The 72,089-nt window shown below is 39.4% G+C and overlaps 2 protein-coding genes across 4 annotated transcripts in view; one reads left to right on the top strand and one right to left on the bottom strand.

The window, feature by feature from the left end:
* LOC124796275 overlaps nucleotides 1-5,803 on the top strand; it is a 165,640-nt gene extending 159,837 nt beyond the window's left edge. For both annotated transcript variants that reach the window (XM_047260391.1, XM_047260390.1), the window contains one exon: nucleotides 4,794-5,803. In XM_047260391.1, coding sequence (XP_047116347.1) covers nucleotides 4,794-4,885 — 92 coding nt within the window. In that variant the 3' untranslated portion in view covers nucleotides 4,886-5,803. The remainder of the gene's footprint in view (nucleotides 1-4,793) is intronic.
* Nucleotides 5,804-17,464: 11,661 nt separating this feature from the next.
* LOC124795338 (decapping and exoribonuclease protein-like) lies at nucleotides 17,465-59,539 on the bottom strand. 2 transcript variants are annotated; one of them, XM_047259325.1, is made up of 7 exons: nucleotides 59,300-59,537; nucleotides 59,079-59,216; nucleotides 46,284-46,507; nucleotides 38,682-38,913; nucleotides 26,218-26,353; nucleotides 22,652-22,867; nucleotides 17,465-18,000 (listed from the first exon to the last, which is right to left on the bottom strand). In XM_047259325.1, the coding sequence occupies exons 1-6, from the start codon at nucleotides 59,350-59,352 to the stop codon at nucleotides 22,658-22,660; spliced, it is 993 nt and encodes a 330-aa protein (XP_047115281.1). In that variant the 5' UTR covers nucleotides 59,353-59,537; the 3' UTR covers nucleotides 17,465-18,000; nucleotides 22,652-22,657. The 2 variants fall into 2 exon arrangements, with proteins under 2 accessions (XP_047115281.1, XP_047115280.1); XM_047259324.1 differs by having other exon boundaries at nucleotides 59,079-59,539.
* Nucleotides 59,540-72,089: the final 12,550 nt, after the last annotated feature.

Below are 72,089 nucleotides of genomic sequence, written 5' to 3'. Positions count from 1 at the left end.
TTTTGAAAGATCACAGTTGGATATTTGCGGTCTTTCTGGTTTGGCTATTTTAGTATTTGCACAGTTGAGACAGCACTGTTGCACTGTACATTAGTATGGGTACTTCATGGGTCGATGGTGACTTGATAATAACTTGGGAACAGAACCCCTTAAGATGTAATGAAAACTTGCCTTGAGAGTCAATCTACAGGAAACAGAAAGTCCAAAACCTCAAGAGATGTGCACAGGGATAAACTCAGCACATGCTGATACAGGTGGCTGTTGACTAAGCACTTAACAACCACAGGCGGCATGAAGCGCAAAACAAAGTCCTCATAGTTGACTTCAGCATAAGCCCTGTCCCTCCTGGCGTACTGCCACTCACAGGTAAACACCTCTGTCAGGAGGTGTGCCCATAATATGTGTCACGTGTGCCCTCCAAGGCAGATTTTCACACGATTCTTTGCACTGCCCATGCAAGTTCATCTGCCTCCATCATGATGTCTGCTGGCAAGGATACTAAAACTACGGATGAATAAGCATCATCAAAAAGTAACACTATTAATATAAAAAATTCCTTGAAACCAGTGGTGAATTTGGTAATGCCAGATGCTGTTCCTTTTGTGCAGATTTTGTGTACACTGAAGATGAAATGGTTACAGTCTTTCATAATGCAGAGATCAACATAAAAACATTTGTGCAATGTTGGGACATACAACAAATCATTGCTCACCAGTAGTAGGGTAGTGATGACCACATAAGTAATTCTTTCTTCCTCCTTCGCTTTACTGTGAATTTCCCATTATTGACTCTTATCATGTGCCTGTCTCCAAAAGTGCATTGTCAAATGCTCTTCCATTAGTAATTGTGAATTTAGGATACACAGTGCCTGTAGTACCATTTTTCAGCTGCAATGGAACTGTAGTTGCAATTACCATGGACAAATAGCATTGCAATGTATGTCTATGTTGTAATCCCAACACATAATGAGCCATTCAAATATGCTTCTATGTCAACAAACTACTAGAAATTGTATAATAGTGGGATTATTTGAAGTAAAATCAAGTTTGATAGTGTGTACATTAAGTACATTAAATGGGTAAACCTCAAGGTTCCATTGTAAAATAGCATATATTGACGTTAACTTCTTTGCTTACAAGGACCAATAGTGTTCAGTTCCTGAATATTACTGAATTCTTCATGATATCCCTTTATCACACAGCTGTTGGTGCCTTTATGTCACATCTAGTGCGTGTTTTCAAGGCCTTCTCTTGTGCAGGCCAGCTAACTCCCCCCCCCCCCCCCTCCCCTCCCCTCCCGTCTCATTGATAAAAAGTCCTGTTTCCTTTGAACTTGTCACCTGTTTCACCAAATAGGGGAAATTCTTGTTTTAACAGTTTTACTTACCAACTGAGAACACATTTCATGTATATTGCTATTTTCAGTAGTAAGATATGATTGTATGTGTACAAGATACAATTACTTGCGTTTATAGAAACTACGTCCATTGAATAATTAGTGGATGTGTTGTTGGTTGACAACTCTGAAGTTCTTCTACCAAGATGGAGACTCCACCACCCATTATCTTATGTGTGAGGCAATACGTGAACTGCATTTTCCCTGGGCTGTGGAACAGTTGCAGTATTGCCATTATTTGACATCCAGGCCCTACTCCTGATCTAATACAATCAGACCTTTATTAGGCAGGTTGATGGAGTTTACAGAAGAAAGGTGAATGCACAAGAAAAACTGCTATGTTGTATAATGAACAATACAAAGCTATGTTGTGATGCTCTAAAACATGTACTGTGGAGAATCAATTAACGATACTAAGTGTTGTCATAAATGATTTGGATGATAAAAAATCTAGGTAGCTGAATGTATGAAGGAAAGTGATTTTTGTATTATTAACTCTAGAAAGATAACATATGTCACCCGCTTATGGTTATCTTCCAGGTATGTCGTCATATGGTTAACTTTATAGGGTTAATACAAAGATAAGTGTTAATTGTAAACAACAAAATAAATTAAACTTATTAAAATCAAATAAAAATCAGTGTTTATTAAGAGATTAGAGACACATTTTCATATGTTCTTAAAGTTACTAAAATTCTGCAACCTTAATGAAATACCTAACAAAAGTCACATAGGACAGTCACTGTAGTTTCATTGTCACCTGACATAAAAAGCTTTCTCTCTTCATTGCTGTTACAGTATGAATTTGTTTTATCTGTCATGAACTCATGGTGTCACACTATGTTGGTTGTTTGCACCATTTGAAAGCTGTTTCCAGGGCTTGAAACACTTCTGCATGAGATGGTCCTGCATCATTTCCAGCACTTATGTTTTCTTCTGTTTCAACTTCTTGCGTTTCCTGCTGTTTGTTTGGCTGTAATGTGATTTCAGTAAAACAATTTTTTCACCCAATATGATTTGAAAAATCTTAATCACTACTGTCAGAAGTGATCCACTCTTTCGTATCATCATCATCACCACATTCCTGGCATATTTGTATGTTTGTCATTAGCTCATTTTTATCCTTCAAAACATAATCATCTGTATTGGTTACTGAATTTTCATACTCCCATTTTAGTATTCTGTTCCAAGCTTCTCAATCAAATCTCATGCATCTAGAACCATGTAACAATATTCTTTTAATTTCATTGCTTGAAAAATGACAAAATGACTTCTATGTTATCTTTATCTCAGCTAACAATCTATGTAAAAGTTGTATTCTATAAAATCATTATAATGTTTCAGTAACACTTTAATCCACTGACTGTAGTGAAGATATCATATTAGGACACAAAAATTTTACTGTGAACATTCCATTTCCTCTCTCTAACAATTCAGCCATAGGATGGATTGGTTATGACTTTTTCCCTTGTTTACCAGTTTTGTTTTCAAATATTTTTCCTGCAGGGATAAAAGTGTAGTCACACCAGTCAGTGAATATTTGGTGTTCATCCATGCAATATCTGGCTTTTATATATTAAGGGAACCCTGGTATTTTTTGAAGCATCTGGAGTTTTTGGATTTTCCAACGAGCAAAGGTATTTTATGGGTCCCAGTAGCGTCTGCACAAACTAATATTGTTACTCGCTCTTTACTAGCTTTGTATCCTGGAGTTGAGTTCTCTCGCCAGGATTTCCAATTTAATCTGGTTTCATTTGTGTTGCAAACAAAGTCCATGCCACAGTCATTTTCATCCAGTTCTAATCTGCTGCATCTACATGAGCTGAAATTTTTTCCTCGTTGTATTTCCAATTTACAAATTCTATGATGAGATTTAAATCTGTTACTTGCCACAAACAATTCATCGCCACCTATTTTTATAGTTAACTGTAATGCCTTTTCAGAGAGCAAAAGATCAGATATCGTTTGCTTAGTTTGTGTGTGTGTGTGTGTGTGTGTGTGTGTGTGTGTGTGTGTGTGTGTGAAACAAACAATACAAAGGTACATTTTTTTTGGTTTCTTCGACACTTTTTTATGTTTACTCCTATCTTCACTATCAAGTTTGCCAGTTAACTTCAAAGCTGAATCAGTATTCTTCTTAATATTGGTTATTGTAGGAGTACCTACACCATACTTACTGGTTAACTTTTTCAAATGAATCAATAATGTTTATTTTACCTTTAAGTGATAGCAGCACTCCTTTGTGCTTTGACATTTTTAAAATTCAGATGCACAACATGGCACAGCAGTGTAGCCATTGTCAACTGTGTCACGCAAACAATAATGGAATGGTCACTGTCTACCACAAACAATAATGAAACGCCCGAAGCAGAGGTCACACGTAGTGTGGACAGTTAGTACCAGCGTGACATATCTGTGCACACAGAGATTAGACTACAAAGATATTTGCTTGTGGTTGACAATCTGGGTAAATGCAAATCCATGTAACTGAGGTGCAGATAATTAAGCCTCCATGTATTACTGCATATAAGAATTGATTTGTAATTTGTGATGGACTGCTCTAACTTTGAAACAGGTCGTAACTAATACATAAAAGTATATAACAAAATAAAACTATTTTGCTGTGATATAAACGTATGAACATTTACAAACTTGTATGTCAGGAAATGTTCTAATAGCATATGTTTATAAACCTTTTTGCTTCAAAAAGATAATTTACTACCTGCCAGAAAGTGGCCTTTCCTTCAAGACTCCCTATAGAATATAGCCCATATTAACTTCTGGAATGATCAATAACCAACCTCTCAAAAATTATTAAGTTTGTGTTGGAATGGAAAATGTCATTACATAATTGGAATGTTCATTCAGCAATCAGGATAACTTGTGAATACAATGCAGATGGCAGTGATTATCATTTCTGTGGAATATACAGTACCATTATTCCACATTACATTTCAAGCATAATTTAGGCACAAAACGTATTATGAAACACCACATTCTGAACCAATCCAACACAAGTGTACTACTTTTAATTTCCAACCATTAAATGTTACCATGTAACAGTAACTAAAATGTAGTAGTTTACAGCATTTATATCTTTATCTTACATTAAACCATAAAATGTGATAGTTGCCAAAGGTACTTACATATATGTTGCTTATATCCACATCTAGTCAATATTATAATTAATCCATACCTCTCAAAAGTTACATCAACTGGCAATTCTTTTCTTAAACCCTGTATTGATACAGAAAATTCAGCATACAAGGTGCAATGAACTGTTTGCTGTTTGTTATAGTCACAGTTACATTGTAAAGCAAATCACAATGTAACAAATCTGTCTCCTTGTTTTTCACTATGGTCTCTGTAAACTAATTGAGAAATATTTTGATTCACAGCAGCAGCATTTGGAGGGCAGCTGATACCTTCAGCTGATACAGCTGGTGTCCTACACCAGTGTGATGTATCTCGTGTGCAGTTTCTTGAGTGATAACAGAAAATCCTTCAGGTTTCAAGATATAGGTTAACTGTGATTACATTTTACCAAAGTTTTATTCACAAACATGCCACATGAATTCAATGCCAAAACTGAAGGCCTCAGAAATGAATAAACTAAGGACTATATGTACCAAAATGCTGAATATAGAAGTGTTATCAGAGGAGTGGAGGGAGTAAAAATAAACATATGTCATCCTAGTTCCCCCTATAGTGACAGCAGCAATAAGTTCCTTTGCTTCCATACAGTGTAATTACATGTGTGACTTGATGGCTCTGCAGGTAAGGGGCATATTATGGCCTATCTGTAAACTGAAGAGCAAGCAGGCGAGCCCCCACTCACTGTAACCAGTTATGTCAAGAAGCATGCAAAATTGCTATACAGTTTCGATTTCACATTGTACTGTAGGCCCATAAGTAACTTGCTGGGTAACCATTTTCCAGGTTATGTGAAAGCAAAGTTCATGCCCAGTAAAGAGCATTATTGGTTTCAAACATATCTGTGGGCTGTGAAACACTGTCAGCCATTGATAGTGTGCTTCTGGGTGTTCTCCTGAGTTGTTGATTCCATTTTATGCATAGTATTTCAATGACAGACCCAGCCATTATCTTCAGGTGCTGCGAGTACACATAACAGTAATACTGGTCACACACTTTTATTTGGCCCCTCAGTGATCGGCGCATGTCGTATGACTTCATGCCACTCCAGAATGTTTACACTCATTGCCAACCTTACGTACATTATTTACAGAAATGAGCAAAGAGCTTGTTCTTGGTCCTTCTAGTGACTCACGCCGGCCGGAGTGGCTGAGCGGTTCTAGACGCTGCAGTCTGGAACCGCGCGACTGCTACGGTCGCAGGTTCGAATCCTGCCTCAGGCATGGATGTGTGTGATGTCCTTAGGTTAGTTAGGTTTAACTAGGTCTATATTCTAGGGGATTGATGACCTCAGAAGTTAAGTCCCATAGTGCTCAGAGCCATTTGAACCATTTTTAGTTACTCACCATCAACTTTTGTGGCACTTCTGCAATGCACTAATACATTACGTGTTCATTTTTTTTTCTAAGCTGTAAGCCGGCTGCTCTGGGAGAAGAAAGTGGGGCTTGTCTCAACAGCCTATGAGCTATGTGCTGATTGCAAGCTCCTGCTCCCAGCATCTTCCAATGTGGGACCAAGTAAAAGTATGAGATCAGTACTCGCAGCACCTAAGGAAGACAGCTGGATCAGTTGTCAAAATATTGTGCACAAAATGGGAATCAACAACTTAACAGAACATTCAGAAGTACACTATTAATCAATCATATCGAGAAAACCTGAGAGATCACTGTGAGCCACATTGACTTTTTTGTCTGTGACTGATGTCATTTTAGCCATAAACATATAACTAAACTTTGGGTTGAAGATCTATACACTTTTTTACTGAAATGTAATTACTATACAGACCATACAATGATACTGGTTATTTGTCTTGCTCTCTATAAATTAAAACATAGTCAACTCTGTGATATTAATAATTGGTGCCATTCAGTGTTTGTGTGCAACAAATACATTATGTAAAAATGAAGAAGCAGTTTATTGTTTTTTGCTGTGCTAAAATGTTATACAAATGTATAGTAAAATTAACTACTATGTACAGTGTTTTTATGCAAAAGAGAGACTGAATAAGCAAACAGGAACTAGTGGGTAGTGGCTGGTAATATTTTTTCCTGTCTTGAAAATTATTTAAGTAATGAAGCATTCTTAAAGAATATCTGATGTATAATTTATGGAAGAGATTCTGCTGATGAGAGTGAACAGTGTTTTCACAATAAATTTCACAAAATCAAGACTTTACAGTTGCTTTTCACTCAGTATTCACTCTTGTTGTGGTCATGGCCCATCCCAGGTAACAAATTGAGCATTAAGCACAGTGAAAATGCTATTAAAAATTATTATGTAGAAGTGTACACACATTTACAGTATACATGCAGTGCCAGTAAAAGTCATCCTATTTATTGTTATGGATCACTCAATTTCTATGTGCAATAAGTAAACTGAGGCATAAAATAATTAAATCAAAGCTTTTAAGTATCATAGTCATTGTCAGAAGGTGAAATCCAATGTCCAGAATGTACCTTGGGAACCTGTCTGTGTTTTTAGTGCTCCTTGCAGCCCACTGGTGGTTTTGATAAAATAGAAGATAAACATGGAACATAAAAACATATCAATCAATATGACTTCCAGTAAATGTTTGAACGGAGGCCAGTCAACAATAACCAGTTTGGCCTTACCCTACTTGTAGTATCAAAGTGCATGATAAAAACTATTAATAAAGCTGAACATATATTTACATGGGAATACAACCTGTACTTGCAACTCTCATCATTACTGTAAGTAGAATTAGTGACGCTGCCATCAATGACGATGGAGCAAAGTTACATCTAGCAGGTGGTCGAGACATGTTAAAGTACTGTGCTGGAAGTCTTCAACAGTTCATAATTAAGACAGTTGTCTGGCTCGAATTATTTGTGCTGAAAAATTCATGAATTTGAAAATTCAAACAAACTGATTTCACGAATACAACTTTGTGTCCAGTAGAGGACGTAAGCAGGCTAAGTGCACAAGACAGTATAATATTTGTGCAACAAAAGCATTTGAGGCAATATCTGGTAAGGGATTCTCCCAATCAGTACTGCAACTGTTCTTATAACAGAGGTTAGTCATCCCTGTCAACAACCTCAATGATTCTTGGTGGCACATCCAGTGACACAAAGTAAGGTGGCAGCTTTAATCTGATTTACTAGTATTTAATAGATGTCTTTCCTTAATGTGCACACCAAACAGTTGTTTCCACCTATATTTGGTCTACCTACCGTACTGGGAGGAAAACCACATTTTTAACAAAACATAATTTTTAGCTTCACAGTTGGCTGGTATGTCTGGAATGCCTTGTATGGTTCCATACTGTTATTGCAACAACTTTTTAGGGAACTACTTACATCCTGCTGACACTGCTTATGAGTGGTAGTTACAAGGGGGTATAAAAAACCCAACAGATGACAGTGCAAGGTTTCACATACAGGCAAATGGAGTGTCAACCTTCACAGGTCAAGTGTGCCAAGAGAGAGCATCCTGTTAACATTAGGAGCTGTGCAGCTGGTACTGTTTTGAATACATTTGTTACCATGTCTGTGATTTCACCATGTTAGTATGAGTGAATGTGAAATTGTGTGTGGAACTGGGGAAATATGCCACAGAGGTGCTTGACATTATTCAGCAAGTGTATAGTGATACTGCAGTGAGTTGTGTGAGGTAGTTTGAGTGGCAAGTGTGCTTCAAGAACCAAAGAACATCACTGGAAGACGAGTAATTAGGATGACCTTTCAAAAGCAGAACACTCGAAAATGTCAAAACCTCTTGCAAATTGTGTGAGGATCACCGGAGAACAAGTCATAAAATTGCTACCATTTGAAAAATGTCATATTACCACCACCTTGAGCTGCTGGCAAAATACTTTATTTGTAGAACCTGTTTCAGTCATCTGACCATCATCAGGTTCCTACATGCCAATAAAATAATACATAAGTAACATTCAAGCTTAAACTGTTGTGAATCTGTTAAATAATGTAAAAGTTAACAACAACACACACAGAATGAAATGTCACCTACTCACATAAAAATGTTCACAGCTTTATGTTAGCTGAAATATAACATTGTTATCATCAGGTGGTAAAAGCATGAATTATACACTGAAAATAAAAGTATGCCATAACACAGTGATATGAGTCATTATGAAAACCACATATCATAAAGACATAAATGGTTCACATTTGTACACAATTACCTGTTATGATATCTTAATATAAATTACATCATCAATCTATAAAACTGTGCTGTGTAATGTACTCATCTATGTTAAAACTGCAGTCAGTGTTAAATCTGAGAACAGATTTATGCCATGCACTGTACAGCTGATCACTGCAGCCACCTTTGTATGGTATGAATCTGTTCACGGCATTAATGCTGATTACAGTTTTAACATGAATGATTACACTACATAGCACATTTTTTATAGATTATTAACTGATTCTTCCGTCAGTTATTTGTAGAATAACATTATAACAAATTTAAAGCACTAGTTTGCTTTTGTTCTACACTATTACTTTTATTGTGTTAAGCAGTTTTTGGCTTACAAGGTTATCTTCAGACATTTACTGATTGTCGATAAAGAAGTTACAATGTCACTTTTTTGCCGATAAGAGTCAGTAATTGCCTGAAGATGGCCTTGTAAGACAAAAACTGGTTAACACAATAAAAGTAATACTGCAAAACAAAAGCAAACTAGTACTTTTCATTTATTTTTATATATTGACGTAATTTATTTTACAATAGATAACAGGTAACTCTATATAAATGTGAACCATTTATGTATTTATAAAATTTAGTTTTCGTAGTGAGTTACAGGACTGTGTTATCATATACTTTTATTTTCATTGTATAATTCATGCTTTTACCACCTGATAACAACAGTGTTATATTTCACCTTAACATGATGCTGTGAATAGTTTTATGAGAGTACATGACATCTCATTCTGTGTTGTTTTTGTTAATGTTCACATCAGTTAACAGACACGACAGTTTAAGCTTGTAATGTTACTTATGTATTATTTTATTGATATACAAGAACCTGATGGTCAGATGACTGAAACTGGTTTTGTAAATAAAGTATTTCACCAGCACCTCAAGGAAGTAATATGATATTTTCCAAATATAAAAGAGCTGTGGGGTGCCACCTCCTGAAAATATATTTTAGCCATTGTGGGTGCGTCGTACAGAATAGTGCAGGCAATCCTTACGTGCAATTCAATATGTGGCATGTTGCTGCCAAGTTGGTCCCCAGGCTACTGATCCGAGAGTAGGAGGAACACCACGTTGAAGTCTGTCAAGAAGTCTATCAGCATGCCATGGACAATACATCCTTCATATAAAGAATTATTACATGTGAAGAAACATGGGTGTATGGATATGAACCTGAGACAAAACAATAGTATTCACAGTGGAAGAGCCCATCTTCTCCACAACTGAAAAAGGTGAGTCAGGTCCTCAGCACGCCCAGCTGCAAGCTCATAGTCTTTTTTAGCATTCATGGCATTGTGCATCACAAATTCCGACTGTCAATAGCAAGTTCTGTTGCCATGTGTTAAGGTGTCTGAGGGAGGAAGTTTGGCGAAAGTGGCCGGATCTGTGGTGTGCAAAACACTAGCTGCTCCACTATGATAGTTTGCCCCATCATGACACTCTCTACACATGTGAGTTTCTCAACAGAAACAAGATTATTGCACCTCCACATATACCCACTCGGCTTATTTGGCTCCTGTGAACTTTGCCACATTCCTGAAGCTGAAGATCCACCTCAATGGTCACCGTTTTACCATTATTGCGAAGGTCCAGCTTGAATCGCAGAAGGTGCTTGACACACAGATAAGGCGATAATTAGAACTTTGACTACTACCCCTCATACTGATGGACATGTTCCATGTGAGAGTCACTATTACCCTTTCACTCTTATCACTGGACAATATATCTGTACATGCAGCCATTGTATAAAGTGTTTAAAATGTTGTATCATAAAACCAACAAAACAGATTATCGAACACTTTTATCAGTCTTGGAAACAACTTCTATTCAACAACAAGCTTCTTGCGAAAGTTCATAATAATTCCCAAAACGGATACTGTATGATTTTATGAATATAGACGGAAGTGGCAAGTGAAAATTTGTTTCAAGGCTGGGAATCAAACCCAGGCCTCCTGCTTCGCAGGCAGGTCTATTAGCCAATAAGCCACAATGCTCCAAATTCTCACCGTTGCCCCAGTATACTTTTAATTCCCCCAAACACAAACAGAATTGCTGAGGCTCTGTATGTTCTAGGGTATCACCTCAGTATTGAACATAAATAGGGGGGATCCAGCCTGAAACTCAGCTATATCCACATACACCCACAATGGTAAAAAAATGAGGACAGAGCAAAACAGTTGTGGTGAGAAAACTCATGTTGGTTAGACAAAACCTTCCCAAACAACCCCAGAGGCATCCTGTGCTCACAAGTAGTGCAACACACACCCAGCAAGAGAAATGTGTGCTACAGAGCTGTGCTGTTCTGGGAATTTTTAGATACCTCCTCATATATACCAATGCAAAACAATGCCTCTGGCAGTACTACTTGTCTGCAGCTTGCTGCTCTTATTCAGTTGTATATGTTGCGCATTATGGGCAACAAATTTAATTAGAAACTACAGCGTCTTTTCTTCACTAATACCCTTTACCTCCCTCCAAAAGTTCAGGACTAACAGCACATTTCCTCTGAACAACCACACAAAACTTCACTTTTATGGATAGTTATTTAACTTCTCCATTAAATTTTGGATGTGGAGCCACATAAATTCAGCTTTTTGTTCTAATATTTCGGCTGAATACCGTCCAGCCATCTTCAGGGTGAGCCGAGGTGACTAACGCTCCAGCACTTGCTCCGTCCTTATACACCCGAGGATCAAAACACTGCATATGCTGCCAAAGATACACAGTGCCAGAGATGTTGATAGGCAGCAAAGAGGTGTAACGTATGCATGGAAATTAAATCTATGGCTGCGCAGTGGTTCCACACGGTGATACCGATGTGTCACAGGGAGATGCACTGTCAGGACATCTTTGTGATTTAATTACAGAAATTGACGGATTCCATGTTTTGTCCAAGCTGAAGCTGCTATCTCTATTAATTAAATTTGTCACCAATTGAATTTCAGCTGCTTCTTTCACTACTGAGTCCCAGAAACATGAAGTCTAGGCTAAAATTTTGACATTATTGTACATCATACAATGCCCAGTGTCAATACAGTGCTCCACCACCGCAGATTTATTAGGTTGTAAGAGATGGGTGTACCTGCGGTGCTCTGTGCATCTCTCCTGGACTGTACGTGTCGTCTGTTCCATGTATGAACGGCCGCACTCGCAGAGGATCTTATAAACCCCAGGCTTCTGAAGCACCAAATCATCTTTAACAGAACCCAGGAGTGCTGCAGTCTTAGGTGGAGGGTGAAAAATTACTTTCACTTTGTGTTTACTGAGGATCTGCCCTATTTCTGTATATATTTGGAAATACCCATTTTGCTTCTGAAAGCCGATCTCATTAAAAGTTCATCATTGAAATCGTGGGAACAATAAAGACTCTTCTCAATGCAGTCTCTTTCATAGGCCATTTTGAGAATGCTTTGTGTTTCAGAGCTGGCACCCTGTAATGTCTCTGATTCATACATAACATATTTGCTTTCTCGACTCAAGGTGAGAATGAATGTCTCCTTTGTCATAAAACTCAAATTCTCCAAAACCCACATCAATTTTCTTGGTGCAGATGGTTGCAGCCGTATTTCTGCTCACTTTAACCCAATTAACAAACAAAAATTTCTTATTCATTTTGATATTTCCTGCACCCTTTGTATAATCCATCCACTTTCCTACTGTCTTGTAGCTTGGAATGTATTGAAGATATGTTTCTGCCAAGCGTTTCCAGCCTAAAGCAAATAATCTCCCACTGAAACTAGAAAAACACATCAGATTTGATTGTCTTAACTAGAACATCAAGGACAAGACTTTCTCAAATCATGCCCTAAAATTAGATCAACTCTGCAAAAATGGTTTCCTTATTTCAAAAAAAATCTTCCACTGCCTAGAAATGTGCTTCTGCAGACCAGTGTCACATCTAAAACTTGCCTTCTGCTCTCACGGTTTTAATCTGCAAAAACTGTACTGCATAATGTAGACCCACAGCTGACAGCACAGACTATTTCAAGTAGGACAGCATCCAAAACTGTAAATGATCTCCCTTAATGCATATTTGTTTTATATGGGTCTGTTTTCTTTGTTAATGAATGATCACAGACACACTATACAGGGTGTTTCACAGTTCCTGCTACAGGAATCTAGGGGTTCTAGAGGGGACTTAATAGATAAAAATTTGATAATGAATCCACGTCCAGAAATGAACCGTTTGGATACAAAACAGGTTTGAAGTTCAGATCAGTTTCAAGATAAACATAAGAACATAGCCAAAGCCTTGCAGACAAACAAAAATTATATGAAGCGAAATGTAGTGTGAGGAGGGCTATGGGAGAGGCATACAATGAATTCGAAAGTAAAGTTCTATGTACTGACTTGGCAGAAAATCCTAAGAAATTTTGGTCTTATGTCAAAGCGGTAGGTGGATCAAAACAAAATGTCCAGACACTCTGTGACCAAAATGGTACTGAAACAGAGGATGACAGAAATACTAAATGTCTTTTTCCAAAGATGTTTCACAGAGGAAGACTGCACTGTAGTTCCTTCTCTAGATTGTCGCACAGATGACAAAATGGTAGATATCGAAATAGACGACAGAGGGATAGAGAAACAATTAAAATCACTCAAAAGAGGAAAGGCCGCTGGACCTGATGGGACACCAGTTCGATTTTACACAGAGTACGCGAAGGAACTTTCCCCCTTTCTTGCAGCGGTGTACTGTAGGTCTCTAGAAGAGCGTAGCGTTCCAAAGGATTGGAAAAGGGCACAGGTCATCCCCGTTTTCAAGAAGGGATGTCGAACAGATGTGCAGAACTGTAGACCTATATCCTTAATGTCGATCAGTTGTAGAATTTTGGAACACGTATTATGTTCAAGTGTAATAACTTTTATGGAGACTAGAAATCTACTCTGTAGGAATCAGCATGGGTTTCGAAAAAGACGATCGTGTGAAACCCAGCTCGCACTATTCGTCCACGAGACTCAGAGAGCCATAGACACAGGTTCCAAGGTAGATGCTGTGTTTCTTGACTTCCGCAAGGCGTTCGATACAGTTCCCCACAGTCGTTTAATGAACAAAGTAAGAGCATATGGACTATCAGATCAATTGTGTGATTGGATTGAAGAGTTCCTAGATAACAGAACGCAGCATGTCATTCTCAATGGAGATAAGTCTTCCGAAGCAAGAGTGATTTCAGGTGTGCCGCAGGGGAGTGTCGTAGGACCGTTGCTATTCACTATATACATAAATGACCTTGTGGATAACATCGGAAGTTCACTGAGGCTTTTTGCGGATGATGCTGTGGAATATCGAGAGGTTGTAACAATGGAAAATTGTACTGAAATGCAGGAGGATCTGCAGCGAATTGATGCATGGCGCAGGGAATGGCAATTGAATCTCAATGTAGACAAGTGTAATATGCTGTGAATACATAGAAAGTAAGATCCCTTATCATTTAGCTACAATATAACAGGTCAGCAACGGGAAGCAGTTAATTCCATAAATTATCTGGGAGTAGGCATTAGAAGTGATTTAAAATGGAATGACCACATAAAATTAATCGTCGGTATAGCAGATTCCAGACTGAGATTCATTGGAAGGATCCTAAGGAAATGCAGTGCGAAAACAAAGGAAGAAGGAAGTAGGTTACAGTACACTTGTTCGCCCACTGCTTGAATACTGCTCACCGGTGTGGCATCCGTACCAGATAGGGTTGATAGAAGAGATAGAGAAGATCCAATGGAGAGCAGCGTGCTTTGCTACAGGATCATTTAGTAATTGCAAAATCATTAGAGAGATGATAGGTAAACTCCAATGGAAGACTCTGCAAGAGAGACGCTCGGTACGGGCTTTTGTTGAAGTTTTAAGAACATACCTTCACCGAGGAATCAAGCAGTATATTGCTCCCTCCTACGTATATCTCGTGAAGAGACCATGAGGATAAAATCAGAGAGATCAGAGCCCACACAGAGGCATACCGACAATCTTTCTTTCCACGAACAATACGAGACTGGAATAGAACGAAGAACCAGTAGAGGTACTCAAGGTACCCTCTGCCACACACCGTCAGGTGGCTTGCGGAGTATGGATATGGATGTAGATGTAGATGCTATCGACTCGTTCCAAAGAAACGTGAACATCATCATTCCCTACATTACAAATACCGTGGCAATAGGTCCACATTTGCCTTTTGCAATAGCATACCCCTGTTGACAATACAGTTGTAGGCAAAGTTCTCATCATGTTAAATGTTATAACTGCAACATCATCATTTGATGTAGCAAGCAAAGTATCGTTCTGCAAGCCTTTAAGTGCACACTCAGCTTTCCTCAAATGTTCGTCTTTCTGCGAGATGAACAAATTGTCATTTGGTAAGGCCATTATTTTGATCTGGAAAGAATCGCATTTCTTACATGAATCCTAAATAGGTGGATGGAAAGGTAAATTAAAGTGTTCATTGAAGATCTTGCGAAGTATATGATCAGATACTGGCTTCACTGTTTCTTTACGATATAATGAATACACAATACCGAAACTTAAATCGGGTGCCAAATACTTTCTACTTTATTTGTGTATGGCATAGTGACTTTCATACGCTGGAAGTTTGTCAACAAAACACTTCACTTCAGCTACTTTATCTGACGGTGTTTTGTTGGCAGATTCACGTCGTTCTCGTCAGTCAGGTGGAGCAGTTGCGCTAACACCTTTCTGCTTCAGTATTCCGTCTCTTCATCCTGCAGATGAAAAAATGGTTTGCACACTTTCACATCATTACCATCAATATCAAGCAAAAAGTATTGCCTGGTATTTTCCCGTCAAGAAAGGAACGTGGTATACGTTCATGATGTTTTACGAACACGGATACTGTTGATTGCAAATCAAAATTCGCCAATCCATAATAATCATTAAATATTTTACACTGCCTGTCTGCACTTATCTTTAGGTAGCATTGCTTCGTACAAGAACATGGTCCCATTCGACTTTCTTTTTGAGGTGTAATCTTGCCCTTACAGTTTACATATTCTTCCCCTTTGGCTCATCTCTGTTTTCTTACATTCTGTTTCCGATCTTTCTCATTCCTCAAATGCTTTTTGCTTTTCATACTGTTCATATTATCAGGGGATGATGAGGATGCAGATGGTCCTGGTATTGAGGACATTTCCAAACTGTCGTTAACATCGCACCACTCTGTATCACGTTCTTGATCATCACCTTCCTCCTCCGATTGAAACATATCTGTGAAGTTCAATGTCAAACGTACAGGAATCAATATTTTCGTATTACCACTACACAGTGCGATAGCACACACAAACAATAATAACATACCTTGTAATTGTTCCTCTATAGTTTTAGGTTGTGGGTTTTGATCTATCACTGTAACTTCAACAATTATCACTCTACCAAAGTACTACACCTGCAACGACGTGAATCAATGCAGAGTGACGCAAATACTGCGATAGCAACTACTACAAAAGGCAACACTGTCGCATCATTATGGGCATGACTGCGCGTAGCAAACACTGGAGATGGTTCAGGGAAGTGCTGTCAGTGTAGCAGTGGACTAATGAATCATAGTCCACTATTGCTCCATAAAAAATGTGACAAAGGCTCAGTGCAAAAAGTAGTAATTGGCCCCCTCGTCTATGTTTACCATACTGAATTTAAATATGTGGTTTTGTATGGTTTTTATACTTCACATAGGCATCATTTCATGCAGGTAACTTAACACGGCAACAAATGTGAGTTAGTCCACTCTTGCTCTCAGAGCCTCATATGTTATTGGCCATGGCGTTTACAGCAGAATTGCACCAATAACTCAAATTTGCATTTTTTGGTGTTTGAGCCACTTTCTACTTATGTACCTTTATTTATGAAGTGAAGTTAAGAATAAGTTTCCTGCAATATTTGGAAAACTCACGAACAAAATTCTGCATACTGATGCACCCTCAAACCAATGTCACTGTTAACTGCCGACTTGTCTTTTTTAATACTTCCAAATTACTTTCTGAATGTAAATTGAAGGGGATGACTTCCACCATGCATTCATACAACTTTCTTAAAGTTTGTCCCATATATAAAAAATCTATAGAATGCTTCGTAAATAGTTGTTCCCCTGTCCTTATATTGATTATGTGAAGTTGTTGCAGTTTATGGTTTGTGCACAGATGTTTTGTGAAGATTAAGGAGTTGCAAAAATTTCATTTGTCAATGAGATATCAAATGATCGTTTACCTCAGGTGTAAGGTATGGTGCACCTTAACTGTATTCATAATACAGGTAATCACCAGTTTGCTGCAGGATCCTACATTAGTTAGTAGATTGTTCCCATAAGGGGGCAGACACAATGCAAACTTCAATTTCTGACAGTAGTAGTAGTAGTAGTAGTAGTAGTACCAGAAAGACTTTCCATTAGTTTAATTTTCATCTGCATACAACAAAATTATTGTAGCTGGAAAAATATTTAAGTAATTTTTATACTATTCTTATTTGGGTTTAACACTTTGTTGTCACTAGTATGGAAGCCTTTATTACTGTAAAACATAATCACTCATAATCATACTTATTACAAAACTGTTTGCAACATTTTAGTGTGGTCCATTTTCACACAGTACAATAAAAATATCAAAGTTATTGCATAAGAAATGCAAGCAGAAGACCTGCTGTTTTCATAACCCAAAATCTTCCAAAACTATGTTTCAGGTATTTTGTTTGTTGAGCTGGAGCAGCCAAGCTTGTGACTGAAAATAGGACATAAAAATTACCTTTTCTGTGATCAGTCTCAGTTTTATTACACGACTGACTATAATGCATTTAAGGGAGCTCACTCCCATCTCCATACGCAATAACATATGGATGTGTGTGTCAAAGAAGATCCGATACAATTACCAAAAGATCCGATAAAATACTGCCAAAACAATTAGCCATATTGAGCAGTGCGACAAAAAAGAATGCCACAGCTACTAAAATTACATTAGATATTGTATGTTAAAGCACACTGTCAATATTTACAAAATATATGTCAATTCCAACCACAAAATAAACAATGTAAACTTGTTCACAATGGACTGCAAACTTAAGTACTATTCATATTTGCACCGCTAAGTGATCCACCGCTGTAAGTCCAGTATGCAACCTTCACAGACATCAAAATATGCAGTGTTGTCTATGCTGAATATATTTTGTGTGCACTGTTGTTATTGCAGATGTTCCAGGAAGTTAATAGCAACATATATTGACATCCTTTGTTCTGAATGTGGAAACTGCATTCTGTCGCACCAGTGTACAGCTCTGAACAGTTCCTGAAAGTAATTTTATGCACATCGGATTAAAATTTATGTCACAACATTTTCGAAGATACTGGAGTTTTTTGTGATTTTGTTAGTGCAGGAAAAAATGTTCTTATGTTAAGAGAGGTAAAAACACTGGCTATTTTGGTTTTATGAACTGCCTAAATACAGTACATTCACACAACATATTTTATTTTCTAAGAATCGTTGGTGGAGAACACAACCAGACATAGATACTTTTAAAAACCTTTATTTTCATGCCATTAACACTTTTGGGCTATGATGCCCATCTTCAGAAAGTTGAACTTCTAACATATTTTTGTGTGACTTCCAAAATGTACTTTCATTTATGTGTTACACAGTCTGTTTGCAGCTTTTATTTCTTCAAACATATAGTACAAGCTTAACACTATATCAATCAGCAGCTTGTACAGAAAGTGGGGAAAACAGAAAGAGGGGAAAATGCAGAGAACTGTAAATACACTGTAGTAAAATTGTGAAAAGAATGTAGACTATAAAAGGCCCATAATTTTATTTGATTAAAACAGAGTAGACATTGTAACTTTCCCTACCAAAATGACATACAGGTGCATTGTCGGTAGAAAATGCTGAATCGCCTCAAGATATTCCTAACAATTGTATCCACTGTTTTGGGTAAAGAATAGAGAGATGAATTTTTGTGGAGAGTAGCAAAACATAGCATTCAGCACCTGACATAGCACCAACATGACGATGTGAAGGAAATGAAAATTAACAATAGTCTGCAATAAACTGATTCTAATTCACAATGAAGAAAGGACATTCAATAAATTATCTGTGTTTGGAGGAGAAACAACAGGAAAAATCATGATAAATATAAATGACAGTTTGAAAGAAAAAAAAGGATAAATCAGGTTTTAACCTTCTATTGATGATGTCATTAGAGATGGAACACAAGCTTGGATGAGGGAAGGAAATCAGTCCTGTCCTTTTCAAGGGATCCGTTTACTCATAAATATGACAGCATACATAGCACTGGACATCTGTATTTTAAAATAGCCAAAACTGGCTAGTTACTCAGAATACATTAAGTAAAAGTTCAACTTGTTCTAATAACTTAAACAGCTTTTGATGGACAAAATAGTTTTGATCTTTTGAAATGAACTATCCCAGCATTCTCCCTGATCAATTTAGAGTGGTTGAGCAAGGACTGCAACTGCTAGCCTCCTGAATACAAAAAAATGTCAGTTTGGGACACTGTGTGAGGGCATTGAGTAATGACAAGATACCTGTTTCATTCTGCAAGTTATGATGTTCAATCTGAATTTTGTACATGGCATGGCATAAAGCTCAATTATGAGTCACTTTGGTGCAGCAATCTTTGGTGGCAGCAAATACCATTGTGATGGTGCATGTAGGATTACTTTACGTTGTTTCAATTTCCAAAAAGGGCTGAAAAGCTGATAGCTACAATCTTACTAGTCTACAGGATCTCTGTATTGTATCAAATTATGCAGTAAACCTCATAAAAACATCGACATTCAACTACACTGCCTGATAAAAAAAAATGAAGCATCCAAATGGAGAGAAAGAAAGAAAACATAGTTGCGGTAACTACAGAAATCCTTTTTGGTTACCAATCATCATATAAACATTACCCATTGTGGCATGTTAAAGAATGTTCCAGCTTCTTGTCACATAGCCTACACCCAGCATTATGTTATGAATTAAGTCATGTAATCTCCTGACCACCACCTGAAGAGGAGCATGAAAAGTCCGAAAACTGATTTACAGAATAAACAAATACTTCAAAAATGTGACTGGGTGCAATTTACTGTACTTATATTGAGCAAACAGTCACAGATTCTTAAGCATCCATGACAGGTACACTTAATCTCCACAGGTTGACAGGGTATGTAATTTGTTTCACTGATTAAAACATTGAGTCTTTTACAAAACTCTTTGCAGAGTGGACCCAATTATCAATACAATGAAGCACACCTCTAGCCTGGACACTTGCACTGATATGATTGCGAAGGATGTCATAAAGATGTTACATCCTCTCCTGAGGAAAGCTGGATATTTATACTGGGACAGAATTGACATTCAAGCTTATCGTTCTATTGGGGACGGATTTGGAATTCTTGCTGGCCACAAGAATATCTCAAAATCACACAGACAGTTCATAGAGACATGTTCTGTGCGACGTTGAGAACTGTCCTATTGAGAAATGGCACCACAACCGTCAGATAAAAGGTAATGCATAAGGATACAGGATGTCCATTACATATTGTTGTGCCATTTGAGTTCCCTCAGTCACTACCAGCTGTGATCTGAAGTCATAACTGATGGCCCCCTACACCATAATGCCAGGACTAACACTGCTATGCCTCTCCAAAACATTGGAAAAATGGTCCATCTCCCAAGTTCACCACCATACTTGCTGACAATGGTCATATGGGATAGAGCAAAAGTGTGATACATCACTGAACACAATGTGATGCCATTCATTAGTGGTCCACACTTTCTGGTCATAGCACCATTTCACTTGTCTTGTGTTAATGGCAGCCTAGACATAGGATGGTGATTTTTTAGTCCGGCTGCTGTTAGTCTCTGATCAATGGTGCAGGATGACACAGAAGGTTGCAATGTGCAGTGGCTAAATGTGCTTGATCCCTGAAAGCTCTCCTTCATTGTGGGATTTACAAATGTGAAGACTGGGTGAACAAATGACTGAATAAACATGAGACTGCCATAATGGCAGAAGGGGCAGTAATTTTAAAAATACTACACTCCTTCAGATGCAGGCTGTTGACTACTAGAGTTGTGTTTCGAAATATACGAATTCCATTATAACATCCCTTGTGAGCCATGATGGGAGTTATTGCACAACACATGCCACAATTCCAGTTATGAGAGTGAGTAGCGAATCTCTCAATAAGGCTATAAATGGTAATGATCCTACTTGTTATTGAAGTAGCCCCCTTGGCTGTCTATACATATTTTCCAATGTTTCTGGAGGTCTTGGAAGTAAGCATGGAATTTTTCAACTGCAGTGCTTACACATTTATTTGTCACAGCCTGTTGGATGTTTGTGATATCTTGATGAAGCTTTCCTTTCAGCCACCTTCTCACTTGAAGAACCAAGAAAAAAATCACCAAGCGAGAGGTCAGGCAAATATGGCAGATGTGGGATGGCAAAAACAAGGCTGTCTGACCAGATACCCAGTAACAGATAAGGCAGTATAACATCTTGCATTGTCATGCAGTAAGAACCATTCCTGAGAATGCCGCGAATCAGGGTGGCGATGTTGAATTGCTTGTAGCAAACATTTCAAGACTTTGATGTAGCAAGATTGGTTCACTGTTATACCTGGAAGAACACACTCGTGGTGAACTAATCATTTACTATAAAAGAATGCAATCAACACTGGCTTTGTTCTCAAAAGTTGCCATTTAACTTGTTTCAAGGCTGGTGATCCAGGAGTCCGCCATTCAGCTTCATGTATGTGTCTCACTGGTAGCACCAACTTTCATCCCCAGCAATAATCTTTGACAGACGTGTGATCACGCCTGTCTATATCCAGTAGTTCAGCAGAAATTCATCTTTCCTCTTTCTTTTTGTCTGTTAGTGTGTAAGGGACAAGTTTTGCATTAAGTTTCAATTTTCTTAAATCTTTGCATAAAAACTTATGACACACATCACATTCAAATCAAGTTGTTCTGATTTCACACACACAATTACATGACAGCCTTCTTGCTATAACTGCCTTACACACTCCACATTTGCAGCAGTATGTGCTGTAGGCGGGCGAGCAGCTCTGGTATTGTCTTGCACTGAATCTCTGCCTTCATGAAACCTTTCGTGCCACTCAAAAATACAACTTCTTGAAAGTGTCTTGACTGCATATGCTTGCTTAATCATTGTCCATGTTTCACTAGGAGTTATCCTGAGCTTAATGCAGAACTTAATGTCCGCTCTTTGCTCACAATAAGCATCCACTATATAACCATAAAGAATGTCCCAATAACCCAAAGAGAGTGTTGCTAAGCACATCCCTGTCACCTAGTGAGTTTGTGTGGAAACATTGCCAAGATCATTTCATCGATGCACACATACCAGGTAAATTTAAAAAAATATTGGTTCCTTTTTAGTATTGCAAACTCAGAAAAAAAACCTGCCATGGAACTTTCCTGACAAAGAGAGTATTATGAGCACAGATTACACTTTGTGTTTTAAACAATGCATAGATATTGATGCATTTTTACCAACATTTGAACACATTTTTGAAAACTATAATTTCTCCTTTGTGCAGTTTGTTACTTAAAAAATAGACCACTCCTGTTGCAAAGATTAGAAATAACTGCATGGTACAACAAAACTTCTATGGAATTTACTGACTCATTTACTCTTTTCTCACTTCACTTCATAGTCATTTTTTCTGAACACCCATTAGTCATACATCATCTTGTTACATTTTTTAAAGATTTTTTCCTCACTAGCATTTGAATGTCTATACTACCATCCCTTTAGTGGTAGTTAGTAGCATAACAAATATCAGAAAGAGTTCACAATCAAGAAATTGTATCTAAATCAGTGTCTTTTATTTGTTACTATCTTCAAGTTTAAAATGTGTCTTCTTTGAAGTGAGACACACTGTTAAGCAACAGAAAGACATCTCACCTTGTGTTATGAAGCAGACAAGATCAAGTTGTCTGTATACCATAGGGGAAGAATGGAAAAATCAGTTATGCCTGTTAGCTTCACTCCACAGACATCTCTGTTTGGACCCCAATCAAACTTCCACACAACTTCAAGGGATTCCTCCTTTACAGTATTTTTCACAAAGTCGAGAAATGTTTCACAAAAATTTAAACCAGCTGCTGCATTCCATGTATCCTGAAATTAACAACACACACAGTGACCTTTTGTTTACCACTGAATGAATGACAGCTAGGTGTCCTGTTCCATCACTTTTTTTTCAGTTTGCATACTTGTGTTAATATTCTGAATGTATGTATGTAACTTCTGCCAAAAATTTCTAGATAATACGAAAATTACATGTGGCCCACCTTTTGGTATCTTGTACGTGACTACAAATATGTGTAGGCTATTTACGTGAGTGGAACTGCAACTTTTCAACATTAGTAGTGACATACTATAGCTGTAAAAATTTATGCAAGGATTTTTAAGTTTATCTTTATAAATGTAAATATCACCTTATGTACTCAAATCAAAATAACAGTACTGTCATATTATGCTGAAATGACAGTAACTTCACAAGTATATTATGATGAAACTACAGTAGCACTGAGTGAAACTTTATGGAAGAAACAATCACTTTCTTTTTCAAATTTATGTGATTGTTTTTGTGAATTCATATTAAATATAACACAACAAAAGGAAAATTTGGACAGTATGAGAGAGGTACTGGCAGAAGTAGAGCTGTGAGAGCAGGTCCTGAGTTCTGCTTGGATATTTCAGTCGGTGGAGCATTTTTCCATGAAAGGCAAAGGTTCAAGTCAAAGTCCAGCACATAGCTTTAATTTGCCAGAAAGTTTCACACAGCACACAATCCACTGCAGAGTGAAAATTCTTTCTGGAAAGACTTTATGGCCCTTCATGGTGGTCAAGCATTTTTTTTATTTATTTTTTTATTTATTTTTTTTATTGTGAGGGTTAGTCATAAAGTTTTAATTAACATGTAAAATTAAGTTATGTAATTAACCCTTTTGCTGCTACAGAAGAATTCTTTGCATTCCGTGCTGGGGCAGCTTTTGTTTTGGTTGTACTGCTCATCAAATGCTGGTGCCTGTGCTGAAAGACGGGGTTCTGAATGATATGAAATACTTATTATCCAATTTTTCAAAAACTAATTTTACTTAAAGTTGAGAGAAGAACAATATCTCATTTTATCTCAGCTTATTGGGTTTTATATCTAACTGACAGTTGGGCATGATGCATTCAGTACGGACTTGCTGGCTGCTATGAAGTACTTATTATCCATTTTGAAGAAAATTATTAGGTGAAAAAATTAGATTTTTGCACATCTTAGAGTCTGATATCTTGGCTTGACAAAGGACTGAGCTTCTTTATGTTACATGCCATAATTACTGTGCAGCATAAAGTTAAGTAAAAAGATACGCAAAATTTTAAAGATTTTGCAAAGGTAAAAACACATTGCATAAACTTTACTTATGGTTGACTTTAGCTCATTAAATGAAAATAAGATATCAAAATTTTATATGAAACTGAGAGTAGAAGGATCTCTCTTTTTGTTCCCAAGTTATTGTGTTTTATATCATGATGTGACGCGTCGTTTCTTATCCTCGTGCATCATGAATCGTGGTCATAACAATTGCTGTATCTCATAAACAATTCAAAATATCCAAACAAGGTTTTCTGCAAATGATAGCAAGCAATGAGGCACACGTGTTGTATGACAAATACACAAAACTTCTTTTATTCACCGACATATGGAAGTAATTTATCTCCAGGAGTGAGAAGCTGGCAGCTCAGAATATGTCCAGACATCCACCGTACTGTAGGAAAATCCAAGCAGGGTGTATACATGTCAAAACACATGGGAATCAGTGTAGCAGGAGTGGTACACACACTTACAGCAGGAAAGGGTTAATTTTTTGTTTGTTTGTAGACACATGTCTGAAATCCTGGTGCACAGTGAAATCATTGCATTACAGTACTGTAGCATGCCATTAGAGGAGCCAAATCAAAATGGCACATGATAAAGCAGTGATGGGCTGCAGAATGTTGTCTTGACTGCTCTAATGGCATGCTACAGTACTTAGGTGCAAGGATTTCACTATGTACCAGTATATCAGACATGTACCTGCAAATAAACACAAAAATAAAAATGTAACTTTATTTTTTCAAGGTGATAATTAAAACTCATATGTTTCCATATGATTATTTTTACTGAGTTACACAAAGACAGAAAGCTTTCATTGTTGTTTTTCCTGTGTCCTTTGGTGATACCAAATAAACAATAGCAACAAATAAGTAATGGTAAATAGCTGTTTTAACAAGGATGGGAGTAGAGTGGTATTGGTGTCCCATGGACACCTATGTCTCCATTCTCCACTGACCTCATTCTTTCTATGTTGGCTGTAAATCCTGTGTACAGTGGTATTTGTTCATTTAAAATATACCTCTTGTGGATACAAGCACAGGAATCATCAATTTCAGAGCCCTCTCACCTTCCATTGTGAACAGGAGCAATTTATGAATGAGGTCTTTACTGCTTCCTCCCCCTTACCTCCCCAGTCCAAACAGGAATGAGAAAGACTCCATGATCACCAAAGACGACCTGATCTTCATGACAGATTAAATCTCATCTGACAACACAGGTGTTTTTTATTTTGCTAGTTTTAATTCTGTTTTTTTTTTTTTCTTTTTTTTTTTCTTAACATTTGTTCATCATCTTCCTCTGCTTTTCTTTTTCTCATTTTAAATAGCTGGTTTGATGCTGGAGTGCACTCTTTGGTTGTTTCAAATTTTAAATCTTGAGTCTTCTCTGATTACCAGTTGGTCAAAGAAAAGTCAAGGTTGCAGAGTCTCTCATTTATTAAAATGACCAGTTTTGGCACATTTAAAGTCAACAGCTGCGTGTAATCATGACAGTAACTGCAGTTACCAGTGTGACCACATGCAGCTGTACAATGAACCGCCAGCTCCAGCCAAAAGGTGATTTGTTGTGAAGTGATGTTTTTCCCAAATTTTTTATTCACATGCTCAACCCGGTCTTCTGATTGAGCTCCCACCAACCATTCCTACCCTCATCATGTACATTTGTAAGGACTTTTCTAGATGCATGGTGCCATTACCTTACATTTTCCTCAGTCATTGTAAAAAGGCCTACAGATATTATATACTACACAGTGAATTTCAGTTTCATTAAACACCTTTTTGAATTACAAAATCTTATTGCTGATTAGTTCAAATACGATAGGATTGTTTAACAACCATTTTAACTCACCATCACTTAAACTTTAAGTACTCATACACAGAGTGTCTGTGCACATAACTGTACAATATGATCACTGCAGATAATATTTTCTAACCAACTAGCTCTTACTTTTTAGACACATTAGTTATTAGAGTACTTTAGTACACTGCACTTACAAAGAAATTAATGAACAAAAGAAAATGCCTGTCCAAGAAATATTCATACTATACACATCATTTCATCACAGCACGTAAACATCTTTATCAGTGTAAATAAAACTCACCTTCGATGTTTTGGCAAGCTCTGGAACCATATATTCTCGAACTTCCTCTACAATACCTTCATCATTACGAAATCCACAAATAATACAATTTATGTTCACCAGAAAGCTTTGTGCCCACCACTTCATGAATTTGAACCTGTGAGAAGAAAAGTTATGATTTAAAAATGACATTGTACAAGGAAATGACAATCATACACTCTTCTGTACAAAAACTGTTGTAACAATAATTGATAAACAAAGCACACAAATCTACAGACTTAAACTATTACTATAAGCTAATAACTAAAAGAAGACAATACTTGAATTAAGTAAATATATGTGAAGATAGATAAATATGAAAGAAGAACAAACTAGTACGTAAAGCAGGACAGATAAATGGTGTTATCAAGAGATATGGCTCAGTATTCAGTGTTATCATACTTTATCTTTTTCAAACATAGGGTGGGGGGTGGGGGTGGTGCGGGAGTATGGTACGCATCCACTTTCAGTTCTGGAATAGAACTTTTCCTATGTTTTCTTTGCATAAAAGTCTATTTTGAAATCATCTGTCACACTTGCTCGTACCTTTCTCCTCTGGCTCATAGAAGTACCCTGCACCAAAGATTTTTCTCTTTTATCAACCATGTACACTACAATTATTACATTAAACCGTTCTTTCACCTCTAGACACATTCAGGTTGGTGATTCTTTCAACCATCTTTTCAAGAGGAGCTGACAAAAGCTAAAATTAATGTTTTCTTATTTTGATATTTGTATGGTAAAACATCTACTGCTACACAGCCTATCTTGAAATATAAGAAGAAGAAGAATTTATGTGGAAATGCATCAAGATCCACTTTTTAAAAGAGAATTTAAATGATTCTGAGAACTTAGGAAGCCTATATAACAATAGATGCCCATTAAAATATGAAGAGGATAGCTGCTACTCACCATATAGCACAGATGCTGAGTCACAGTAGGCACAACAAAAAGACTGTAAGAAACTGAGTTTTTGGTCAATAAGGCCTTTGTGAAAAATAGATGACATACACACTTGGCACACACCTGGTTTCACAGGTAGCCCTGCCTTTGATGGGATCAGTGATGTTTGTAACAGGACTGGAGTAGATGGAAGTGGGAGGATGTATGGGACAGGTCTTGTCTCTAGGTTTATTACAGGGATATGAGCCATGAAAGTATTTGGAGCAGGAGTTGTGTAGGGATGGACAAGGATATTGTGTAGATATTACTGGGTGGTGGAATACCTCTGTGAGATTGGTGGAAAGGAAAGTTGGTAGGACATTTCTCATTTAAAGATGCGACAAGAGGTGGTTGAAACCCTGGTGGAGATTGTAATTCAGTTGCTCCAGCCATGGGTGGTACTGAGTAACAGGGGAATGCTCCTCTGTGGCCACACGGTGGGACTTTTGGAGCTGGTGGATTACTGGAAAAATAAGGCACAGGAGATCTGCTTTTGTACAAGGTTGGGGGGGGGGGGGGGGGGGGGTAATTACTGTCTGTACAGGCTTCAGTGAGACCTTTGGAATATTACAAGAGGAAGCATTCATCACTACAGATGCGACAGCCATGGGAGGCTAGGATGGATGGATAGGGCTTCTTGGTAGGGAATGGGTGGCATCTGTCGAAGTGGAGGCAATGTTAGTGATTGGTAGGTCTGATATGGCCAGAGGTACTAATGTAGCCATCTTGCAGGTGGAGGTCAACATCAAGGAAGGTGGCTTGTTGGGCAGAGTAGGACCATGTGAAGTGATTGGGGGAGAAGGCATTGAGGCTCTGGAGGAATGTGGATAGGGTGTCTTCACTCCTGATCTAGGTCACGAAGATGTCTTCAATGAATCTGAACCAGGTGAGGGGGTTTGGGATTCTGGGTGCTTAAAAAAGATTCCTCTAGATTCTCCACGAATAGGTTGGCATAGCACGGGGATGTGGTGTCCATAGCCATGACAACCAACAAGCTGTCTGTCCGCATGAATTCCCACTGTCAAACTGCGGCCACGAAACAACTGGACCACCCTATTGCTGAGCACACCACCCAACACGACAGTCCTCATTTCAATTGCTGCTTCAAAGCCTGTGCCATGTGGATCCTTCCCACCAACACCAGTTTTTCTGAATTGCACAGGTAGGAACTCTCCCTGCAATATATCCTACTATCCCGTAACCTGCTTGGCCTCAACCTTCATTATAGTCTTTGTTCTCGTCCATCTAGGCCCTTCCCTCTTCCCATTCCAGCACTACACAGCCATCTATTCCACCAACGCACCCAGTCTTTTTACTTCTCTCCTTTTCCGCTACCCCCTCCCCCTCCCTTTCTCCCCCACCCTCCATCTAATGCTCCCACTATTAGCACATTATGTCCCCCTGCCCTACCCTTCTATCACTCCCACTCTCTGCCCCAGCCTCCTCCTTTCCCCCACCCAATTGCTTCTCCCAACACACACTACTGCTTGCAGTCTGGCTTCAACTGGTCATGTGTGTGTGAGTTGCGTTTGTGCGTACGCGATTGTGTTACTGGCCGAAAGCCCACTTTCTGACAGTCTTTCTGTTTTACCTATCTGTGACTTGGCATCTCCGCTCTATGGTGAGTAGCAATTATCCTTTTCTTAATACTGTCACATTCCACTCTGGATTTTACATTGTTTGATTTTGCCAGACGGCTTTTCTTCTGTCCTTACCCCAGTGCCGTTTTCCTTTGTTACTATTTTCTAATGCATCACTACACTCAGTGTCTGTCCAAATTTCTCTTCATTCTTAAGTTTCTCTTGTTGCCTTACAAACTGCACCTTATGCTCCACTTATGAGCCACACTGTATCAACCACCTTGGTCACGCACAACAGGCAGCTACAAGACCACGCTGACTGTTGGTGCAGTATTCACATCCCACATTACTCTCACCGATATCATTAATCCTATATATTTAAATTGATCACTCTCCCTGCATCACACTTCATATTTTCACATGTTATTTCCTGTACCTTTCCTGTGCCACATGGACTTGTATCTCATCCTACCAACTCCTCCCCATCCCCCACTCTTTCTCCTCTCTATTCCAGTTTGTAGCTACTAATTTCAGCTAACCTTGTCACATCTTCCATCCTCCTTCTTCACATTTATCCATCCACAGACCTGCAACCCACATTAAAAAAAATTTTATATATTTTTTCTTTGATCTCACTGTGACTTCACACAAATTTCAGTTGGTTTTTGCCTTTCACTATTGCCCTACTCTCTCAGATTTCTCATTTTTTCCCCCCTTATTTCATCTGTTTCATACTTTTTGCAATTTTTTCCACATATTTGGGTATATTTTTGCAAATTTTTTTGGACATAATTCTATGTTATTTACGTATTTTGACCTATTTTCCCACCACCATGGATCCTTGCTCCTTCCATCTGCATCAATTCAGTAAAGTTTCCTTATCCCTATCCAGAACCCAGCCCCACATATTTTTCCTGCAATGTTGCTTGGCTCATGGAATCCCCCCCAAATGGCCCTACCATCAAATTACCCAACCTTGACTGCCACCCTTCCTTCCACAATGACTTCCGTCTGTTCAGATATTGCCAATCCTTAGCCCTCACCAACATATAGTCCAGCAAAACCATATCAACTGAGCCCAAATCTCCTTGCGATACCTTGTCTCCATCTGTGAATATCACACACTGAAACTCTCGCCCTCCAGGAACTAGAGCAACATGTACAATGCCACCTCAGGAAACTCTCCACCCTGCTCACTTCCTACTCCCACCTTGAACTACTACTGTCCACCACCTTTACAACAACCTCCAAACCTTCCTTACGTCCCTTCATAGCTGTGAAACCCTGTCTTGCAGAGAAACTATATTTACCCTACACTCCAAAACTACCTCCCACAACCACACAAAATCCAGAACCTTAACAGACCCGAAGCATAGACACGAACCTTTCCTTCGAAAGCCTTAGACCTGCAAAAAAATCAGTCCTTTACAAAGGCCTCATCTTTTGCCACACTCCCAAACACAATCATGTATGACTTGTTAAAGACCTTCCCTACTTCTCCCAGTCCCTACAGCAGAAACACTTTCTCACCTCCAACCCTACCCATCAGACTCAACCACAGACCAATGCTGAATCCTGCCTGACTCAGTTCACTCCTCCATCCAAGCGTGATCCACCCCCACTGCCCCCAAATCACCCCCTGTTAATTTTTCAGAATTTCTTAACCTCAAACCTTGCCTAACCATCATTCCCCAAATCCCTCAACATACAAATTAACCTTACATCCACAGAAAGAACTGCACTCCACCACCTACAAACTGATCCTGAACGTATAATTCTACCTGCTGACAAAGGCCCCACCACTGTTGTTTTGAATCATAAAGATTACATGGGTGAACCATAAAGGTTACCTGGGGAGAAGGTCTCCACCAGCTGTCATCCACCAACAAACCCTGCCACAGTGACACCATTCCAGAAATACAGCAGGATCTCCAATTTCTCCTCAAATCCTCAGACCCATCCCAGAACCTCTCCCCAGAGTCCATCTCTGTCCTCACCCCTGCCATTCCCCACACTCCTACCTTATATATGCTTCCTAAAGTCCATACTTCCAACCACCCACAACACCCCATTGTGGCCAGTTACTGTGCCCCCACTGCGAGAATCTCTGCTCTCATAGCCTAACACCTTCTGCCTATTACCCACAACCTACCCTCCTATATAAAAGATACCAACCAATTCCTCCATCATCAAATCTCCACAGTTCCTGTTCCTTTACCACACAGAGCCCTGCTCATCATTATTGATGCCACCTCTCTTTACACTAACATCCCTAATGCACATGGCCTTATTGCTATTGAACACTACCTTTCTCAATGCCCAAAGGATTCCAAAATAACAATCTCCTTCCTAGTTGCCATGACTAACTATATCCTCACGCACAATTATTTCTCCTTTAAAGGCATTACCTACAAACAAATCCAGGTTATAGCTACAGGCACCCGCTTAGCTCCATCCTGTGACAACCAATTCATGGGCCGTCTACAGTAATCATTTCTGAACACCCAGAATCCCAAACCCCTCACCCAATTCAGATTCATTAATGACATCTTTGTTATTTGGAACGGGAGTGAGGATGCCCTATCCCAATTCCTCAAGAAACTCAACACCTTTTCTCCCATTCGCTTCACCTGGTGCTACTCAACATAACAAGCCACCTTCCTCGGTGTTGACCTTCACCTCAAAGATGGCTATATTGGTACCTCTGTCCATATCAAATTTACCAACCACCAACAGTACCTACACTTTGACAGCTGCCACTCATTCCATGCTAAGAAACCCCTTCCATACAGCCTAGATTCCCATGGCCATTGCATCTGTAATGAAGAGCATTTCCTCTCAAAATATACCAGGGATATCACTGAGGCCTTTGCAGACTGTAATGACCCTCCCAACCTTGTACAAAAACAGATCTCCCAAAACTTACCTTTCCAGTCACCCATCACCACCCAAAGTCCCACCAAAGACTGCAGCAACTGAATTACATTCTCTGCCGGGGTTTCGACTACCTCTTGCTGTGACCTGAAATGAGAAATGTGCTGCCAACTATCCTTCCCACCCTTCCCACAGTGGTATTCTGCCGCCCACCGCACCTACACGATGTCCTAACCCATCCCTAAACTATCTCTGCTCCCAACCCCTTGCGTCATGGCTCATATCCCTGTAATAGATCTAGATGCAAGACCTGTCCCATACATCCTCTCACCACTTACTCCCGTCCGGTCACAAACACTGCCTATCCCATCAATGGTAGGGCTACCTGTGAAACCAGTCAAGTGATCTAAGCTAAGCTGTAACCACTGTGCTGCATTCTACATAAGCATGACAACCAACAATCTGTCTGTCCACATGAATGACCACTGACAAATTGTAGACAAGAAACCTACTGGACCACCCTGTTGCTGAGCATGCTGCCCAACAAGACATTCTTCATTTCAATGACTGCTTCACAGCCTGTGCCATCTGGACCCTTCCCACCAACACCAACTTTTCTGAACTGCACAGGTGGAAACTCTCCCAGCAATATATCCTACATTCCCATAAACCTTGTGGTCTCAACCTTCATTGGTCATTGTCTTTACCCATATAGCACCTTCCCTGTTCCCATTCCAGCACTACACAGCCCTCTACATTCCATCAACACAATCAGTCTTTTTTTAATTTTCTCCTTTTCTGCAAACCACCTATCCCCTGCTCTTCGTCTAACCTCCAACTGCACCTAGATGCCCTAACCTCTCTCCATCTTGCCCTGCATGCTCCCACTAGCAGAATGTTACCACCCCCACCCCTACCCTGCTAGCCCCTTTCCTCTTCACCCCAGCCTTCTCCTTACACCCACACGGTTGCCTCTCCCATCATGTGCTGCAGCTCGCAGTCTGACTTCAGCTGCCAGATACTGTGGTCACGTGTGTGTGTGTGTGTGTGTGTGTGTGTGTGTGTGTGTGTGTGTGTGTGTGTGTGGGCGTGCGCGCGCGCGTGTGTTGTCTATTTTTGACAAAAGCCTTTTTGGCCAAAAGCTCACTTTCCGATAGTTTTTTTGTTGTGCCTATCTGTGACAGCATCTCCACTACACGCCGAGTAGCAACTATCCTTGTCATAATATTATTACATTCCAGCCTGAATTTTCTATCGTTTAATAGATGACATTAATATTTGATTACATACTCTGCCTGAAAACAAACATATTTTCAGGCAAAGCTATGAGGAAACAAAGTTCTGGGGTCTGGCTATTTAGTTTATGTGCTTTATGACATTTCAAACAGCAGCAAGTGATATGACTCTATCAATGAAACATTATTTAGAATTATTACACAAAGTGTATGCAGTTGTCTAGAATCATCTATTAATATCAAATGCTCTGCTGTTTGAAAATAGTCCTGGACATCAACATTCCTACAGATGCCAGAGTAATGTCATGGAGCATCTGGCTGCAGACATAATTTCCAACAAACACTGAGGAAGAGGATATCTGAATTATTTCTTTGGTGATTCTCTGTGGAACTCCGAGAAGGCACTTGAAGTAATTCATATGATGTGCACACACAAACTCTGGCTGCAACTGTAACAAATTTAGAGCAGACTATTTTAGAAAGTACACTGGAATTTGACACCACAATTTATTTGGCAATGGAAGCATCATCTTATGATCAAATTATTTCTGTAAGTTCTGCAGAATATTCCATGGCTTGCAAAGTGAGACTAAATTGCAAGGAGAAGGTTAGTACTATTTATCCTCCCATTATTAAAAAGTTGATTGCTGATGACATTATTCATAATCAAATCATAAACAGAAAAATATTTTTTTAAAACACAAGGTATTTGAGTGATATGTATGGACTTACTTCATTGTAGTTATATACTGTATTATTTCCCTTGGGACATTTCCATTACAGAGCATTACAATGTATTCCACTGTTAGTTCTGTCAGTTTCCACATGGTGGTAACAGATGAAAGATATTTGGCACTGCTACAAGATTGTGTGTAGCTAGTAACAGTTCAATTACATTTTGAAAATGACCATCTCAAGTTTTATCACAACCACTTCTCAAGTACAAAACAAGGGCTATTTGTATAGGCTACGTTTGTAAACTAACAGTCCTGCTTTAGCATCTTGCGACTTTTTCCCATGTGGACAGATAGAGGAACATTGATATAAACCGAAAACCATAGATAAATTGAAAGCAACAATCACATATGTGCTCACAAATATTTCATGAGACATGCCAAAAGTATCAGTTTTAAGTGTACCATATCAATTAGTAAAGTATGTTGCAAATGAAGAGGGTTAATCTGGAAATTACGCTGCAGTTAAACCTGACTTCAAGGTCTACTGTTTATGGTGATTTTATTGACTTATCTGCTGCAGATGAATCAGTTCATCATTTTATATTATGTAAATTGTACAACATATTAAAAGACGACTCAAGTGTTGGCAACCTTCTTCAGAATTACAAGTTGTCAAATTTCTAGGTCAGAGTATTCAATGGAGGAAATAAAAGAATGGCCTGCCACAAAACAGTGTTCTTCCCCCAGTTCTCTTCAAATGAATGGCCAGACCCTCCAAGGTGGTACCAGAAGTTTCATATATGTGGATAATCAAGCTATTGCCACTCGGCTAACCCACTTTGAGATGGGAAAAGAAAATCTGTCAGAAACTCTATCTGAACTAAGTGACTACTATATAGAAAACCAACTGAAACCTAACCCATCTAAAACTTAGGCATATCCCTTCCATCCAAAGAACAAGCAGGCTTCAAGGAAACTGCAAGTACTTGAGAGAACATTCAGTTAGAACAGTGACCAACACCTAAGTATTTATGTGTAACAATGGATCACACCCTCACTTACAAAAAGCACTGCATAAACACCAAACAGAAAGTGTCTGCTAGAGGTAACATTACTCTGCAAATTGACTGGAATCAACTGGGTACACAACCAGAGACAAAGAGAACTAATACCTTGGATCTATGCTATCCTGTCACAGAGTATGCATGACCTGTTTGGCACAGCTCCAGTTATGCTAAACAAATTGACACTTCTCTGTATGAAAAACATTGGGGTTTTGAGACAAACACCGAGTTATAAAGTTTACTGTTTGACAGGAATAGCTCCACCAGACATTAGAAGAGAAGCTGCATCCAAACTGCTCAACAGGAATAGCTCCAACAGATGTTAGAAGGGAAGTTGCATCCATGAACTTGTCTCATATGCACTGCTACTGTGTACAGATATTGACCTACCCACAATGACTGAGACCTAGTAGTAGTTTCTTTCACACAATTCAAAATATCAATGAACCTCCTAAGACTGCAAGGTTAAGATTACAGAGGATGAGAACGCTGTCTACCTGGGAATCATTAAACAGACTTTGTACTGATGTTTGCAGATCCAAAATGAGATTGTTGAAGTGGGGCTCTCCTAGCCCATCTAGTCTCTGCGAATGTGGCAAAGATGAAATCATGGCCCACTTCATAAACTGTAGTAAATGCTCTTTTGAATGCACATTGGAGGACTTGATGGCAGTGACAACAAATGTCCATGATTTAGCAAAATTCTGGGCAGACACTATTTTATATGTTTTGTCATTAAGTACCATTACAATTTGTATTTTTATCATTGTTTGCTTCAGATGCAATAATAACTTCCAAAATATTTTACATCTGTTTTCTTGGATTTTTGTGTAAATTCTGGTGGGGAAAGTCATATCCAAATTTGGTTTGTAAAGCTCTGACTTGTAGTGTTCAACTTTTTCTTTACACGTGTATCCACTACTCTACTTTCAACGTATAAATGAAGGTTTGTGCAGCCCACAAAGAAATTGCTGTAACAATACATGTTACTGATAGATGGCTTATGAAATAAAAACATATGTAAGTAATGTAGGAATGGAAAGAAGCAATGTCAAAGCAAAAATTCTGTACGTATAAACTAATAGCAATCTTAATCAAAAATACACAATATCTATGTCAAAGATTTATTTGTTCAGTTTTCCATGATTTTCGGCACCAAGTTAAGCTCATAGGACAAAATATTAGTCATCTCCACAGAAAAGCAAACTGGTCACTTTGGACTGCTGTAGATGATGTGGAAGGGTGTGTACCAAGTGGTCATTTGACTCACCGTTGTTGACATAATACATGACAGTGGTGTGTATGTGTCAGTCAGTTGCACGGAATCAATGCAATAAGATGTGTCAACTTGGAGATGTGACATAATGGCAGACAAGCTATCATGTTTGGACATGCCCATAACCCTATTGTGATTAAACATGCTTGATTTGTTGTTGTATCAACACAGACTACCAATCTGTCTATGAGAAACGCTGTACCACTCACAGATATGTAACATGGCATAAGAACTGTGGTTGTAAACAGACAAAGATGAGTATCATGCGTTGTGAATGACAGTGGGTTTTAAATATGACAGGGATTACTGCTGACAGTGATTGTAGGTCTGCCTCAACCAGTTTCTGAGTGAACACTGTGAAGGAGGCTGCATGCAATGAACATTTGAGGTGGGTGCCATTTTGCACAGTGTGACATACACTGAGGTGACAAAAGTCATGGGATAGCAATATGCAAATATACAAATAGCGGGAGTATGGTATACACAAGGTATAAAGGGGCTGTCATTCGTATTAAGGTGATTCGTGTGGAAATGTGTCCGACGTGATTACAGCCACATAACTGGAATTAACAGCCTTTGAACACAGAATAATAGCTGGAGCTAGGCACATGGGGCATTCCATTTTGGAAATCATTAAAGAATTCAATATTCTGGGCTCCACAGCGTCAAGAGTGTGCCAAGAATACCAGACTTTAGGCATTACTTCTCACAATGGACAACACAGTGGCTCACAGCCTTCACTTAATGACTAAGAGCAGCAGCATTTGCATGGAGTGGGCAGTGCTCACACATAAACAACACTGCATGAAATAATTGCAGAAATCAATGTGGGACACATGATGAATGTAATTCGTAGGACTTTGTGGTGAAATTTGGTGTTAATGGGCTATGGCAGCAGACAATCAATGTGAGAGCCTTTGATAACAGCACAACATTGCCTGCAGCACGTCTCCTGGGCTTGTGACCATATCGGATGGACCCTAGGTGACTGGGAAACTGTGGCCTGGTCAGATGAGTCCTGATCTTATTTTGTAGGAGCAGATGGTAAGGTTCGAGTGTGACACAGACCCCAGGAAGACGTGGACCCAAGTTGTCAGCAAGGCACTGTTCAAGCTAGTGGTGGCTTCACAATGGTGTGAGCTGTGTTTAAATGGGATGGACTGGGTCCTCTGGTCCAACTGAACTGATCACTGGCTGAAATGATTATGTTCGGCTACTTGGAGGCAATTTGCAGCCATTCACGGACTTCATGTTCCCAAACAATGACGAAATTTTCACGGATGACAATGTGTCATGTCACGAGGCCACAATTACTCTTGATTAGTCTGTAGAGAGCAGTCTGGACAATTTGTGTGAATGTTTGATGACTCAGATCTCCTGACAAGAATCCCATTAAACATAATCAAGAGGTCAGTTCATGCACAAAATCCTGAACTGGCAACACTTTTTCAATTAAAGCTGTAGAGGCAGCACACCTCAATATTTCTGCAGAGGACTTCCAATGACTTGTTGAGTCTATGCCATGTTGGGTTGATGCACTAAGTCAGGCAAAAGGAGGCCCACATGATATTAGGAACTATCCCATGACAGCAGTGTAAAGCTATTTGTCTTCAATGGACCTAAGAACACAAAAACTAGACAGCAGCTGACTGGAGGCATGTAGCGTGGTCCCATGAGTCACAAAATTTCATTTAGGTTACAATTAATCTTTGCTACACTGTTTAAGTTGTTATAAATTGTAAGAGATTAGGAGCTGTCATCAGACAACCCTTTTTTGGGGGGGGGGGGGGGGAGGCGGGGGGGGGGGGGGGCATGCTCAAGTGTAGGCTGACATTTGTGCTGCAGCATGGAAACTGATTAATATTGAAAGACACACCTGTCTTACGATAACATTTTGTCAGTATTTGTGGCGTTTAAGTCTTAAGTTAATAAGTGTGTGTTATTTGGATCATAGCTCTGTTTGTATGTTTTAATCTCCCAGTACAGCCCAAGAACTAATATTCACAGCCAAATAAATTACATGAGGCAGTTACCACTGTAAGACAAGGGTGTCTTACATACTCTTATGGTTATTGTCCATGTCAATTTTCTTATTAACTTTAAAACCTCTCCCCCCTGACTAATCAATGCCCTTTCTCTCTCAATGTTAATCAGCCAAATCAGGATTTTTATTTTTTATCTACAGAATAAATCACCTTTCATTTAGGCCAAAAATGAGGAGAGAGTTCAGGGAAAGGGCAAGTATTCACAATTAATCCGATACAAAGAGGCTATTTCAGTTACAGGGGGGAATTTACATTTGTTGGGAATTTATTAATTTTAATGCAACATTTCAATGTTGTAACTACTTTTAGTACTAAATGGGTAACAGATATAAAAATGCACATGTGTACACACACACACACACACACACACACACACACACACACACACACACAATTTGTATACAGTTATATAAAAAGATTTTAATTGCAAGAAATACAAGTTTAGAGGTAGACAGCTGCCACAAAATAGACACAGTACTTTTCTGAATTTATAGAACACTAGATCTGAATTGACTACAATGGAGAGTACTTAGTAGGAAAATGAATCATTTAATAATGGCAAGTCTCTAAGGAACTATGACTTACAAACTGTAATCTGGAAAAAAAGCATACCTATGCTTTATTACTGACTGTCATATGTATATATTATAATTCTTGTGTGACACTAATTATTAGAAGATGTATGTTGCTGGCTTTTAAAGAATAGCTGTTGACAGACAAAGTCATTTACTAAGAGGTGCAGTCTTGTCACACCTTTTAAGACTTCTGTATTGCCCTGGATGTGTGATGATCCTGCTTGTCTTTATTTCCACAAATTCAGTCTTCTGTAATTCTTTTAGGTCTTTTATCTCAGTATCTGTTTTCACACAGTCCATTTCTGCACAGTACAGAAGACTATGATTTTTCAGTTTTGACTGGAAAGCCACACAAAACTCTGCTTTCTCATTAATGGGCTGCTCTATATCTGGGCAGCCTCCAGGACGTGCTGAAAAATATATCCACAATTTATGGAAAAATCTAAGTGACAGCTATCTTAAACAACTAACAGAAACTTATTACATATGAGAACAGGGCATTAAATAAAAGAGGTGCACTTTGTAGCTACAACTTATGTGGATATCACCGTAATACTTAAGATCCTGGGATAATAAGGCTGTACTCTGACTCAGTAATCTCAATAGAGCAGCAAAGAACAACATGTATGCATATAAAATAAATGAATGACTTAAGATTTGCATCTACAAGGGTGGTTTGATCAGTCTGGTAAAAAAAAAAAAAAAAAAAAGGGGGGGGGGGGGGGGGGGGGCAAGAAAAACCTCTCGACATAGTGCCCTTTGAGGGGTAAACATTTGGTCCAGCAATCCTCCAGCTTTTTTCATCCCACTTGAAAAATAGGTCGTGTCAAACTTTGCAAAATAAGTTGTTGGCTGCAACTATCACTTCTTCATTAGATGAAAATTTCTCCCCAGCAAGCCAAAGTTTCAAATCAGGAAATAGAAAGAAGTCACTTGGGCTTAAGTTTGATGAACAGGGTGGATGAGGAACCAATTCAAAGCCCAATTCATGCACTTTCGCCATTGTTAGCACTGATGTGCGGGATGGTGCATTATCCTGGTGGAAGAGCACTCTTTTGTGCACCAGCTTTGGTCTTTTTTCTGCCAATGCAAGTTTCAAACAATCCAACAATGAAGCATAGTTGTGTCTTTTTCTAAGAAATCTATGACGAAAATTTCTCAGGAACCCCAAAAAACAATGGCCATCACCCTACGAGCTCACAAAATGGTCTTTGCTTCTTAGATGCAGCTTCAGCAGCCTTTGTGCATTGTTTTGATAGCCATTTTGACTCAACATTCACAAATCAGCATAAAAACTCTTGCAGGCTGTGACTAAACAGTGCCAGGCATTGTACTGAGAAGTTGTGCCAGGTGCTCTTTTGGTTGACTGTGAGCAATCGCAGTACCCACCTTGCACCCAGTTTCTTCATGCAGGATATTCTTCCATGCAGAATATTATGCTCATTTGAGATTCCTGCAGTCTTGGCAACCTCAAGAATTTTTATTTGACAGTCTTGCATTACCATATCATGGATTTTGTCAATGGTTCCCTGTGTGGCGACATCAACTGGTTGGCTGGAGCACACTTTGTCTTCAGTGCTTGACAGTGCAGAGTCCATGTGAATTTCATCCAATTCTGTTTTGATTTGCGCGACAGTCCAACCCTTCAAACGAATATGTTTGATAACGGCATGAAACTCAGTTTTCTCCATTTTAAATGACAGCCTTCATACTGACCAATTCACACAGTTGTCAACAATGAACTGTATGCTGTACATTGTTGAAATTCTTTATACAATCCTTGGAATAATCAAGATCACCAACCATGAAGGCAGAAGAGAAATGTTCAATTCTATCGTGGAAATTTACCAGACTTATCAAACCATTCTCTTACAGCCAAGTTAAATTCTGTTTGCCATGTAATGTCCTTTTTTCCAGTCTTCATTCTTTGCTTCTTCTTTCCATTAGTTTCCTTTTGCCCTAAAACAGGTGAGTCAGTCTCACCCATTGTTCTGAGTAAACTGCCAAACCTATAATTACTCTCTGCCTGAGGATGGAACTGTTGTTGTTGTTGTGGTCTTCAGTACTGAGACTGGTTTGATGCAGCTCTCCATGCTACTCTATCCTGTGCAAGCTTCTTCATCTCCCAGTACCTACTGCAACCTACATCCTTCTGAATCTGCTTAGTGTATTCATCTCTTTGTCTCCCTCTATGATTTTAACCCTCCACACTGCCCTCCAGTACTAAATTGGTGTTCCCTTGATGCCTCAGGACATGTCCTACCATCCGATTCCTTCTTCTAATCAAGTTGTGCCACAAACTCCTCTTCTCCCCAATTCTATTCAATACCTCCTCATTATTTACGTGACCTACCCATCTAATCTTCAGCATTCTTCTGTAGTACCACATTTCAAAAGCTCATATTCTCTTCTTGTCCAAACTGTTCATCATCCACGTTTCACTACCATACATGGCCACACTCCACACAAATACTTTCAGAAACGACTTCCTGACCCTTAAATCTATATTCGATGTTAACAAATTTCTCTTCTTCAGAAACGCTCTCCTTGCCATTGCCAGTCTACATTTTATATTCTCTCTACTTTGACCATCATCAGTTATTTTGCTCCCCAAATAGCAAAACTCCTTTACTACTTTAAGTGTCTCATTTCCTAATCTAATTCCCTCAGCATCACCAGACTTAATTCAACTACATTCCATTATCCTCGTTTTGCTTTTGTTGATGTTCATCTTATAGCCTCCTTTCAAGACACTGTCCATTCCATTCAACTGCTCTTCCAAGTCCTTTGCTGTCTCTGGCAGAATTACAAACCTCAAAGTTTTTATTTCTTCTCCATGGATTTTAATTCCAACTTTGAATTTTTCTTTTGTTTCCTTTACTGCTTGCTCAATATACAGATTGAATAACACCAGAGAGAGGCTACAACCCTGTCTCACTCCCTTCCCAACCACTGCTTCCCTTTCATGCCCCTCGACTCTTATAACTGCCATCTGGTTTCTGTACAAATTGTAAATAGCCTTTCGCTCCCTGTATTTTACCCATGCCACCTTCAGAATTTGAAAGAGAGTATTCCAGTCAACATTGTCAAAAGCTTTCTGTAAGTGTACAAATGCTAGAAATGTAGGTTTGCCTTTCCTTAATCCATCTTCTAATATAAGTCGTAGGGTCAGTATTGCCTCACGTGCTCCAACATTTCTACGGAATCCAAACTGATCTCCCCCGAGGTCAGCTTCTACCAGTTATTCCATTCGTCTGTAAAGAATTCACATAAGTATTTTGCAGCTGTGACTTATTAAACTGATAGTTCAGTAATTTTCACATCTGTCAACACCTGCTTTCTTTGGGATTGGAATTATTATATTCTTCTTGAAGTCTGAGGGTATTTCGCCTGTTTCATACATCTTGCTCACTAGATGGTAGAGTTTTGTCAGGACTCGCTCTTCCAAGGCTGTCAGTAGTTCTAATGGAATGTTGTCTACTCCCCGGGCCTTGCTTCGACTTAGGTCTTTCAGTGCTTTGCCAAACTCTGCACGCAGTATCATATCTCCCATTTCATCTTCATCTAAATCCTCTTCCATTTCCATAATATTGTCCTCAAGTACATTGCCCTTGTATAGACCCTCTATATACTCCTTCCACCTTTCTGCTTTCCCTTCTTTGCTTAGAACTGGGTTTCCATCTGAGCTCTTGATATTCATACAAGTGGTTATCTTTTCTCCAAAGGTCTCTTTAATTTTCCTGTAGGCAGTATCTATCTTACCCCTAGTGAGATAAGCCTCTACATCCTTACATCTGTCCTCTAGCCATCCCCACTTAGCCATTTTGCACTTCCTGTCGATCTCATTTTTGAGACGTTTGTATTTATTTTTGCCCGCTTCATTTACTGCATTTTTATATTTTCTCCTTTCATCAATTAAATTCAATATTTCTTCTGTTACCCAAGGATTTCTACTAGCCCTCGTCTCTTTACTTACTTGATCCTCTGCTGCTTTCACTACTTCACCCCTCAAAGCTACCCATTCTTCTTCTACTGTATTTCTTTCCCCCATTCCCGTCAATTTTTCCCTTATGCTCTCCTTGAAACTCTGTACAACCTCTGGTTCTTTACGTTTATCCAGGTCCCATCTCCTTAAATTCCCATCTTTTTGCAGTTTATTCAGTTTTATTCTACAGTTCATAACCAATAGATTGTGGTCAGAGTCCACATCTGGCCCTGGAAATGTCTTACAATTTAAAACCTGGTTCCTAAATCTGAGTCTTACCATTATATAATCTATCTGATACCTTCTAGTATCTCCAGGCTTCTTCCATGTATACAACCTTCTTTCATGATTCTTGAACCAAGTGTTAGCTATGATTAAGTTATGCTCTGTGTGAAATTCTACCAGGTGGCTTCTTCTTTAATTTCTTACCCCCAATCCACATTCACCTGCTACGTTTCCTTCTCTTCCTTTTCCTACTATCGAATTCCAGTCACCCATGACTATTAAATTTTCGTCTCCCTTCACTATCTGAATAATTTCTTTTATCTCATCATACATTTCATCGATTTCTTTGTCATCTGCAGAGCTTGTTTGCATATAAACTTTTACTACTTTAGAAGGCATGGGCTTCGTGTCTATCTTGGCCACAATAATGCGTTCACTATGCTGTTTGTAGTAGCTTACCCACACTCCTATTTTTTTTTATTCATTATTAAACCTACTCCTGCATTACCCTTATTTGATTTTGTATTTATAACCCTGTATTCACCTGACCAAAAGTCTTGTTCCTCCTGCCACCGAACTTCACTAATTCCCACTATATCTAACTTTAACCTATCCATTTCCCTTTTTAAATTTTCTAAACCTACCTGCCCAATTAAGGGATCTGACATTCCACACTCCAATCCATAGAATGCCAGTTTTCTTTCTCCTGACAACGACATCCTCTTGAGTAGTCCCCACCCGGAGATCCGAATGGGGGACTAGGAAAGCTGCATGCCCTCGGGAAAAATTACGGCTGTAGTTTCCCCTTGCTTTCAGCCATTTGCAGTACCAGCACAGCAAGGCTGTTTTAGTTAGTGTTACAAGGCCAGATCAGTCAATCATCCAGACTGTTGCCCCTGCAGCTACTGAAAAGGCTGCTGCCCCTCTTCAGGAACCACACACTTATCTGGCCTCTCGACAGATACCCCTCCATTGTGGTTGCACCTATGGTATGGCTATCTGTATCGTTGAGGCACGCAAGCCTCCCCACCAACGGCAAGGTCCATGGTTCATGGGGAGGAGGATTGAAGTAATAGTTCCAAAAGTAACAAACAGTTTTCCACTTTTATATGTGTCTTACTGGCAGTACTGGAATTTTACCTCCTAAAGTTAAATGCATCATATAACTTTTTACAATTTTATAGCCTATCCATTAGACTCCATTCAGTCACAAGAGTTCTATCTTGCCCTATCACTGGTTGTCTATCAAATATTCTGCATAAATCACTAATAAACTTTAGTTTCTGATTGTTGGTAGTGTTTTACCATGCAGAATGGCCACTAACAATGAATAATTATGAACTGGGGCAATTTGTCATAATGTAGAAAGCATTTAAAGTTAAACACGGGTGCAATTATGTTTTGAATGTACTTTTAGTGTTATATAACTACAAAACAAGCAGCAGCAGCAGCAGCAGCAGCAGTAGTAGTCGTAGTCGTAGTCGTAGTAGTAGTAGTAGTAGTAGTAGTGGTGGTGTGAAACTTTGCAACAGACTGAAGTTGTATGCCAGACTGAAACAGAAACCGTTGGCTTTCGTGGTCAATGCTTCTTACCCACAGAGTCATCTGGACACACTTCACAATCTGAATCACAATTGCAATCTTCACTATGTCTCTTACATTCCAAACTCTACAAAGGCTCCCTTTCATTTAGCAGACACTCCACCACATAGTGAAAGATTCAAACTGGAACAACTGTTGGACTGTAGCTGAGCTATTCTAGGCTACTGAGTTTAAATGAGGAGAAATTTACACGGGAGAACTTCTATGCAGTCTGGAGAGTAGGAGAGTTTTAAATTTTGCATTTAAGAAATCGTTCATGCAGGCAAAACATGCAAACATACCACTGTTTGACCATCACACAGACTCTTGCATGGAGAACATAGTAATAAGCATCACTGGTGTGGAGAAACAACTGAAATAGTTGAAAACAAGTAGCCAGGTTCTGATGGAATCTCAATTCACTTTTACAAAGAGTACTCCACAGCACTGGCCTCTTTCTTAGCTTGCATTTACCGCAAATTTCTCACCCAGTGCAAAGTCCCAAGTGACCGTAAAAGCACAGGTGACTCCTGTATAGAAGAAGGTTAAAAGAATAGACCCACAAAATTACAGACCAATATCGTTAACATCAGTATGTTGCAGAACCCTTGAACACATTCTAGTTTGAATGTAATAAATTTCCTTGAGATCCTGCAAACCATAGGTGAAGGGCAACAGGCAGATCCCATATTTGTAGATTTCTGTAAAGGATTTTACATGATGGCACACTGCCTATTGTTAATCAAGGCAAAAACTTACAGAATAGGTTCCCAGGTATGTGAATGGCACAAATACTTCTTAAGTAACAGAACCCAGTATTTTTTTTTCGGAAAGCAGTAAGTTGTTCTCAGAGGAGTGTTCATCAGAGACAAGGATATTGTCTGCAGTGCCCCAGGGAAGTGTGACAGATCGCTGTTATTTTCTACGTACATAAACGATCTGGTGGACAGGTGGTTGTTCGCCCATGATGCTATGGTGTATGCGAAGGTGTAGTCATTGAGTGACTGCAGGAGAATCAAGTGTTTAGGATCCACCCCAGGTCAGATTAAAGGAAGACATCGAAGCAATTCAAAAGTGGGCTGCCTGATTTGTTACCGGTAGGTTCAAACAACATGCAGGTACTATGGAAACACTTCAGGAACTCAAGTGGAAATCAGTGGAGGGAAGGCAACATTCTTTTTGAGGAGCACTATTGAGAAAATTTAGAGAACAGGCATCATTTGAGGCTGACTGCAGAGTGATTCTACTTCTGCCAACGTACATATTGTGTAAGGATCATGAAGTTAATATTAGAGAGATTAGAGCTCATACGGAGGCATACAGACAGTCATCTCTCTCTCTCTCTCTCTCTCTCTCTCTCTCTCTCTCTATTTGCAAGTGGAACACTAAAGGAAATGACTAGCAGTGATACAGGAGAACCTCCATCAAACACGATATGGTTGCTTGCAGAGTTACTGGCTGACAGAAAATATGGGGATGGCTGTTGTTAATGCCTGGGCAGCTCAAGCCAGTAACCACATGATCCATGAAAGGCACTGATCAGGATCTGAATCCCAGTGTAGCTTACAGTTTCAACCTCTCCATGTTTTTAATTACAGTGTGCAGTCAACTGCAGGGTAACATCAGTCACTGTTCTCACCTTATCATGAGAGCTACTATCTCTAAAAATAAGTTATTTGTTATGAACCAGGTATGTCAGGCAGCAATAACCTATTTGAGGTCTAACTGCAGCTAGTAACTAAAGTGCTATAACACATTAAAACAGTAAATAGTGCTTGCTTTGAAAACAAAATAAGAAAAGCTACTGAATTCTACAGTCTCTGCTGTCTTTCCATAAGTAAGTGCAAGATTAAAGCACGTTTAATGGTACAATGTTTCTTCATGATTTGGAACACACTAGGGCACATGAACACTCTCTTTTACACAGCACAATAAAATGTAGCAGTCATAAGGATATTCATAAACTCATGGTAGTCAATGAATTTTCACCTGTTGCCATATGTTGCTCAAATTTCCTGCCCCAAGCCATACATTTCTTCTGATGTTCAGAGGCCTGCAAACGCTGTCTTTTTGCATCTTCTGTTTCAAAAGCACACAGATAAATTGTACCTTTCCACTTTGTTGCACATATTATCCAGTCATCTCTTGTCTCATAAGGTGTACAAATAAGCATAGTAAGAAGACCACGGAAGCATACAAAATCTGTGCGTAACCTGTATAGAGGTAAAGAAAAGTAACCACAGTTATCCAGGATTTCCATGCAAGCAAAATTCCTTTACTCTGACACATATTATAAATAATTTAATAACTGCTATAATAAAACATCAAACAATTGTTATTAAAATCTTCTGAGACCCATTAAGTTGTTCCTAAGATTTTTTAGCTAACAATCAAGGCAGTGGTGGTACTAAAGGGTTGGCCTAAGGGGTACTTAACACTTAGGTTATTTGCACTTTACGGTGATAATTCAAAGAGAAATATAGTTTAAAGATACAATACATTCACTTGAAATTTATGAGATAAAAGTACTGATAATCTCATTTTGTTTCTCCTTCTCCCTGTACTCATTACTGCATTCAGACACAGGAAGATAATTTTTTATTACAAGTCTTTGTTTGAAATCTATCACAAAATACATTAATGGTAATATATCCTGATTCAAATAGTATCACTGCAGCTGACCTCTGTCAGAATATAAGATGCAGACTGTTGAACAGGGGGTTACTGATATTTGCATGCAGTGGCTACTCCATATTGGTGATCCTCCAGCCAGAGAAGGAATCTATGTGTCATTGGGTAATGTCTTATTGTAATTCAGGTTTGGGTTGCTTAATCCAAGTGGAATTGCTGAAAGATGGATTTCATGACCACATTTCATTGTCATACACTCCCAATCATCCTTCCTCCCATTGGTGTAATACACACTATCTTAATGGCTAGGTCACTGACTACAGATGAATAAGATCTCGCCACAATATCCTCGCTATAGCCACATTAGCTTCACTATCTGTTTGATCAGCTTTCCAAGTTTACATGTGCCCTTGTTTTTTGAGATTGAGAAAATACTCTTAAATATATTTCTAGTTAGGGAAAAACAACCTGACTATAGCAGCCCTGTGTAGGTCATCTCGAAGCAGAACTGAAAAAATTTTTTACTTGTCTAGAGGACTTACTGGAGAATACATCATTATAGAAAAAAGATGTGTTGTCTATTGGACACATGGATTCATTAAATAATTGCATTAATTAGTTACATAATGGTGACTTTTTATAGTGTTCTAACTACAACCACATAAAGTCAGTACCTACAATAATTACTACAGACACAAGGATAAGCACTGGTCATGTTCTTACAAACATAACAGAGGAAAACGTATAAATAACAACTTTAGAAAACTGTGTATTTAACTACAGAGTACCTACTACAGAAACCAATGCAGGGACTATACAAAGAAAATTAATTACGCCCATAGCCTTGCTAGCTACCTTTCCCAGTGTCCTCCTGATACCAGACCCACCACCTCTTTGCTAATCCTCCTGGCCTAGCACATACTAATCCACAATTATTTCAATTTTTGGTACTGCCAGGGGTAACTGCATGGCACCATCCTATGCTAACTTATTTATTGCCCAAATGGAAAAATCCTTCCTATCCAATCAACATCTAAAATTCCTTGTCTGGTACAGACTCACTGGTGATATTTTAATGATCTAGACTCATGACAAAGACAGCCTTTGCCCTTCCCTTCATAAATCCACTTTATTTGGTGCTTCTCAACTCAATGAGCTATCTTCTTAGCAGTCAATCTCCACCTCTGAGATTGGCCCATAAATACAACTGTTCATATGAAGTACACCAACCGTCAAAATTACAGCTGTTAAAGTTATCACCCATTCATGTCAAAAGATAGATACTGCCTACAGGAAAATTAAAGAGACCTTTGGAGATAAGAGAACCACTTGTATGAACATCAAGAGCTCAGATGGAAACCCAGTTCTAAGCAAAGAAGGGAAAGCAGAGAGGTGGAAGGAGTATATAGAGGGTCTATACAAGGGCAATGTACTTGAGGACAATATTATGGAAATGGAAGAGGATGTAGATGAAGATGAAATGGGAGATACAATACTGCGTGAAGAGTTTGACAGAGCACTGAAAGACCTGAGTCGAAACAAGGCCCGGGGAGTAGACAACATTCCATTGGAACTACTGACGGCCTTGGGAGAGCCAGTTCTGACAAAACTCTACCATCTGGTGAGCAAGATGTATGAAACAGGTGAAATACCCTCAGACCTCAAGAAGAATATAATAATTCCAATCCCAAAGAAAGCAGGTGTTGACAGATGTGAAAATTACTGAACTATCAGTTTAATAAGTCACAGCTGCAAAATACTTATGTGAATTCTTTACAGACGAATGGAATAACTGGTAGAAGCTGACCTCGGGGGAGATCAGTTTGGATTCCGTAGAAATGTTGGAGCACGTGAGGCAATACTGACCCTACGACTTATATTAGAAGATGGATTAAGGAAAGGCAAACCTACATTTCTAGCATTTGTACACTTACAGAAAGCTTTTGACAATGTTGACTGGAATACTCTCTTTCAAATACTGGAGGTGGCATGGGTAAAATACAGGGAGCAAAAGGTTATTTACAATTTGTACAGAAACCAGATGGCAGTTATAGGAGTCGAGGGGCGTGAAAGGGAAGCAGTGGTTGGGAAGGGAGTGAGACAGGGTTGTAGCCTCTCTCTGGTGTTACTCAATCTGTATATTGAGCAAGCAGTAAAGGAAACAAAAGAAAAATTCAAAGTTGGAATTAAAATCCATGGAGAAGAAATAAAAACTTTGAGGTTTGTAATTCTGCCAGAGACAGCAAAGGACTTAGAAGAGCAGTTGAATGGAATGGACAGTGTCTTGAAAGGAGGCTATAAGATGAACATCAACAAAAGCAAAACGAGGATAATGGAATGTAGTTGAATTAAGTCTGGTGATGCTGAGGGAATTAGATTAGGAAATGAGACACTTAAAGTAGTAAAGGAGTTTTGCTATTTGAGGAGCAAAATAACTGATGATGGTCGAAGTAGAGAGGATATAAAATGTAGACTGGCAATGGCAAGGAAAGCATTTCTGAAGAAGAGAAATTTGTTAACATCGAGTATAGATTTAAGTGTCAGGAAGTGTTTTCTGAAAGTATTTGTATGGAGTGTAGCCATGTATGGAAGTGAAACATGGACGATAACTAGTTTGGACAAGAAGAGAATAGAAGCTTTCGAAATGTGGTGCTACAGAAGAATCCTGAAGATTATATGGGTAGATCACGTAACTAATGAGGAAGTATTGAATAGGATTGGGGAGAAGAGAAGCTTGTGGCACAACTTGACCAGAAGAAGGGATCGGTTGGTAGGACATGTTCTGAGGCATCAAGGGATCACCAATTTTGTATTGGAGGGCAGCGTGGAGGGTAAAAATCGTGGAGGGAGACCAAGAGATGAATACACTAAGCAGATTCAGAAGGATGTAGGTTGCAGTAGGTACTGGGAGATGAAGAACCTTGCACAGGATAGAGTAGCATGGAGAGGTGCATCAAACCAGTCTCAGGACTGAAGACAACAACAACAACAACAACAACAACAACAACAACAACATGTCAAAAAGTCTCTTTCTTACAGGCTTGTCATCCATGGACCCTGCACCTGCAGTGCAAGCCTAGAGTTATTGAAATATGCCAATAAACTCACCAGAGCATTTATTGATAGATGATCTCCTAACCAGCTCATGCATAAACAGATCTCCCACACCATCTCCTCTTTTGGTACCAATAAAACTATTAATCAGCTGCTGAACAGTACTACTCTGATCATCCAGTATCACCCTGGCCTGGAATATCTCAACCACATCCTTCACCACTGCTTCAACTACCTCTCACCGTACCATGAGGTGAGGGATCCTATCCGCATCACCCAAAATAGTGTTCTACCTGTAGAATATCCTTGTCAATCCCTATTCCAATTCTGCTCCCACTCTTGCACCCCACGGGTCATTTCCTTGTGGACGACCCAGGTGCAAGACCTGTCACATACACCCAACAACCTGCTACAGCAGCCCAGTCACCGTAATTTCCTACCCTATAAAAGGCACGGCCATGAGTGAAAGTGTAACCATTTTATACATCAGCTATGCTGCAGTCACAGTGCAGCATTCTGTGTGGGCATGACAGGTAACCAACTATCTACTTACACGAATGGCTACCGCCAAACTGTCACAAATTGGAAACTTGGCCATCCAGTTGCCAAAAATGCTGTGCACCAGAACAAAAATGCCTTCAACAGCTGCTTCACTGAGTGGGTTATTTGGATGCTGTCTTCCAGTGCAAGTTTCACTGAACTATACGAGTGGGAATTGTCTCTTCAGCATATTCTGAATTCATGCAATCCCCCTAGCCTACACTTCCGCTAACCTGTTTCCCACTGCCTCAACTTTTTTTTTTCCTCTTCTGCCATTGTCCACACTGCTCCTTCCCTATCCAGATCATGTGTTGCCTTCTCCCATCACTCCCTCTTCCCCCCTCCTCCTCAAGCAGCCATTTTCTCTCTCCCCCCTCTATCTATCTATCTATCTATTCCCCCTTTCCACCCCTCTCCCTTTATCTCTCCCCTCCATGTCTCCCTTCCATCTCCACCTTCTTCTCTTCCCTTCTCTCTATAGCTCTTATATGCTCCACCCCATGAGAATTACTCTTGTCCTTTTGTGCACTTGCCAAGTTATCTGCTTTTCCACTCCAGGCTTGCACTATCCCACTACCCCCTCCTTGCCACATGCCTCCTTCCCTACCCCTTCCATCAGCCCAGGCAACTGCTCTCTAATATAATCAGTGTCACCATGTCCATAATAGTGTGCATTTGGTGGGTGTCTGTGTGGTTGCATGTGTGACTGTGTGTACTTTCTGCCACAAGAAGAGCCAGGGATTGAAAACTACTTAATACAGTGTTCTGTTATCTGTGTATGTATCATAAAACAGTCCATTTTATTTTGCATGGCTATAATTATGATTGAATTAAGATGGTTAGAGAAAGTAATATGGGAACTAATATTAAGTGGAAATGATGTGAATGATAAATGGGAGAAGTTTTTGAAGTGTCCTCATACCGAAGAGTGATGAAACATACATTGTAACAACAACTGTTTATTAGTGATATAGAGAACAGAACTCAAATACAATGTCCACACAATTGAAGTACAAACTGAACTGTCTCTCCTAAATGTTGCCTGAAATGTGCCTTCATGATGAAACCCTTAAGTCACGATAAGTGTTGTGGCACAAGAGCCAAGGACGATCATTGTTAGGATCCGACCTGGTACTCAGAGTATGTCCTTGAGATGATGGTAGCTTCTGAGATGTCAGGCATCGACAGTTATTGGAGATGATGGCTCAGATGACAATAGATGCCAAGAAATGACAGTGCTTCTAGGATGTTGGGCTTTAGTAGATCTTGGACACAGTCCCTCAGATGATAACAACTCCCAGTGGGATGCGTGCAGTGTGGCGTGATACCTGGAAGCAGTAGATGGTGGTCCCGCATAGTATCAATGGCAGATACTCATGGTGAGGGCTTAAGGGGAGCAGCTGAATGGCCAGCATGAAGCCCTGGGACATAATTGTCCTGCATAGTCTGACACTGGCAAAAATAATCTCTTGAAGGATACCCACATAGCATTGAGAACACATGTGACGTAGCATAGGAAAGCACTGCCCTGCTTACAGCACTTTTTGTCGCAATCGACACGCTGCCTATCGGTGAGGTTTGTATTCCCAGTTGCTGTGGCGGCTGCTGGTGGTTTGACTGTACACAGAACCATGGCTCTATTTACAAACAGCCTCTGTGGTTAGGCAGGGACCATACATAGCCCGTGAAGCACACACACACTGGTGTGGTGGCCAATATGTGCAGGGGCAGCCCTGCATACACCACATCCCTCCTCCCTTAAAAAGAGATGGTGCAACCATCCCATAGAAGCATTGCACCCAAGAAGAAGGCACAACACAGCTGCTAGCGCTGACTGCTCAAACAACTGGTATGTAACTAATTACAGTAACACAATCTTGCATTCCATAAGTGCTGAACAGAAGGAAAATCTTGCGTATGAAAATGAAATGCAACATACAATGAAGAAGACTGCTGAGCAAGTGGTGTAGGACCCACAACCTCTGATAAACAAGAATAGGAAAATGACAAACACTGCATAATAACTTCCAAAAACTCAACACAAGATATCTGAATATACTGAATCAAGCTACTAAAGAACTCAATTAATGGTTCCCAATACAGCAACCATATCGTGTCCTCATAGGGGAATGGTAACTGGCTTCTGTATGTGACAGCTTGGCTGACCAGGCCTAGGTGGAGCTTGCAGCAAAATTTCCAGGAAGGCACAAATCAAGACCCAGAAGAACATGACAGGATCGGCAATGTCAGCAAGAATGATGAGACTGGCAGTTCAGCTGGCAGCAACAACAGGAGCAGCCACTGGGATGGCCACGGTACCACAAAAGGGGACAATGGGGCCAGCTGCAGAGATGCCTGCAATGGCGAGAGGGTCAGCTGTGGCAGTTCTGGTGACAACAACACTGACAAGACAGCTAGTGACGGCAAGAGGAGTGGTGATACCAGGGTCAGTGACGACAAGACCGGCAGTTGGGTCGACACTGTTGGTAATGATAAGAACTGACCACAAAAGGGCCAGTGGCAACAGGACTGACTAAAATGGTCACCGTATTATCGACAGGACGGGTGACGACAAGGGGACCAGCAATGCACTGATAAGATGACAGGACTGATGCAGTGGCTGACAGGCTTGACCACGACAGAAGGGCCGACCATGACAGGGCCAGAGGCTGGCAGTTGCAGGACTGACAGTGGCGGTGTCAACAGCATGGGCAGCAACAACGGGAATAATGAACGAATGTATGCTGTCGCTGACACGTTGGGCGAAGACAGGAGGCTGACTGAGACAGGGCTGGTGATGTGTGGACTGATGACTGGAACTGATGTTGCTTACAGGCTAGCTGATGACTGGAGAGCAAGCCGTGACAGGGCAGGTGTCAACAGGAGTGACACCAAAAGGAGGGCGGCCAAATCAGGGCCGGTGCTGCTGGGAGGGCCAGTCATGGCACAGTCAGCACTGACAGCAACAGTGATGAGATAGTAGATGTCTGATGGCATCACCAGCAAAAAATCTCTGTGAGCAAAAACTGAGGGCCACACCACATAGCAACACTGCAAATGACCTGACTAAGATGGCCAAGCTTGCCACACACAAAGTTTTAGGTCACCAGTCCAGACACCACTCATGATCGAGCTCATTGAACACTATGGGGAAGACTGTCCAACATTACCAAAAACATGGCACATGCGCTGCTTGGCTGGAGGCAGCTGTCACAACAAAAATGCAAATCTAACTGTCCCACTAAGAAGTTACGTCCTCTGTATGAGTGCCTGAGAAAAACTGAGAACACAAACAAGAAATTTTTGCACATACGCTGGCAGTAAAGTGAACTTCATTGTGTACCTTGAATGTCAAAGGCAAATCCTCTTTCTGACCATCAAACACCCAAAAAGTTGGCACAGATACAGAAATGGTGTGCCAAGATGTGGCAGTAGTAGACAAAACCACAGTGAGGAATTACACCATGCAGTAGTTTCTGAATTTACTGCTCCTGTAACTGCACAGCTGAGACAAAGGCAGCTCCGATGATGGGGCAGATACAATAAGACAAAATGACACTCAAACCTTACATGAAAATATGCCACTAGTGAACTGAAACCTGAACCTGGAATTACTGAAAACAACTCAGACCAACAGAATCAAATGAGAAAATTCGCACTTGTACAACACATGAACAGACTGGCTGAACTGCACTACACAAGAAGACAATGACCAACAACCCTGTTTCACTAGTTTGCCTAGACTGATAAACTTGCCCCGTAGTAATAATCGTGAAATGTGGTGAACACCATTGCCCTCAGAGTCTGACAATTCAAAAACCATAAAACACTGCCCCCTCAAAACAAACCAGCACACAAGCAAAAATACACTCACTTGAAACCACACAAAACAACTTGAAAATGAAACATGCTCTAACAAGGCAAACCAATACACAGCAGAAAAACAATAAATAAGGCTTGAAGAAAACAGAAAAGTGAAACCTTGGAGTGTATGGCAGATGAGAGGAGACAAGACATAAAAGCACTTTTAACACATATGAGAAACAGCCTCATTGCCAAGTATGGCTGACTAGAGAAAATCAATGAAAAACCATACAAGACCTTTTAGCTCATCACCACTGAAGCACCCTCATACTGAGGAGAGATGAAAGACATGTTATAATAACAACTGTTTATTAGTGATATGGAAAACAGAACTCAAATACAATGTCTGTGGATGGATGTCCACACAACTGAAGTACAAACAGAATTCTCTCCACAGACGATGCTTGAGATGTGCATACACAATAAAGCCCATGAGTTGTGATAGGTGACGGAGCTTTCAGGTCAGTTGTGCATATACCATCAACCCCTATTATGCACTGACCGATAATCACTCTTACTCCCAGGTGCAATAATATGGAGGCTGACTAGTACGCATGTTGGGCATGATCCATCTGTGATAATTCAGTGTTTTGAATATTGACATTTATAAATACTTATTCTGCTTTGAAAAATATTAATAAATTATAGTATGGAGACTTTTAGCACAATGTAAATACTTTAGGAGTAAAGGAAATGACTCACTAGTTGGAAGCATTGAGATGTCGACAGGCGCACAAAACAAAATAAAACTTTGCTATCTTATGCATGATTGGATGAATCATTATGCATTCATAAAACCATACAGATAATTCTAAATGAAAATCTCATTACACAGAGAAAAAAATCTGTATCAATTAACAATTTTCTGGAATTGTAATTTTAAAGGATTGACTCAATGTGATTATTAAATGCAACAAATTTATTTTTTTACGTGCCTGTCTATGATTCAATATCTCCACCATTTGGTGAGTTTCTAGATTTACTTTAATTATTTGCAACTAATTTACGTGCTTTACAAGACCAGGAAGATATTTATTTCTATGCCATCAATTTGAAAGTGAGATTTAAGATTTTGAGGTTCCTTTTGCTGTCTTTTCTGCATCAGATCTGTCTGTGAGTAACTGAATACATTAGAAGCTGTAGATCTGCTTGGTGATTTTACATAGGACCTAACCCAGACAAACCATGGCGAAGTATGATAAACAAGTATATTCTGAATTTAAAGTGACATATATGTCAAATACAAATATAAAAAATATCTTTTGTGATGGTGTGAGAAACAAATAGCATGAAAATATCAAAACCAGAAAGAACCTACATGTAGCACAATCCTAACAGTGGAATTATCAAATATTACTACGGGAAACCAAAAGTTTCTGTTCAAAGACCATACAGTCCAGAATTGGTATGCCACTTAGGCAAAATCACTATGAGCACTGAGAGAGTCATCCCACTGCTGCACCAAGCTGCAGATAGCTATTTGGTAAAACATAATGTACTGCTGCATGAAGAAGCCTGTAACTGCCAGCTGCACATCCTCATCTGGCAGGAAACATTGATTCTTCAAGGCCTTTTTTAAGGGACGAAGAGCATGATAATCACATAGGGAGAGATCAGGACTATAGGATGGATGCTTGAGTGTCTCCCACTTGAACTATGCATAATAGATGAGGCTGGCCTCCCACATTGTCTAGCATCTTGTGTCAAATCATGACCAGCACAGAACTTGGCACACCATTCCACAACGGAAGTTTTCGACAGGCATGCTGCCCCATACACTTTCATTATCCAATGAATGTCTACCAGTGTTTGTCCTTTAGCAACCATGAAAAGAACAACAGCATGTTGGCCCTGTTTGGACGCATCTGGTAATAATGTCAACACACTTCACATTTCCATATTTGCTGCAAGCACCTCAGAAAGAAACAAATGCCCCACCAATCCTTTGCTACATGTCAAAGTTTATACACCAGCATCAGAGTCATGCTACATTGCATATACTCTGCAGCAAGACCCTCAAATGGAAGCCTTTTGATCACCCCTTATTTATGGGGGCAAGAATCATGTATCTTCCAACTCACGAATTAAGTCCACTGAGCTACAATGCTGAATACCTGTCACTAATAACGAACCAGAAATTTTAATTGTTCACAACTGATCTAGTGATGTAAAGTACTACATTTCTCAGAATAAATGATGGAGGAACTATGGGAATTTACACTCAATGGTCACAAAAAATTTAAGACTTCACTGTTAAACACATTCAACAGAGACCACCAAGGCTCTTAATGTGGATATTATACGCTCTAGGAATTAATAACAGGATTATGATTTAGATAAAGGCATGCCTACAGTGCAGAACTCAGAATAAAAGGATAGAGAAAGCTGTATCAGAGAAACCTGAATTATTTTCAGTTGTGCTTTAAGGAAGACTGCTGGAGCTATTACTGTTTATACCATGTAAAAAAGACACTGGAACTGATATCAACTCTAACATTTGCCAGTTTGCAGATGATCTGATGGTGTATCACAAAACAAGGTAATTAAGAGATCGTGAAACTCTCCAGGAAGATCTTGCTACAGCAGGGAAATGCACTGACAATTCTGTTCCAGCAGGTCCGGGGCAACACCTGAGTATAATGTATTGGTGAAGATGTTTAATGAGTCAACTAACCTTAAGTATCTAGAGTAACGTTTAATAGTAAACTAAATTAGAATTTTCACTTAAAAGAAGTATTCCATAGTGCACACACAACCCTTTATTAAGAAGTGAGGCCTTTAAACCATTAATAAAAAAAAAGAAGGCATAGTGCTCCTTGATTAGGCCTTATTTGCAGCATTGTCATTCTGTGTGGGACACATATTGACAACACCCAGTTTCAGATTGTGAGTCAGTATAAGCAAGAGCAGCAAGATTTTTTCACAGAAATGTTGAGCGCTTTGGTGGTATCACTGACATGATAAATAACATGAAATGTGATTAGAATGACAGAGGAAACTGACAGATTCAGAGCATGCATACAACCCTTATATGCTGCAGTGCATAGGTGACTACTAACAGTATGATGAGTGAGGAAGAATGGAGAAGCTATGGATTAGACCAATCTCATAAAATAAATGAGCTACAATGAAAAATGTCAGTGACTAGATTCTCCTTCACACACAAATGGGGAACAGAGTGTGTGCACATTACCAAACAAGGTCCTACACACATTCTCGGAAAGAGAGTATATATTTTCCTATTGTCACAGTTTCAGCCTAACATATTTGTAGTGTCTAAACAATATCTCATTTGTGAAAGAAGGGTGGCAGTTTTAGTTCAGCCCAGGGCTGATTTAGGCAGTATTAAATGAATATACACCTTTAACTACTGCTTAAACCACCTTTAACATAAAGCACATGACTGCTGCACTTCTTTCCACAAATGAAGCTGCATTTTGATACTACAATTATGATTTCAAGTTAAAATTATCTCTCTTTATCTCTTGGGTACAGTAATTTAATTTATTAATAATTATTATGTAGTATCAATAAATACAATGCTTAAAGGGCTCTACAACACTCAGGGGAAATAGTGTACTAAATAACAAGCCTTTCAATGCCTGATGTTTAATACTTTGTTGGCAACAGAATATTTGTCAAGATCCAGTCAATTTTATTATAATCGGTGGTTTTATAAGCTGCAACTGTGCACCACGTGTTTGCAATACATGTGTCAAAATCACAATATTATGTATTAGCAATGACCCACCTATTTTATACAAGGAGCTACTAAATTTCATGAGAAGCTTTACAACAAAAAGCCCAATAGGCCTATTTCTTTTTTGAGCCTTGTCTGTCTGTCACTTGTTTACTAATGTCCTGTAAATTTTACAGACTTTCTTATTTACTTAGTCAAGGATCATCTCGCCAATTATTATTGTGAATCAGATCAACAGTTATTCCCATTTGTTTCTCAAAACATACTCCAACAGTCAATTTCCTTTTTGTTTGAAATATTTTATGCAATTTATTCATTATATGCAGTGCTACAAACTTACTGCTATTATCATTACTTGGTTTCCCAGCTACCCATATTCTAATAAAATATCACAAAGTTCTGGGTCAACCATAAAATCTGGTATTAAGTGTTCCCCAACTGACTATAATTCAGGAATTATCAGCCATCGCAATCGGTATGCACAGAGATGGTTGTCGAATAAAAACATCAACGTCAGTTCGTAAGTGTGAATATAGTTTGCTAGAAAACATTTATTCTATCTGCTGTTTCATTCTGTTTACTGTGCCAAATGAGTAGTCAATGGACAGTTTTTATTACAGAGTAACGAGGGTTGCTTCATTCATGCAAACACTGCAAAATATTCCATTTGTTTCGGTTGATTTGCTATATTAGATGCCCTACAAAATGCTGCAAGCAATACAGATTTGCTTTCTGGGCAACACCAACTGCTACAGATTTCTAGTTTTATCTGTGCGACGGATAATTACGAGCGGATTCAACGTTTATAAACTTTCACTTTAGAAACACACTAACACCTACTAAAAAAACACGTGTACTGGATGGAGCAACAAACAGAAGTATTTTCCAGTGCCGTCAAATGAAGCATAATATAAGCTACATAAAACATTAAAATGCTCGGTATTATTCTAATGCTGTTCGAATAAAATACACTGCAAAGAACACAAGTCACAAACCTAGTTCCGCTGTCATCTTTCAAATTATGAGCATTGCGGAGAATCCACTGCAATATCGTGTCCAGCCTCTCATTGACATCTTCATCTTTCTTAACAATATCTTCAATCTTGTAATTAAGGTTGTGTTTTCGTTTCCGTCTGTGGTGGGGAACAAGATACTTTAATTCTGATAAGTCATCACAAAACTGACGCTCTGTGTTGAGACTGTAGTAACCTAATACCTCAGGCCTTTGAAAAGTGGGGAAGGTCCTTGGAACTTCTTGCAAATGAACATTTAGCTTAGCCGACATTTTTCTAACTCACAAAAAGTCTGTCTGTTTACCGCGTCTACCCGACCGACAGAAACAAACAACACTCACAGCAGTGTCAGCAGACGACAACACTGACGCCGCAAAGATAACACTTCACTGCAGTTAGCCGGCCATCAAACGCCTTCCACATACAACTAAAATAATGCTACTCTAGAGAAGTCACGAAAGTTGCATTTCAAAAAAAATTCCAGTGGCGATACTCGAGTAGCATTTCACACTGCCAGTAGATTTTCACAAGCAGCACAAGGAAGCAGTGCGTGTACTGGCGTGAGAATACTGAGTACATTGACGTTATCGAATACTGCTGTTCGTAAGGAAATTCATCGATATGACAACCAGTGGCGGCCGGTGGTATCTGAAGTAGGGTCTCGCACCGAAGTTTCACTGTTGCATTTTTACATGAGATATTTACAAGGGAGAAAATTCTTTGTATTGACGCCTGGTTTCCCGACATTCGTTATGATATAAACTTCAGTTTTTTAGATCCACTTTACGAAGCCTGCAAAAAATTGAAGATTTGTGACAGAAAATTTCTGTGGCAAAGGGCTAACTTATGTAAGGAGCTACATATACAGTTCTAAAGGATTCTGACAGGACAAATGATCTGGAAACCTTATTTGGATCCTACAATTTGCTATCAGTACCGTAGTTAACTTTCCAACACGGGTGGATAAAGACAGTAGGTCCCTCATTGATAATGTTTTCTTTGATGAGACACAAACCAAGAAAATAGCTGTTTACCCAGTAACAAACACTCTCTCTGATTACGATGCACAGTTAGCCAGGATAAATGATATAGTGCCCTACAGTGTGAATACTCCTCAGTGGAACTCAGTTAGAATCATTAATGACTATGGGCAGATGTTTTAAGAGTAGTTTACAAGAAACAACGTGGGATGAACCTTATTAAGAACCAAGTGCAAAATAAAATTTAGTCTATTCCATGATAAATTCATGTTAGCATTTGAAAATAGCGTTCCACGTAAGCTAATCAGAAGGGACATTAAACATGTAGAAAACCATGGATCACTAAGGAGATTGAAGTACCTTGTGAAAGGAAAATGTATCTTTTTCCAAGAACAAGTAGAGACTCAGCAGTAGTTGCACACTAGAAAAACTACCCAAAATTACTAAGTAAGGTTTTACAAAATGAAGAAACATCGAAATAATGTTAGACATCAGAACATCTGACAACAGAGTTAAGGAGATATGGAATGCTGTGAAGTAAGAGACAGGACAACCAACCACAGAAGAGGATAACATTACTATTGAATTATGGAAGGGTTACAAATGACATGTCACAGGTAGCAGATGTATTTAATAATTACTTCTTTAACACAGTAGAAAACTTAGGGACCTAGTTCAAGAGGAAGATCACAGTAATATGTTGAAGAAGTAACTCTCATAAAATTACATCATGTGAATGTACCACCTATTCTACTTCTGAAATTAAGAGGTTCATAAATTCTCTGAAGAATATAAGCCCTTCTGGTTTTGACGGTGTTTCCAATAGAGTAATAAAGATTTGTTCCCTTATAATAAGTCCAGTGTTGTCCAAAATATGTAATGCATTACTAATTCAAGGCATTTTTCCAGAGAGACTAAAATATGCCATTGTTAAACCCCTCTTTAAGAAAGGCGAAAAGAGAGACGTCAGTAATTAGCGACTTATTTCACTGTTGACATCATTTTCCAAAATTTTTGAGAAGGTGATGTGTTCTAGAATAGTATCTTACCTTGCTAACAATAATATCCTCAGAATATCACAGTTTGGGTTTCAGAAGGCTTCCTCTCCCGACAATGCCATTTACATGTTCACACACCAGATATTACAAGCATTAAATAACAAAATAGCACTGGTAGGCATTTTCTGTGACCTATACAAGGCATTTGATTGTGTGAACCAAAGTATACTCCAAGATAAATTGAAGTTTTATGGGATTGATGATATAGACAACCAATGTATCATGTCATATTTAACCAATAGAATGCCGAAAGTTGTACTTAGTAGTTATTCAGCCAACAGAATCCAGTGACATAACTCTGACTGGTGAAAAATTTCATATCTACATCTACATTTATACCCCGAAAGTCACCCAACGGTGTATGGCGGAGGGCATTTTATGTGCCACTGTCATTACCTCCCTTTCCTGTTCCAGTCACGTATAGTTCGCGGGAAGAACGACTGCGGAAAGCCCCCGTGCGCACTCGAATCTTTCTATATTTACATTCGTGATCGCCTCGGGAGGTGTAAGTATGGGGAAGCAATATATTCGATATCTCATTCAGAAACGCACCCTCTCGAAACCTGGACAGGAAGCTACAACGCGAGGCAGAGCGCCTCTCTTGCAGAGTCTGCCACTTGCGTTTGCTAAACATCTCCGTAACGCTATCACGCTTACTAAATAACCCTGTGACGAAACGCGCCGCTCTTCTTTGGATCTTCTCTATCTCCTCTGTCAATCCGACCTGGTACGGATCCCACACTGATGAGCAATACTCAAGTATAGGTCGAACAAGTGTTTTGTAAGCCACCTCCTTCATGATGGACTGTTGTTGTTGTGGTCTTCAGTCCTGAGACTGGTTTGATGCAGCTCTCCTTGCTACTCTATCCTGTGCAAGCTTCTTCATCTCCCAATACGTAATGCAGCATACATCCTTCTGAATCTGTTTAGTGTATTCATCTCTTGGTCTCCCTCTACGATTTTTACCCTCCACGCTGCCCTCCAATACCAAATTGGTGATCCCTTGATGCCTCAGAACATGTCCTAGCAACCAATCCCTTCTTCTTGTCAGGTTGCGCCACAAACTCCTCTTCTCCCCATGATGGACTACATTTTCTAATTACTCTCCCAATGAATCTCAACCTGGCACCCACCTTACCAACAATTAATTTTATATGATCATTCCACTTCAAATCGTTCCTTATGCATACTCCCAGATATTTTACAGAAGTAACTGCTACCAGTGTTTGTTCCGCTATCATATAATCATACAATACAGGATCCTTCTTTCTATGTATTCGCAATACATTACACTTGTCTATGTTAAGGGTCAGTTGCCACTCCCTGCACCAAGTGCCTGTCCGCTGCAGATCTTCCTGCATTTCGCTGCAATTTTCTAATGCTACAACTTCTCTGTATACTACAGCATCATCCGCGAAAAGCTGTATGGAACTTCCCACACCATCTACTAGGTCATTTATATATATTGTGAAAAGCAACTCCCTTGTGTCACACCAGAGGTTACTTTAACGTCTGTAGACGCCTCTCCATTGAGAACAACATGCTGTGTTCTGTTTGCTAAAAACTCGTCAATCCAGCCACACAGCTGGTCTGATATTCTGTAAGCTCTTACTTTGTTTATCAGGCGACAGTGCGGAACTGTATCGAACGCCTTCTGGAAGTCAAGGAAAATGGCATCTACCTGGGAGCTTGTATCTAATATTTTTGGGTCTCATGAACAAATAAAGTGAGTTGGGTCTCACATGATCACTGTTTTCGGAATCCACATTCATTCCTACAGAGTAGATTCTGGGTTTGCAGAAATGACATGATACAAGAGCAAAAAACATGTTCTAAAATTATACAACAGATAGATGTTAGAGATATAGGTCTACAGTTTTGCATCTGCGCGACGACCCTTCTTGAAAACTGGGACTACCTGTGCTACTTTCCCCAAGCCTCAATGTTAGGGCCACTACTATTTCTCTTGTATGTAAATGATCTACCATATAATGTGCAACAAGCAGAATTAGTTCTTTTTTCAGATGACACGAGTATTGTAATCACTCCCAGTATACATACAGAAATGGAAGAAACGATGAAAAAAGTTCTCAAAAGTGTCATTGACTGGTTTTCTGTGAATGGTCTCACCCAGAATTTCACAAAGACCCATGGAGGTGGAAAGTGATGGAAAGCTTCCGTTTCTGGATGTTCTGGTGTACAGAAAGGGTGATGGGACACTGGGACACAGTGTTTATCGAAAGCCTATGCACACGGACCATTACCTGCATGCTTCTAGCTGTCATCCATCGTTCCAGCATACGGGGGTCCTACGGACGTTGGCGAGAAGAGCTTATGCCATTTCAGATGGAGAAAGCTTGACACAAGAATTGGACCATCTTAAGGTTGTGTTCAAGCAGAATGGCTATACAGATAAACAGATCCGTCGTGCTTTTCATTTTGGACCTTCGCTGGAACCACCAGAAGATACCTGCAAATCAGTGGCTTTTCTGCCTTTTTCTGGGAGTATTTCCTGGAAGATAGGAAGAATTCTGAAAAGATATCATATCAAAAGTATTTTTCATCTGCCAGCCAAGATTAGAGCGCTTCTTGGCTCTGTGAAGGATGACTTGGGTTTGAGGAAGACCAGTGTGTACAAGATCCCTTGCCACTGTGGGAAGGCTTATATTGGTCAGATAATCTGGACCATTCAGGACCGAAGTGTTGAGCACCAGCGGCACACACGGTTGCTTCAACCTGAGAAATCTGCAGTGGCAGAGCACTGTCTCACCGAGGGACACAGAATGCTATATGACGAGACTCAAATGGTTGCCCCTGCATCTCATTATTGGGACTGTGTTTGAAAAGAATCCATAGAGATTCGTTTATCTCATAATCTTATTAATAGAGACAAGGGTTATCTTTTAAGTAAGACTTGGGACTCGGTGTTATCCGACATTACAAAAACAACGGTTTGTGTTTCGATCGTCGGAATAAAATTTTAATTTTTGATAGCGATATCTAGATTTCGCCTGTTTCCACCACTGGCGGCGCGGTATGTTTACTTGCGCTAGAGGGCAGTTACGGCATCTTCTCGTGCACACATTGTGGGCCTTCTGCGGCCTATATAGGGTCCGCCGCTTGCGCTGGGAAGTCAGTTCCGGCGAGATCGTGCACCAGCACTCTCACCTGAAGATGGCGGCCAGTTGGACCGCGGAAATATTGTGTCATGAAGACGTTATGATCTGGCTTCACACCTGAGAAGAATATTATCAATTATTACGCCAGGAAAGCCTTCGTAGTCATGTAGACATCTGTTTAAGTAGTTGGGCATTCTGACTGCTGCTTCACAGTATATTTATTCCCTCATGAAGTTTGTTGTAAATAATCCACTACAGTTCAGAAGGAACAATGAGGTACATAATTACAATACTAGAAGAAAAATGACATTCATTACTCAACATTAAGGTTGTCTTTAGCACAGAGAGGGGTGCACAATGCTGCAATAAAAATTTTTGACTACTTACCTAGTGATATAAAATGTCTCACAGACAGCAAGGTAAAATTTGAAAATAAATTGAAAAAGTTATTCCATAGAAGAATCCCTATGTTATTAATGTGTAAAAGGTTGTGGGTATGAATTGCTAACTCAGTCTGTATATCTTGTTTTCATTTTGAGGAATAATAATAATAATATGGTGATGTTTAGAATACAAATAGATGTACAAATTAATTTTCAATATGAGTGTAAAATGACTCATTTCACATCATGACGATTTATCGTGCAAAATGAGCCATGGAACATAGAAGTAACTAACTAACTAACTCACTCTTACCTCACTCATACTGGAAATTCGCCCTGCTCTCCTGTTTTTTACTGACGCAAACTTGTCGGTCACCAGTTGATTAAACTCTAGGATCTCCATCGTGAGATCTCTTTCAATGAAAAGCATCGCCAACGCTGGCAATCTTCCGTGTGTCATACCCATTCCAAGGTTGAAAATAACCTTTTCTGCTTCGGCCGACATCATGGAAATTTTGAGAATTAGCAGCATAGACAGTTTAGTGAACGTCTTCCCTAGGTTGTTTGTTGTTATAAACTTCTATCGACTAACATCTACATATACATAGATACTCCGAAAGCCACCGAACGGTGCGTGACAGAGGATACTCTGTACCACTAATGTTCATTTCCTTTCCTGTTCCACACGCTAATAGAGCGAGGGAACAAACGACTGTCTATTTGCCTCTGTATGGGCCCTAATTTCTCGTGTCTTATCTTTGTGGTTCCTGCGTGCAATGTATGTTGGCGGTAGTAGAATCGTGTTTCAAATGCTGGTTCTCTAAATTTTCTCAATAGCGTTTCTCGAAAAGAACGTCTCATTTCCTCCAGGGATTCCCATTTGAGCTCCTGAAGCATCTCTGTAACACTTACATGTTGTTCAAACCCACCAGTATCAAATATAACAGCCTGTCTCTTGTCTTCCTTCAATCCTACTTGGTACAGATACCAAACACTCGAGTGGTAGTCAAGAATTGGTCACACCAGCTTAATAAATGTGGTCTCTTTCCCAAAATTCTCCCAACAAATGGAAGTCGACCATTCGCCTTCCCTATCATAGTTCTCACATGCCCATATCATTTCATATCGCATTGCAACGTTATGCACAGATATTTAAACGACTTGACTGTGTAAAGTCAGACACTAGTAAAACTGTATCCGAACATTACTGGTTTGTTCTTCCTACTCATCTTCATTAACTTACATTTTCCACATTTAGAGCTAGCTGCCATTAATCAAACCAACTAGAAATTTTGTGTGTCGTCTTGTATCTTCCTAGTCACTCAATTTCGACACATTACCGTACATTACAGCGTCTTCAGCAAACAACCACAGATTGTTGCTCACCCTGCCTGCTAAATCTTTTATGTATATAGAGAACAAAAGCGGTCCAATCGTATTTCCCTGGGGCACTCCAGGTGACACCCTTGTCTCTGATGAACACTCGTCATCGAGGACAACATGCTGGCTGATATTAATTAAGAAGTTTTCAAGCCATTCACATATCTGTGACCTTATTCCATACTCTTGTACCTGCATTAACAGCCTCCAGTGGGGCATCATGTCAAATGCTTTCCAGAAATCTAGAAATATGGAATCTGCCCGTTGCCCTTCATCCATAGTTTGCAGTATATCATGTGAGAAAAATATCAGCTGAGTTTTGCAAGAGTGATGCTTTCTAAAACCAAGCTGTTTCATGTACATAAGCTCCTCAGTCTCAAGAAACGTTAATATATTCAAACTGAGAAAATGTTCAAGGTTTCTGTAGCGAACTGAAGTCTATAATTTTGGGGGTCTGTTCTTTACCCAACTTATATACTGGAGTCACCTGACAATGATGTGAATTCTAGTGCTATGTAGGTAGAAGATAATTCATGATGTCATTTAAGCTTATCCAAGAAAATACACAGTACGCAAAACATACTTTCTATCAGATATCATCAGCAAAGTTAGAAAAGCAGAAGGGAAACTTTTGTGGTAGAAACAATAATGAAGCTACAAGATGACCTCAGATATTATCTCACCACACATCTGCTTTTCATCTTTTTTCCACTTAGTTGGGTCCAACTTCCTTTTCGTCATTGACCAATCCATAGATTCACTACCACAGGGGTTGTCAATATCTCCTCGGATCTTGATCATATTTAATGGCTTCACCAACAGAGCACACATTAGTGTCTCCATGTTGTAGATGACCAAAGAGAACTTAAACTAATGGCATAACTTTACAAAGAATTGCAAACAATAATTAAAACTACAACTGGAAAGAACTTTTTTTATGACAAAGTGCCTCGCAAATAGTAGTTGCACTCATTATATAGTTATTTTTCATTACGTGATTCATACATTCAGTATTCTGATGTCTTTCTTGCAGTCATGAACTGTGTTTACAGATCAAGATGAAAATTCCACCTAATAGGACAAGATCGAGACACACACTTTCTCGCCACCTCATCAAGGATCTCATTCTGGTGGGGGCTTTTTGAGAAGAATGCATATATTCCCTGTGAACTCGAAAGAAGTATTTTCACATTGCAGTTGATTGATGCCACCGTGGTCATTGTAAGATTAGATTGATGGGCGTAGCAATGAACATAATCTGCATCAGGATAGAATTTTTCCCCAACAGCTTGTACTGGAACACATAAACCAACCATAATTAATTAAATTATAGTCTGTGAAATTAATTTTTGGGGGTCTTATTTACTTTTAGTTTATGGCTGAGTGCAAATAATCGTAGGTAAACTTTACAGTGAGTAGCAAATATAATTTACAACAACTGTCTGTTTACTTCTAAGAGTCACTAAACGATGTTCCCTGGACGATGATCTATAACCAAGTGGGTGGCAGCTGCTTCTCTATCTTCGAAGTAGACTTCTGCCTGTTATCGTCCTGTCATTAGCGGATTGTACTTGGCAGGCAATTGGCCGAGGCCAAGTCGATATCTTTATCCTCAGCGCCGCCTGTGACTGGTGGAACTCGCTCAAGTAGCGAGTCTATATGGCACTGGAACCAGCTCACATCTTTGCGCCTGTGGGGCTATTGTCCTAGTTACATCTTGTTTGGATGACACAACCATGGAGGTAAGAATAGACCTCCATGGACACAACAATAAGACTAAAGTCGATTAGCAAAAATAAATATATCTGTTATCTACATTTTATAAGTTTCATTATTTATACCTTACTAATTATTTAATTAAAGCCACATACAAAAAGAGTATTTGAATGTTTATTTTACAACAGAGGACACTGTTACAACTATTATTCATTTAGTTCATGTGACATTACTTGGTGTTGTCATTAATAAAATAAACAAAAATATGTTACTTGCTAATACTTTACACTGTATACAAACAAATAATCACTGTTAATGGAAATGAAATGAACACAAAGTTCCTCTCATTCAAATTTTTAAAATTAATCCTAGAAATGAGTTCAAATCTTCGTGTTTTGTTGCTAGCTTCCACTCCTTTCACAATATTACTTTGGTTGACAATTACTTCATCAACTGAGGTGGAATAGACAAAATATGTTCCCTTGGGAGTGCCCTTCTTCCTCAGAAAACTCATGGTGATTTAATCTCCTGTCATTGGAATTATTTTGGCGATGCAAGATTTATTTCGGTCTCCTTTTTTTCTTTTTTAACATGACCAAAACCAAGTTGTCAACGTCGTACATATTTTTGTTCTGTGGTTCTTGGTTTCCTTCCACATCACTGGAATCTCTACTTTTGCTTCCAGCATCTGTTGTTTCTGAAGACTCATGATCTTCACCAGGTTCCAGGCAGAGAAGACTATCAATTCTTCCATCTTCTCCTAAGCTGAGACACCTTTCCCTGAAAAAACTTTTAACCTTTTTCCCCGTTTTTTGTTTTGCTTGTGGATGTGTTTTTTTGGGTAAGTATTCCTAAGCAGGAAACGTCTGCAGAGCTGTCCTTTTCCTCAAAATCAGGAATTTTGTCTGGACTGAAGGGAACTAAACTGATCCACAAAATCCAAATTCATATCTTCTTGAGTTCTGGTACCAACTTCATCAAAGGCCGACTTCAGCATGTGAGGGAACTCAGTCTTTGGCAGTCTTCTTCTGTTCTTCATTTTGTAAGTGTTCAAAACTTACCGCCATGCATCCTCCAAAGGGCGAAATAATGCCACTTCAAGGGGTTAGCAAATGTGTGTTGTATTTGGCAAAAGTGGCACAAAACTGCGTTGTTTTCTTCACAGGAATGGATTACCTCGGACACATTGCCTGATATCTCCAATGATGATCTTATGCCCATCCTTTCTCTCCATCTTGTTGAACCAATCACTGAACATTATCATGTCGAACCAGCCACTTGAATTTCTACTGAATGCTGAACCTTGAATCCCTCCATCACACCAACTAGAGTATAAGTGTTAAGCTTTATGAGCCATAGAAGGCGTGAGAGGAGTTCCATCAGTAGCTGCAGCCATCATTACACTCTTGCTAATTCTTGAGGTGTCTACGATCCTTTCCAGATGTTTTACACCATGTTTAACCAAGATTTTTGGGGACCCAGGATCACTAGAAAAGTTAGTTTTGTCAACATTTATTGCGTTTTCTGGGTGCACTCCATCAATAGATTCTTGAAGGTTTTCAAAGTAGTCTCTCGTTTCTTTTCTAGTGATAGCGCATCTTGATTACTTCACATTCTCAAGCAATCTGACCGAAAGCTCCTTGTGATATCAGAGGAAACTTTACATCCAATACTTCCAGGTCTATTGTCTTTGAGACGCTTCTCGCGACTGCCCTCACGATTCAGATAGTTCTGAACAATATCCGTAACTAGCAGTGGCTACTGTGTAACAGCACAAGAGCAAGTGAACGCCCTAACTTTCGACACCTTGCGGATTTATTGCTTATTTTTCTTTGGGTACTGTTAAATGTAACATAGATGCTGCATTCTGAAAGATACACCAGTTAAATCTACCACACTACTGCTCCTCTAGACTACGTGAAACTTTGTATCATGATCGTGAGCACACTTTCAGTTGTGCACGTTTTACGGAGCTTCTATGCATGCACAACTCGCGTGATGTAATTGCCTTAAGGGCCATATACGAGTACATACAGATATGATAAACAACATGCACGGTTCACAGGCCCTTGCCACTCAACTAGAAGGTCACGTAAGTGCCACCAGGTACTAGCACAGTGCGGCAGACGTTTATCTCTACTCGCTCGGGATAAATCCTCGTAGATGATAGCACACTCCTCAGATATGCTAATTCACTCACTAATATACCGTAATAAAATTAGATCGGTCGTCAGTAAATGTTGAAGTTGTACTGACAGTAAACATATTTTGTGGGTTTCTGAATGAGTTGTAGCATATCTAGTTATGAATTTTATTATACAGTCGTGGACTAATTTGCGCGACAAATAGTTTCTTGCAATGGAAATTCCCCTTTACAATCCCCTCATATTTAGTGGTAAGATGGCCCAGTGCATGTTTGTTGTTGTGGTCTTCAGTCCTGAGACTGGTTTGATGCAGCTCTCCATGCTACTCTATCCTGTGCAAGCTTCTTCATCTCCCAGTACCTACTGCAACCTACATCCTTCTGAATCTGTTTAGTGTATTCATCCCTTGGTCTCCCTCTACGATTTTTACCCTCCACATTGCCCTCCAATACTAAATTGGTGATCCCTTCATGCCTCAGAACATGTCCTACCAACCGAGAATCGTATGGGTCTAAAACACATCACCATCTATTGTAAGACTGTAAGACTGTAGTATTTATTCATGCTTCTGAAGTGTGTTGATTTTATGGTCAGTCAGGTTTAGCTGTGCCGCAGGCCCACATTGTATATATGAAATTCCACGAAAAGCTATATCACTTGTTTCTGTGATATTCACTTAAATGAGGGATCGACAGCTGTGTACTTTAGGCCCTTATGGACCTAACTGCCTCCTTTGTATTCTAGTCGAGTGACCATGTTGGTAGACATTACTACTTCAGTGTAACTGTTTCCACATATGGCACTTCATGTTTGGAGTCGGCTGATTACCGTGTGGAAATTGTCTTTCGTGTGCAGTGTAAAAATGAACTATGTTGAATCTAAAAGAAAAATAAAGCTGCAGGTTCGATTATTGGACAGCTTTGTTCTGTAATGAAATTTCATGTTAGAGCTAAATGGACTGCAGAGTGAAACTCTCATTCTGAGAACAGAAAAGTAGATTACCAGGAAAAGTTAGCTGGAAAGGAACCAGGGTCTCCAAAAACAGATCCGTTGGTTGTGAGAGTGACAAAATCGAATAAGCATGTCTTCAAGCGAACATTTAATAAGGAAGTGTACAGTTAGCGCCAGTTGTTGTGTGAGAGAGCGTAAGAATAATTGATTTTCAGACAGGAAGTAAATTCGTGAACTAGTACATCTGTTAGTTATTTTGTACATTTGTCCGAAAAAAGCACGAAAACTCCCACTTATACAAAAATGCGAAATCGAGAATTGCGAAAGCTTACGAGTTATTTCGTTATTGCTCTAAACCATACTTAATTATGTACAAAACAACAAAATTAAACAAAAAGAAATCTTTTTTTGTCAGATAAGTTATGCATCTTATTATTATTATTACTGTATTATTACTGCTGTTGGGCTGTAGATGTATTAACTTGTTCATAAGCATAACTTTCATATACCAGATGTTATTAATTTTTCACTCTCAGATTTATCTGAGTCTAAAAATTTGTGAACACACAGAATGTCCATTCGTGACTCACCACTTCCTGTAACATCTCTAGCATGTAGTGGAAATCTAGGGTCTAGTGCAGCAGGGGATACAACCCGTCGGCTTTGGACAATGACGTCACAAGTCGCCAGAGAGCAGTTTACCATTTTCGCTTTTGCTGTTATGTTTTAGTTTCGTTTTTTTACTGATTGCTTAATAAAGTGGATCTGTTTATTCTATCTCGTGAGATTTTTTTTTTTTAAAGCCAAAAAACACTTATCAGCCACTGAAGGGAGCTACAACACTTAGAAGAATCACTTCTCGATTGGCCACTTGTGACGTCATTGTCCAAAGCCGACGGGTTGTATCCCCTGCTACACTAGTCCCGAAATCTCAGTACTCCACTGAGCATGATACTTTCTACTAAATTCTTTTCGTCCTCGGCACTAAGTGCAGTTCGGCGGCCACACCTAAGAAGATGCCTGTTGTGGATTCTGTCATTCAGTATTGTGTATGGCACCACATATTCCACTGATCCTCGCCAATACTCATTGTACCAGCTTGGACAGCCTTGAATGCCAGTAAGAGATACTTGGGAGAATAATTTCTTTTTCCCGCTTATCCAGCTTTCTCCTTGTAAATTAGACGTCATGATCGACTTTACAAGGATACAGATTTTCTTATTCTAATAAATAACTACCTTAAGAGCTATTATTTGAAGAAC

This window comes from Schistocerca piceifrons, chromosome 4 (assembly GCF_021461385.2).
Source record: "Schistocerca piceifrons isolate TAMUIC-IGC-003096 chromosome 4, iqSchPice1.1, whole genome shotgun sequence".
In the NCBI taxonomy this organism is placed as follows: Eukaryota; Metazoa; Arthropoda; class Insecta; order Orthoptera; family Acrididae; genus Schistocerca; species Schistocerca piceifrons.
Note: the sequence above shows the minus strand (reverse complement) of the source record. Positions and strands in the feature narration are given on the sequence as shown.

Bases quoted from the DNA above. Each gene is read 5' to 3' on its own strand.
- LOC124795338 (XM_047259324.1), bottom strand. From the start codon at position 59,368: ATGTCGGCTAAGCTAAATGTTCATTTGCAAGAAGTTCCAAGGACCTTC. The intron at 46,508-59,078 runs GTTTGTGACTTG...ACCTCTATACAG, and splicing joins AAAGATGACAGCGGAACTAG to GTTACGCACAGATTTTGTAT. The intron at 38,914-46,283 runs GTGAAAATTCAT...TATATTTTTCAG, and splicing joins TGAGCAACATATGGCAACAG to CACGTCCTGGAGGCTGCCCA.